The sequence below is a fragment of the Triticum aestivum genome, chromosome 4A, assembly GCF_018294505.1.
Source record: "Triticum aestivum cultivar Chinese Spring chromosome 4A, IWGSC CS RefSeq v2.1, whole genome shotgun sequence".
NCBI classification, from domain to species: domain Eukaryota; kingdom Viridiplantae; phylum Streptophyta; class Magnoliopsida; order Poales; family Poaceae; genus Triticum; species Triticum aestivum.
In genome coordinates, this window is record NC_057803.1 from 67,231,599 (window position 1) to 67,303,687 (window position 72,089).

At 45.3% G+C, this 72,089-nt stretch overlaps 3 protein-coding genes across 4 annotated transcripts; 2 read left to right on the forward strand and 1 right to left on the reverse strand.

Annotated features, from left to right (window-relative positions):
• Window positions 1–19,958: 19,958 nt before the first annotated feature.
• LOC123085179 (proline-rich protein 2) lies at window positions 19,959–21,271 on the forward strand. Its single transcript, XM_044506785.1, has 2 exons — window positions 19,959–20,191; window positions 20,288–21,271. Exons 1-2 carry the CDS (start codon window positions 20,029–20,031, stop codon window positions 20,968–20,970), a joined length of 846 nt encoding a protein of 281 aa, XP_044362720.1. The 5' UTR covers window positions 19,959–20,028; the 3' UTR covers window positions 20,971–21,271.
• A 62-nt stretch (window positions 21,272–21,333) lies between these two features.
• Window positions 21,334–30,241, reverse strand: LOC123085178 (probable 4-hydroxy-tetrahydrodipicolinate reductase 2, chloroplastic). Of its 2 annotated transcripts, none has more exons than XM_044506784.1 (8): window positions 29,909–30,241; window positions 28,781–29,018; window positions 28,026–28,159; window positions 27,876–27,950; window positions 27,498–27,599; window positions 21,942–22,051; window positions 21,783–21,870; window positions 21,334–21,695 (listed from the first exon to the last, which is right to left on the reverse strand). In XM_044506784.1, exons 1-8 carry the CDS (start codon window positions 30,071–30,073, stop codon window positions 21,627–21,629), a joined length of 981 nt encoding a protein of 326 aa, XP_044362719.1. In that variant the 5' UTR covers window positions 30,074–30,241; the 3' UTR covers window positions 21,334–21,626. The 2 variants fall into 2 exon arrangements, with proteins under 2 accessions (XP_044362719.1, XP_044362718.1); XM_044506783.1 differs by having other exon boundaries at window positions 21,942–22,054.
• Window positions 30,242–57,384: 27,143 nt separating this feature from the next.
• On the forward strand, window positions 57,385–58,277 carry LOC123081764 (chaperone protein dnaJ 11, chloroplastic). The gene has a single exon (XM_044504298.1). It carries the CDS (start codon window positions 57,482–57,484, stop codon window positions 57,980–57,982), a length of 501 nt encoding a protein of 166 aa, XP_044360233.1. The 5' UTR covers window positions 57,385–57,481; the 3' UTR covers window positions 57,983–58,277.
• The last annotated feature ends 13,812 nt before the right edge of the window (window positions 58,278–72,089 follow it).

Below are 72,089 nucleotides of genomic sequence, written 5' to 3' on the forward strand. Positions count from 1 at the left end.
ACCGGCAAGTCTCTTTACTCGTTCCGTAATACATCATCTCACAACTAACTCATTAGTTGCAATGCTTGCAAGGCTTATGTGATGTGTATTACCGAGAGGGCCCAGAGATACCTCTCCGACAATTGGAGTGATAAATCCTAATCTCGAAATACGCCAACCCAACATGTACCTTTGGAGACACCTGCAGAGCACCTTTATAATCACCCATTTATGTTGTAACGTTTGGTAGCACACAAAGTGTTCCTCCGGCAAACGGGAGTTGCATAATCTCATAGTCATAGGAACATGTATAAGTCATGAAGAAAGCAATAGCAACATACTAAATGATCGGGTGCTAAGCTAATGGAATGGGTCATGTCAATCAGATCATTCACCTAATGATGTGATCCCGTTAATCAAATAACAACTCCTTGTTCATGGTTAGGAAACATAACCATCTTTGATTAACGAGCTAGTCAAGTAGAGGCATACTAGTGACACTCTGTTTGTCTATGTATTCACACATGTATTATGTTTCCGGTTAATACAATTCTAGCATGAATAATAAACATTTATCATGATATAAGGAAATAAATAATAACTTTATTATTGCCTCTAGGGCATATTTCCTTCATATATTACTAAGTATTATAAATAGCGAGTGTGGAATAATGGTGGATCGGTGTGCGGAGTCGTCCTAGGCAATTGTTAACAAGACCGGTAATCACTATTGCAGTTTCATATGAGGGAGAGGCATAAGCTAACATACTTTCTCTACTTGGATCATATGCACTTATGATTGGAACTCTAGCAAGCATCCGCAACTACTAAAGATCATTAAGGTAAAACCCAACCATAGCATTAAAGCATCAAGTCCTCTTTATTCCCATACGCAACAACCCCCTTACTCGGGTTTGTGTTTCAGTCACTCACCAACCCACTATAAGCAAATCATGGACGTATTGCAACACCCTACAGCGGGAATCCCTCACGCTTGTGCGAGACGGAGGGCACCATAGGACAACACCAAAGTAAAACTTACAACTCATACCAATCTAGATCATCAATCAACCCAAAGACAAAGGATATCTACTCAAAACATCATAGGATGGCAACACATCATTAGATCATAATATGTGGCATAAAGCACCATGTTCAAGTAGGGATTATAGCGGGATGCGGGAGAGTGGACCGCATAAAAGAGATGAGGATGGTGAAGTTGATGAAGACGATCACCACGGCGATGATTCCCCTCTCGATGGCACTCCGGTACCACCAAGAGAGAGGTTCTCCCCCTTGTGCTTCCTCCTCCATGGCCTCCCCGCTGGATGGGGAGAGGTTCCTCCTCTGGTCCTTGGCCTTCATGGTGATGATGGCCCCTCCGGGATCCTCCTCCATGCCCTCCGGTGATGATGGCTCCCTCTGGCAGGGTGCCAGAGAGGGCCTAGATTGGTTTTCGGTGGCTACAGAGGCTTCTGGCGGCGGAACTCCCGATCTAGGTTTCTTTCTGGAAGTTTTGGGTTATATAAGAGGTGTTGGAGTCAGGGACAAGTGAGGGGGGGTCACGAGGTGGCCACGAGGCAGGGGGGCGCGCCCAGGGGGTAGGGCGCACCCCCACCCTCGTGGTGGCCTCGGGACTCTTCTAGCCCACCTCAGGTACTCCATGGGCTTCTTCTGGTCCAAAAATGATCTTCGTGAAGTTTCAGGTCAATTGGACTCCGTTTGATTTTCCTTTTCTGCGATAGTTAAAAACAAGGAAAAAAAGAAACTGGCACTGGGCTCTAGGTTAATAGGTTAGTCCCAAAAATCATATAAAATAGCATATAGATGCATATAAAACATCCAAGGTTGATAATATAATAGCATGAATACTTCATAAATTATAGATATGTTGGAGACGTATCAACATCCCCAAGCTTAATTCCTACTCATCCTTGAGTAGGTAAATGATAAAAGAAATAATTTATGAAGTGTGAATGCTAGCAAGTGCATAAGTTTCATCAATGATAGTTCCAAACACTTTTTCTAGCATCAATATATATCATAACAGTAGCTCATCTTCATAAAACTTTTCATGATCAAGTAACAAGCTATTCACACGTTAAAGTATAGATCATAAACTTTCTTGAAACTAACAAACTATATTCTCAGCCATCAAACAATTGCAATTCATCTTATTTTCAGGAAGGGTCTATGTCAGAGCTTTGATTTAGCAAACTCCACATACTCAACTATCATTTAATCTTTCATAATTGCTAACACTCACGTGATATTTATGGGTTCAAAGTTTTAATCGGACACAGAGAAAGATTGGGGCTTATAGATTCGCCTCCCAACCTTTTGCCTCAAGGGTAATGTCAACAATAATAGTTCATGATGACTTAAATCCAATTGGATATATATATATATATATATATATATATATATATAGGATCTTTCCAACACAATGTGCTTGCCAAAGGATAAAATGTAAAAAGGAAAGGTGAAGATCACCATGACTCTTGCATAAAGGTAGAAGATAAAAGTAAAAGATAGGCCCTTCGCAGAGGGAAGCAGAGGTTGTCATGCGCTTTTATGGTTGGATGCACAAAATCTTAATGCAAAAGAACGTCACTTTATATTGCCACTATATAGACCTTTATTATGCAGTCCGTCGCTTTTATTTTTTCTACATCACAAGATCGTTTAAAGCTTATTTTCTCCACATTAATAGATCATACATATTTAGAGGGAAATTTTTATTGCATGCACCGATGACAACTTACTTGAAGGATCTTACTCAATCCATAGGTAGGTATGGTGGACTCTCATGGCAAAACTGGTTTAAGGAATGTTTGGAAGCATAAGTAGTATCTCTACTTGGTGCAAATAATTTGGCTAGCATGAGGGGGAAAAAGCAAGCTCAACATGTTGGATGATCCAAGACAATATACTTTATTTCGGATATAAGAAAACAAAACCCATTATGTTGTCTTCCTTGTCCGACATCAACCTTTTAGCATGTCATATTTTAATGAGTGCTCACAATTACAAAATATGTCCAAGATAGTATATTTATATGTGAAATCTCCCTTCCTTCAATATTCTTTCATGAATTGTTCAAGTGACCAATTTTACGTTTGCTAACTTACAATAATTTTACTAACTATACTTATTCTATGTGAAGTCATTACTCCCCATGGTATAAGAATATGAAACATATATAAATTCAGATTTATGATATTCAATTATTCAACCATTTACTCATAGGATATACGTGAAGCACGTGAGTAAATGACAAACTACTCCAAAAGATAATAGTGAAGGACACTGAGTAGTCAAAAAATTAACTAGCCATGGGAGGATTCTTTTTCATTTAATAATTCAGATCCAATGATTTTATTCAAACAGCAAGTAAAATTGAAAATACGCTCCAAGCAAAACACATATCATGTGACGAATAAAAATATAGCTTCGAGTAAGGTCTACCGATAGTTTTGAAGACGAAAGAGGGGATGCCTTCCGGGGCATCCCCAAGCTTAGGCGCTTGAGTCTTCCTTGAATTTTACTTTGGGGTGCCTCGGTCATCCCCAAGCTTAGGGTCTTTCCACTCCTTATTCTCCTCATATCGATATCTCACCCAAAGCTTGAAAACTTCAATCACACAAAACTTAACGGAACTTCGTGAGATAGGTTAGTATGATAAAGAGTAAACCATTCACTTTAGTACTGTCAAAGACAAGGTTCATAATTGTTCTCACACAATTCCTACTGTACCATATCATTTCTACAATTTATATTGAGAAATATAAGCCATAGAAACTAGAAAACAAGCAAACTATGCAATGGAAACAGAATCTGTCAGAAACAGAACAGTCTGTAATGCTCTGAACACCAACCATACTTCTGCTACTCCAAAAATTCTTAAATAAATTGGTGGACTGAGTAATTTTTCTATTAATCGTTTTAAAAAAGAATCAACTCAATCGCACTCTTCTGTAAAAAATGGCAGCTAATCTCGTGAGCGCAAAGTTTCTGGTTTTTACAGCAAGATCACATTAACTTTCACCCAAGTCTTCCCAAAGGTCTTACTTGGAACTTTATTGAAACAAAAGATATAATACATGATTAATACAGTAGCTTAATCATGATAATACAGAAAAACAGTAAGGTTAAATATTGGATTGTCTCCCAACAAGCGCTTTTCTTTAATGCCTTTTAGCTAGGCATGATGATTTCAATGATGCTCACATAAAAGATAAGAATTGAAACATAAAAAGAGCATCATGAAGAATATGACTAGCATATTTAAATCTAACCCACTTCCTATGCCTAGAGATTTTGTGAGCACATAATTTATAGGAACAAGAATCAACTAGCATAGGAAGGCAAAACAAGTATAACTTCAAAACTTTAAGCACATAGAGAGGAAACTTGATATTATTGCAACTCCTACAAGCATATATTCCTACCTCATAATAATTTTCAGTAGCATCATGAATGAATTCAACAACATAACCATCACATAAAGCATTCTTTACATTATCTACAAGCATAGAAATTTTTCTACTCTTCACATAAGCAAAATTCTTCTCATTCAGAATAGCGGGATCACTAGTTCCTAAAGTTGACACTCTTCCAAACCCGTTTTAGATGATAGTATTATTCATACTCCAAAATATATAAGTGAAGTTCATGGAGCATTATATAATTAATATAAACTAACCAATATCCAAGCTCAAAATATATAAGTGAAGCACACGAAGCATTCTATAAAGCCATACTCAAAAGATTTAGTGAAGCTCAAAGAGCAATATTATAGGATCATACTTAGAAGATATAAGTGAAGCACATGAAGTATTATATAAATTTATGAAGGGACATCTCATACTAGCATGGTTCTTAAATAAAAAGAAAAACACGAAGGAGACAAATCATGTGAACAAGACAAAAAACGAGGTATACCGATAATTGTTGAAGAAGAAAGATGAGATGCCAACCGGGGCATCCCCAAGCTTATATGCTTGAGTATCCTTAGAATATTTACTTGGGGTGCCTTGGGCATCCCCAAGATTGATCTATTGCCTTCTTTATTCTTCTCACACCGGTAACTCCTCGTTCTTCGAACACTTCATCCACACAAAACTTTAACAAAAACTTTGTGAGATCCGTTAGTATAATAAAGCAAATCACTACCTTTAGGCACTGTTTCAAACTCATTCGAATTTCATATTAGAACTATATCTACTATATTCCAACTTCTATATGGTTCATACCCTCCGATACTAGCCATAGATGCATCAAAATAAGCAAACAAAACACGAAAAACAGAATCTGTCTAAAACAGGACAGTCTGTAGTAATCTGGAGGTCTAGTAAAATTTTGTAACTCCAGAAATTATGAAATAAATTTTAAAATTTGAAAAATTTATACAGAAGTAATGTGCAAAAAGTTTCAGACCAATTTGACTTTCCAGTAAAAAATGTAAAATCACGCGCTACAGCCAAAGTTTCTGTTTTTCGTTCTGCACATAGTAAACAAGCAATCTAATCATCCTAAAACCAAAGCTTGGCACATTATTTTTATAATACAATGGATATATATATAAGGGGATAATTATTTACAGAGAAAATTCCATGAAAAATTCTGCATTGTTTCCGTGAGCATGAACACAAGTGCTCAAGGTCGACCCTCACTTCTTCAATGCATAACTTTCCAATCACTTCTCTTTTTGAAAAACCTTTTAGGTATGGGACGCAAGTAATTTTTTTTGTATTTTCATTCTTTTAAAAAAAATTGTATGTTTTACCCAGAACTAAACAGGAACAAAAAGGAAAAACAAAATCTACTTAGTGAAGAAAGAAAACAAGCATACACGAGAATATCAACCCCACGCTATTGCTCCCCGGCAACGGCGCCAGAAAAGAGCTTGATAATCCCCAAGTGGAGGGAATCATCGTAGCAATTTACAAAGGTGGAAGTGATAATTATGGAGTGTCAAACCCACAAGGAGCTAAAGGTAAGACCAATATTCTCTCAAGCCCTATCTGCCACTGATACGACTATACGTACACCGAACGTTTGCTTCCAGCTAGAAATGAGAAATAAAACTACGTTGTGGGTATGAATTGGATAACTTTGTATGATATCGGAGAGCTCAAATATGAAAGTAGGTGTTGTTATCATAAAGTTAGAATGTATTAATAAGTATTATAAATAGCGAGTGTGGAATAATGGTGGATCGGTGTGCGGAATCGTCCTAGGCAATTGTTAACAAGACTGGTAATCACTATTGCAGTTTCATATGAGGGAGAGGCATAAGCTAACATACTTTCTCTACTTGGATCATATGCACTTATGATTGGAACTCTAGCAAGCATCCGCAACTACTAAAGATCATTAAGGTAAAACCCAACCATATCATTAAAGCATCAAGTCCTCTCTATTCCCATACGCAACAACCCCCTTACTCGGGTTTGTGTTTCAGTCACTCACCAACTCACTATAAGAGAATCATGAACGTATTGCAACACCCTACAGCGGGAATCCCTCACGCTTGCGCGACACGGAGGGCACCATAGGACAGCACCAAAGTAAAACATACAACTCATACCAATCTAGATCATCAATCAACCCAAAGACAAAGGATATCTACTCAAAACATCATAGGATGGAAACACATCATTGGATCATAATATGTGGCATAAAGCACCATGTTCAAGTAGGGATTATAGCAGGATGCGGGAGAGTGGACCGCATAAAAGAGATGAGGATGGTGATGATGATGGTGATGTTGATGAAGACGATCACCACGGCGATGATTCCCCTCCCGATGGCACTCCGGTACCACCAAGAGAGAGGAGGAGAGGTTCTCCCCTCGTGCTTCCTCCTCCATGCCCCCCTGGATGGGGAGAGGTTCCTCCTCTGGTCCTTGGCCTTCATGGTGATGATGGCCCCTCCGGGATCCTCCTTCATGCCCTCCAGTGATGATGGCCCCCTCCGGCAGGGTGCCGGAGAGGGCCTAGATTGGTTTTCGGTGGCTACGGAGGCTTCTGGCGGCGGAACTCCCGATCTAGGTTTCTTTCTGGAAGTTTTGGGTTATATAAGAGGTGTTGGAGTCGGGGACAAGTCAGTGGGGTTCCCGAGGCGGCCACGAGGCAGGGGAGGGGGGTAGGGCGCTCCCCCACCCTCGTGGTGGCCTCGGGACTCTTCTGGCCCACCTCCTGTACTCCGTGGGCTTCTTCTGGTCCAAAAATGATCTCCGTGAAGTTTCAGGTCATTTGGACTCCATTTGATTTTCCTTTTCTGCGATAGTTAAAAACAAGGACAAAAAACAGAAACTGGCACTGGGCTCTTGGTTAATAGGTTAGTCCCAAAAATCATATAAAATAGCATATAGATGCATATAAAACATCCAAGGTTGATAATATAATAGCATGAATACTTCATAAATTATAGAACCGTTGGAGACGTATCAGTGATCATTGATTCGTAAGGTACTTTATTATCACATTAATTAGTGTGATTCCACCTATAAAAATGTATTTTCCAAATAATACTTGAAATAACCTTCTCCTTTAGGATCCTATTGAAATCACATAAAAAGGGTGCACATGATAAAATTGCCAAAAACCAATGATTGCAATGTAAAACAAAAATGATAAAAAGTGATGCAAATATGGTTGACATGCTCTGTACAATAAAACTCAGTGCCAACTGGTCACTTGTGCAGTTGTGTAAGTACGACAACACCACCGGATTTTGAATTTTCTTTCTTTAAAGAAGCACGGGATTTTGATGACAAAAAGACTTAAGTTTGTTTTATTTCAAAAAGACTATGGGGTTTTGATGGCACAATGACTTACTGATTCTGGAGATCAAGGTATTGTTAATAGCTAAATCAGTTGTGCTACAAATACAAGCCTACGATAATCAAGTATTGCCCATGACTAGGTGCAGGTGGAATAGGCCATAGGGCACCTCTGATGTCATTTGAGAAGCAGCTAATCTACTATTTTTAAAAAGTTAATCTACACTGCTAGCAATTCTCTCAGCATGCACCTGTCCACATCACCAAGCATGCCACATTAGATTTTAGTTCCAAACACCAACCAATCCACCAACGGAAATTCATGATCAGCCAGACTATCTTTTACTTGGGGAGTTAATTATAAACCCATGTCAACTCAACCGAGCTATTATCTCCTTCACGCCAAAGAAAGCAAAAGAGTTGTTAGTTCTCATGAAAACAAACCTGGGAGCAACAGAGGCATACATCTCATTAAAGCATTGGCCATTCATGTTCATTGTTCTCCTTAGGATGTCCTCTCGAATTCATGGATTTGTCATTTCATTTGTCATCCCTTCTGCATTCTCTCACTCTTAAACATGGGCGCGTACCTTTAGGCCTCCTTTGGTTCATAGGTAGGAAAATCATAGGAATAGGAAAGTCATAGGAAATGAGATGACATGCATCTCAAATCCTATGAGTAGGAATAGGAAATGAGATGTCCTTTGATTCACATCATAGGACTTTTTCCCTTGAGTGTAGGCTAATGTTTATTTTCCTATGAAAAGTGGAGGATAGGAAGACTTCCTCCATAGGAATAGGATTCCATTCCTACAAACCAAAGGGCTCTAAAGGAATTTTCCTATAAAAATCATATCCTATGGAATTCCTATAAAATCCCTCCAAACCAAAGAAGGCCTTAGGCTCCAGGCCCACACTATGGAGAACGACAATGGCACCAAAGACGTTGTTGTGGTCGTGGACGACACCGATACGTAGAAGATGAAGACCGTGAGGTGGGACAAGAGGGTGAGGTGCTACATGTCAAAGGCCATGCCAATCCACTTGGGCGGGAGGCACGATAGCATGATGCTAGCACTATAACTGAGGATGTCGCCGGCGCCAAGCTCCGTCGGAGCACAGGGCGACACCATGGACCGCTCAAGCGGGTCCATCTGGTGACCAACCTTCTCCTGCAACGTCATGCTCGTGTTGAGTGCTGATACGTCTCCAATGTATCTATAATTTTTTATTGTTCCATGTTGTTATATTATCATTCTTGGATGTTTTACAATCATTCTATATCATTTTTTGGGACTAACCTATTGACATAGTGCCAACTGCCAGTTGTTGTTTTTTGCTTGTTTTTTACATCACAGAAAATCAATATCAAACGGAGTCTAAATGCAGCGAAACTTTTTGTGGATTTTTTGGACCAGAAGACACCAGATGGGCCAGAGAAGCACATGGGGGATCCCCGATGGCCTCCCACACCGCCTCTTCGCTCTATAAATACCTCCTCACTGCAGAAACCCTAGGGGAGTCGAAGAAAATCAATTCCAGTCGCCACAAGTTCCAGAACCACCAGATCCAATCTAGACACCATCACAGAGGGGTTCATCATCCTCATTGGTGCCTCTCCGATGATGCGTGAGTAGTTCATTGTAGACCTACGAGTCCGTAGTTAGTAGCTAGATGGCTTCCTCTCTCTCTCTCTCTCTCTCTCTCTCTCTCTCTCTCTCTCTCTCTCTCTCTCTCTCTTTTGATTATTAATACAATGGTCTCTTGGAGATCTATTTGATGTAACTCTTTTTGCGGTATGTTTGTTGGGATCCAATGAACTTTGAGTTTATGATCCGATCTATGTTTTGTCCATGAAAGTTATTTGAGTTATTTGATCTCTTATATGCATGATTACTTGTAGCCTCGTATTTCTTATTCAAATTTGGCTTAGTTAGGCCAACTAGATCAATTTTTCTTGCCATGGGAAGAGGTGTTTTGTGATGGGTTCGATCTTATGGTGCTTGATCCCAGTGACAGAAGGGGAAACGACGCGTATGTATCGTTGCCATTAAGGATAACAAGATGGGGTCTACTCTACATAAATAGATCTTGTCTACATAATGTCATCGTTCTTATTGCATTACTCCGTTTCTCCATGAACATAATACATTATATGCATGCTGGATAGCGGTCGATGTGTGAAGTAATAGTAGTACATGCAGGCAGGAGTCGGTCTATTAATCTTGGACGTGATGCCTATATAATGATCACTGCCTGGATATCATCATGATTATTTGAAGTTCTATCAATTGCCCAACAATAATTTGTTTACCCACCGTTGCTATTTTCTCGAGAGAAGTCACGAGTGAAATTTACGGCCCTCGGGTCTCTTCTCTATTATATTCGCCTTCGCGATCTATTTTTATTTGCTTTTATTTTCAGATCTATTAATCCAAAAATAAAAAATACCTTGCTGCAATATTTATTTATTTATTTATTTTATCTCGCGTTCCCGGGAGATCTATTTATCAAATCTACTACAATTTTACCTATCTTTTTACCCGTGAGGGATTGACAACCCCTCTCTTACGTCAGGTTCCAAGTATTTGTTCTTTGTGTGCAGGAGCTGTTTACGTCGTGTTGCGTGGTTCTCCTACTGGTCCGATAACCTTGGTCTCATCACTGAGGGAAATACCTACCATAGCTGTGCTTCATCATCCCTTCCTCTTTGGGGAAATACCGACGTAGTTCAAGTCGCATCAAAAGGAATTTCTGGCGCCATTGCTGGGGAGACATCACCAACATCTACCAGGTTCCTAATCACAAATCTCATCTCCTTGTAATTTACATTATTTGCCATTTACCTCTCGTTTTCGTCTCCCCAACTTCACAAAATTTGTCGTTTTATTCGCCCTCTTTTTTCGCATTTCTCGTTGGAGTTTTTGTTTGCTAGGATTTGTCACCATGAGTGACTTTGGTATGGCAGAAACAGATGATGGCCTAACTCCTAAAATTGGACGATCTGGCAATCTGGATGCTAAAACTTTTTTAGGGCAAGGGAATGCTATAGGAAAAGAACGTATCCAAGAATTTTTCAAGTGTATTGGAAATTTAAGTCTTGATGTTGTTCCTATACTTAAGAGGACCAAATCTTATGCGGAAGCTATTTTGGCACTAGTTCTGAAGCTTGAAAATGAATTTATCCATACCCATCCTATCTTGCAGAGATTGTTTTTTGAGCTACCCGTTATAAAGAATCCTAAAGCTAAAAAGTTAGCCACCATTTTTCTTATGAATGAATTTGATTTCATAATACGGGAAGCTAGAGAATTTTTTTATTTCTATGGTATGAATCGTGAAAAACTGGTGATAGATGAAATTATTTATAATAGTGATTATGTGCTAAGACATTTGCTTGGGGATAATCAAATCTTTGATGAGAATCTTAAAAAGTAAGTCCATGTTTTAGATATAATCCAACAAGTTTTCAATGGTGTTAATCAACACTATTCTTGGATTGTTGCCGGAAATCAAAAAGGATATGATGATAAGCAACTTGATAGTGCTAAAGTCTATATGGATAAGGTGTTCTACGTTGTTTTTGCAAAACCTCCTAACAAGTACACCTCTAAGGAAAATAAAAATAAACATGACAACACTTAGTTCTTTGAATTATGCCTAGTTAGGGGCGTAAAAGATAGCGCTTGTTGGGAGGCAACCCAATGAATAAAATTTGTTTTTGTCTTTTTCTTTCTGTTCATGAGTGTTTGCACAATTATGCTACTGTTATGATTGTGTTTTTTGTGTTTTAGTTAGTGTTTGTGCCAAGCAAAGCCTTTGGGATCATGTTGGGTGATAGTTGATTTGATCTTGCTGAAAAACATAAACTTTTGCACCCAGGAAAATAATTTTCATTTTTAACATAAGCACGGTAAAATACTGTTTCTTTTCGCAGAAGATTAATATACAAATTGCTCAGATTTTCCTAATATTTCATGATTTTTGGAGTTACAGAAGTATTCGAAATATCCAGATTGCTACAGACTGTTCTGTTTTTGACAGATTCTGTTTTCGTTGTGTTATGTGCTTGTTTTGATGATTCTATGGTTTCCCTTGAAGAGTTTTTGCCATGGAAAAGTTAAAATACAATAGATATAATATAATAACAAAATATGAATGGGTTTGCAACAATACTTATAGTAGTGATTTGCTTTCTTATACTAATGGATCTCACGAAGGTTTTGTTGAGTTTTGTGTGATTGAAGTTTTCATGTTTTGGGTGATATTACAATGGATGAAGGAATAAGGAGTAAGAAGAGCCTAAGCTCGGGGATGCCCATGGCACCCTAAGATAATATTCAAGAAGTATCAAGCAACTAAGCTTGGGGATGCCCCCGAGTGGCATCCCCTCTTTCTTCTAACAACCATTGATATTTTACTTGAAACTATATTTTTATTCGTCACATATTATGAGTTTTGCTTGGAGCGTCTTGTATGATATGAGCCTTTGCTTGTTTTTACTTTTAATTTTTAATAAGCATCCTTGTTGTACACACCTATTTTGGAGAGCCAAATTATGCTATGCTTGCTCCTATGCTTCACTTAAATTTTTAGAGCCTTGGAATTGTTCTAGTGCTTCACTTATATCTGTTTGAGCACGGTGTGCTTTGTTATCTTTGAAGAAATTCTCTCATGCTTCACTTGGATTAATTTGAGAGAAAGAAATATGATGCTCATGTTCTTCGCTTATATTTGTTTGAGCTTATTAAAAGCAACATATGAAACTAGTTCCAAAGTGATAGATATCCAAGGAGGATATAATAAAAACTTTCATGAAGATCATTGGACAAAATAAACTTGATTCTTTGTAATAGTTTTTAGATATGATGATAGTGATATGTGAGTCATGTTGATGAATAATTATGCTTTAGTAAAATTTTGGTGTTAAGGTTTGTGATTCCCTATGCAAGCACGAAAGTCAATAGGTATGCAATGAAATTACATCCTACTTGTGGTGCATTATTCGGTGTTAGTTATGCTTAATGCTCGGCTATGAGATTTTTTGTTTCTTGGTTGGATGCTTCTCAATCTTTTGCTAGCCTTCACTTGCACTAAGTATGATCACTACTTGTGCATCCAAAATCCTTTAAACCAGTTTTTGCCACATGAGTCCACTATACCTACCTATATGCGGTATTCTTTTGTCGTTCTAAGAAAATTTGTATGTGTCATCTCTAATTTCAAAATAAATTTCTCTTTTGTGTGCTCGTACCGCTCATGAAATGGTAGGCGGTGGCTAATATATTTCCATGCTAGACGTGTTATTCTCAAGATGAGTGTTTATTCACTTGTCATTGCACGAGAGTACGGCAAAGGTATTAGGGATGCCCAGTCCCAAAATGAAAAATGAATTTACTTTATGTTGTCAAATAATAAATTCCTTGAAAAGTGTTGGTATGGACGGCACCCGTGGATTCGGTTAGCCATGGAATGTGAAAGTATGGTGGAAAAAGGAATACACTTTATTTTCTGTTTGGGAACCGCCTATGATACAACTAGCATGGAAAGTATTGGGAATTACTCGATCGTTTTCGTTGACAGGAAAAGCATGCCACCCAAAATGTTTTATCTCCATCTTTTTTGCTTTGAGCTCTGGCACCTCTACAAATCCCTACTTTCCTCCACGAAGGGCCTTTCTATTTACTTTATGCAATTTTTATTTTTACTTGAGTCTCCATCTTCTCTTATAAAGCACCAACTAAGGGGCACTATGATCGTACTTGAGCATTGGGTGTAGCTAATATGCGAGTGTATTTCATGAATGGATCAATGATTGAGCATAATGGGCTAGGGATAACTTGCTTTAGTGTTGATATTTTGAAAGACATGGTTGTTTGTTGATGTGCTTGAGTATTAAAGTCCTCATGCCAAAACTAGGCTATTGCTTTGAACCATATAAAAGTCCAATTGTCCATGCTATCAAAGAAAGAATATGTGATGAACATGTTAGGCATCATTCCACATCAAAAATTATGTTTTTATCATTTACCTACTCGGGGACGAGCAAGAATTAAGCTTGGGGATGCTGATACGTGATGTCAGCTTGAACTACGTTGGTATTTCCCCAAAGAGGAAGGAATGATGCAGCATATCAACGGTAGGTATTTCCCTCAGTGATGAGACCAAGGTTATCGAACCAGTAGGAGAACCACGCAACACTACGTGAACGGCACCTGCACACAAATAACAAATACTCGCAACCTAACGTATTAAAGGGGTTGTCAATCCCTTTCAGATAACGGCGCCAGAAATTGGCAAGTAGACGAGATACAAATTGTAGTAGATTGATAAATGCAAATAAAAGCAAATAAAATTCAGTGATATATTATTGGGTTTTTTGTATTAATACATATGAAAATAAAAACAAATAAATACAGATCACGAAGGCAAATATAATAAAGAAGAGACCCGTGGGCGTGCATTTCACTAGTGGCTTCTCTCGAGAAAAATAGCAAACGGTGGGTAAACGAATTACTGTTGGGAAATTGATAAAACTTCAAATAATCATGACGATATCCAGGCAATGATCATTATATAGGCATCACGTCCAAGATTAGTAGAACGACTCCTTCCTACATCTACTACTATTACTCCACACATTGACCGCTATCCAGCATGCATCTAGTGTATTAAGTTCATGGAGAAACAGAGTAATGCAATAAGAACAATGACATGATGTAGACAAGATCTATTTATGTAGAAATAGACCCCATCTTGTTATCCTTAATAGCAACGATGCATACGTGTCAGTTCCCCTTCTGTCACTGGGATCAAACACCGTAAGATCGAACCCATCACAAAGCACCTCTTTCCATTGCAAGATAAATAGGTCAAGTTGGCCAAACAAAACCCAAATATCAGAGAAGAAATACGAGGCTATAAGAAATCATGCATATAAGAGATCAAAAGACTCAAATAACTTTCATGGATAAAACATAGATCTGATCATAAACTCAAACTTCATCGGATCCCAACAAACACACCGAAAAAAGAATTACATCATATGGATCTCCAAGAGACCATTGTATTGAGAATGAAACGAGAGAGAGGAAGCCATCTAGCTACTAACTACGGACCCGAAGGTCTACAAAAGACTACTCACGCATCATCGTAGAGGCACCAGTGGACATGATGAACCCCTCCGTGATGGTGTCTAGATTGGATCTGGTGTTTCTGGAACTTGCGGTGGCTGGAATTGATTTTCGTCGACTCCCCGGGGTTTCTGCAATATTGGAGTATTTATAGAGAAAAGAGGCGGTGCCGGAGGCCACCGAGGTGGCACAACCCACCAGGGCGCGCCTGGGCCTCCAGGCGCGCCCTAGTGTCTTGTGCTCACCTCGGGCTCCCTCTTCGGTGCTTCTTTGGCCCACTAGATGTCCTCTGGTCCAAAAAAATTCACAAAAAGTTTCACTGTGTTTGGACTCCGATTGGTATTGATTTCCTGCGATGTAAGAAAACATGCAGAAAACAACAACTCGCACTGGGTACTATGTCAATAGGTTAGTACCAAAAAATGATACTAACCTATTGACATAGTGCCAAGTGACAGTTGTTGTTTTTTGCTTGTTTTTTACATCGCAGAAAATCAATATTAAATGGAGTCCAAATGTAGCGAAACTTTTTATGGATTTTTTTGGACCAGAAGACACCAGATGGGTCAGAGAAGCACCTAGGGGGGTGCCCCGAGGGGGGGGCACAACCCCCCAGGGCGCGCCCAGGTGGGTTGTGCCCACCTCGGTGGCCTCTCGCACCACCTCTTCACTCTATAAATACATCCTTGCTCCAGAAACCCTAGGGGAGTCTACGAAAATCAATTCCAGCTGCCACAAGTTCCAGAACCACCAGATCCAATCTAGACACCATCGCAGAGGGGTTCATCATCCTCATTGGTGCCTCTCCGATGATGCGTGAGTAGTTCATTGTAGACCTACGGGTCCGTAGTTAGTAGCTAGATGGCTTCCTCTCTCTCTCTCTCTCTCTCTCTCTCTCTCGATTCTCAATACAATGGTCTCTTAGAGATCCATATGATGTATTTTTTTGCCGTGTGTTTGTTGGGATCCGATGAACTTTGATTTTATAATTAGATCTATGTTTTTATCCATGAAAGTTATTTAAGTTCTTTGATCTCTTATATGCATGATTACTTATAGCCTCATATTTTTTCTTCGAATCTTTGGCTTAGTTAGGCCAACTAGATCATTTTTTCTTGCTATGGGAAGAGGTGCTTTGTGATGGGTTCGATCTTACGGTGCTTGATCCCAGTGACAGAAGAGGAAACGGTACGTACATATCATTGACATTAAGGATAACAAGATGGGGTCTATTTCTACATAAATAAATCTTGTCTATATCATGTCATCGTTCTTATTGAAGTACTCTGTTTCTCCATGAACTTAATACACTAGATGCATGCTGGATAGCGATTGATGTGTGGAGTAATAGTAGTAGATGCAGACAGGAGTCGGTCTACTAATTTTGGACATGTTGCCTATATAATGATCATTGCCTGGATATCGTCATGATTATTTGTAGTTCTATTAATTGCCCAACAGTAATTTGTTACCCACCGTTGCTATTTTCTCGAGCCACTAGTGAAATCTACTGCCCTTGGGTCTTTTCTTTATTATATTTGTCTTCGCGGTCTATTTTTATTTGCTTTTATTTTCAGATCTATTAATCCAAAAATACATTGCTGCAATTTTTATTTATTTATTTTATCTCGCGTTCCCGCGAGATCTATTTATCCAATCTACTATAATTTTACCTATCTTTTTATCCATGAGGGATTGACAACCCCTCTCTTACGTTGGGTTGCAAGTATTTGTTCTTTGTGTGCAGAAGTTGTTTACGTGGTGTTGCGTGGTTCTCCTACTGATTCAATAACCTTGGTCTTATCACTGAGGAAAATATGTACCGTAGTTGTGCTGCATCATCCCTTTCTCTTTAGGAAAATACCGACGTAGTTCAAGCCGCATTAAGTGCCTCCCTCATCTATTTGCTTCTTTTCTTGAATCATATGTCTGATCTTTGTCGCCTACACGAAGAGGTCCTCGCATTGCGTGGCCACTACTAGAACACCGGGTGGCCTCCTTCGTGTGGTCCACCTACTCCTAGCAGCCTATCTTGATTTCGGTAAAACACGCAGTTGTTGCATGGAGGGAGAAAGATCCTGCAAGTCCAACTCTTAAATATGATACTTCATGTGTACTGGTTTCAGCACAGGTTACCACAATATTTTTTTACAATCCGGATGTATATAAATGTAGTGCTATAAGCTAAGCGGAACCACATACGTGAGTAAGATTGAAGCTTGGAGTTCAATCAAGGTGCAAACAAGCAATTCATATTGCGGTAGTATCTCTTTGTTTGAAGCCCTCTTGGTCATGATGTAGACTTTCTTTATTTGCTCTCTAAATTAGTGTTCTCATTTAAATAAATCATGTGCTAATTTTTTTTGTAGTTCCATGGTCTCCTTTCCACTAAGATGAACAAATTACTATTGACCATCTAATGTAATACTAAGATAATGTACAAAATTGGATTGCCTAACTCTCTTTCTTCATAGTGTGCCCTTCTCTTTTGAGCTCTTTGTCACACAGTAACATTCCACGATAATGCACGGGCTATTGTCTAGTTCAGCTAGTGATCCATCGCATCATTGAAATAGAAGCAAGTGGAGTAGCCGATTATCGTTTTTATGACCCTGGTCTCAGCATGCTCACTGCTTTCATGCACTCCTTCCTGAAGATGCAAACTACAACCATACAATACTGGGAAACAATAATCCACTAACTATTTAAGAATCATTAAAATTTCCGAGAAACACCTTATAGAAAAAGGTCTAAGTTCATACAGTACCACATAGAGGGTTTGGATGATTAATGACAAAATAGTTAAGAGACTAATGTGTTCATGAGCATACACAGGTTAAAGTCCCCGAGGATTTGGTTTAACCCATGAGTTATGCCCCATAAAACTTGTGGAACAATTGAAGAACTCGAAATATCATGTGGCGTATTAGAAGCTCCTGTGTAGACTTTTGTTTACTAGTTCTCTATTGCTTCTATTTGAGTCATATGATAAAACGTACTATTAAGAGGGGTTCAAGTAAGTTAGATTGAAGTCTTTGATGTGTACTCAATCCAACCTATTTCTTATGAGAGAGAATACTTTGAAATATCCTTTTAGGTGAGTTATTTAGTCTCAATACTGTCAAGGCATCAGAGTTAAATGTCTTTGCCGATGGTTGGATGTCTAAATGCTAAGTTAGATTGAAGTCCACGCACACCTGATTTGAAATTCAATTGTTACTAGTGTGTCGTGTTGTCGCTGTGAGTGCATCTCCAACGATCATATCAATCCCTAGGTTGCCACCCTGGCTATAAATATCCCCTACCTCAACCATAAGTGGTTGGTTGCTCCATGAGAAATTAACAAGTGTTGTATGAGCAACCCATTCCTCACAATAATCCAAGCCTAATTATGAGAAGTGATTGAACATCATCAAATAATTTGATGAAAGCCTAACTTGAACTTATTACTCTTGAGGATTGTGCATAATCCTCTAGACGGATAGCCATTTGTTCAAGAGCTTCTAGATTGTGGGTTTGTCGGAGAACAAATACGTGAAGGTTCGAAGATCACATCATGATCTACCTCGAATGACTGGGCGAGTTTTGAGGAACTTAACTCATGGAGAACAAGACAAGGACTAAGTGTTACCAGAGCTATGGCTCATTTCCAACCCATACGTAGAACTGTGCCAATAGATCAAACTGGGGTAACACAACTCTGTGTCTTTCCCGAGTTATATTTCCTCGCACTGCCTTTACATTCTATAATCGTCTCTACTTCGAAGAACTTCCCCTCCCCTTTCTTTGTGATTGTCGCAAAACCATTATTCACTACTATATGTATTTCCGCTGCCTAACTTCATGCTTTGCTCTTTGAGATATGTTGACATGAATCATCAAAATCCACCTTGGGATTAGATGCACTTTCACTTATTTTCTTGTAACGCTACTTGGTTATTTCTCTATCTAGCGTACTTCTGCCTTCTTTTGGAGAAAACTCTGGATCTACTCATTATGCCATAGTAGTACAAAGAACACAGAAATAAAAAAAATTATATCCATGTTCGTAGACCACCTAGCGAGTAGTGACGACTAAAAGCACTAGAGCGCGTCAAAGGCGCGCCGCCTCATCGTCCCTTTCTCACCGAAGTCGGGCCAAACTTGTTGTAGTGGACAGTCGGAAAGTCGTCGTGCTAAGGCCCTACCGGATCAGCGCAGCCCGTCGCTGACGAAGAAAAGTATAAATCAAAAGAACCAACATGTAGACGCATAAACGAAGACTGGATCCAAACAGATCCACTGAAGACCAATGCCGACTGAATCCCACGTGATCTGTCGGAGACACGCCTTCACACGCCCTCCGGCGACGCTAGACGCATCACCGGAACGGGGCTAGTCGGGGAGAAGCTTATTCCATCTTCAGGGAGGCGCCACCGCCTCGTCTTCGTGAGTAGGACGCATACCCTAAACGAAATCATAAAACACCTAAAAGCGAAGCAGGATCCCTCCCACCAGCAAGGGCCCGGGTCCACGGCGCCTCCAGACCCTAGGGCCACCAGAGACGAGGCGAACCGGCGGCAGCGTCTGCGGGAGTCAGAGCCCTAAGTTTTTTTTTTTTTGAGTCAGAGGAACCCTAAGCATACTTCTGTCTTTAGCTTACTATAGTTTTACTTTTGCCTCACATGCTTGTAAGCTAATGACCGCTTAAGTTCAGCTATTCCTCTTTTCAGTATTTGCGCTTTGTTTTGTTTACTTTCTTCTTCTTCTTCCGAAAATGTGTTTTTGAAGAAATTGTTAAAATCTTCCATTCACCCTCCCTCGATCCGGTCGATAACTTAATCCTGCAAAATGGCAATCCATGTGCTACGTACTACACTTCGCTTGAGCATTTAACGGCCAGTGCGAGGAAAGCTGGAGGAGTATATCTGAAGGAAAGGAGATCACATTAGGCGACGTTAATGGCTAATCTGCAAAGCCGGCGTCTAATTTAGCTGTTCGTCACTGTTTCACTTACGGGCCGCTCCGGTTGATTGAACCTCGTCGGTGTTTGGCGCCTATATAAACGATGCCATCCTTGTCCACATCCATCCATCCACAGCTTCCCTTCCTTAGCATCTCCGAACAGGTGGTAGATCGAGCTCCACAATGGCGCTCCTACCTCGGCGGTTTCTGTTCGGGGTTTGCGCCGTAGCGCTGGCGATCGGCCTCGCGAACGCTGTGCACGGCGAGGCGGCGCCGGTCGTGGTCGGCCTGGCCAGGTGCTCGGACTGCACAAGGAAGAGCATGAATGCCGAGGCCGCTTTCAAAGGTACGTAAACTTTTTAGACACACTGAATTTGCCAACAGCGTCAAAGAAAAGCAGAGCCTAACTGGCCTTTTTCAATTTGCCATTGGCTTGTGTCAGGTCTCCAGGTTGCTGTCAAGTGTAAGAACGGCAAGGGCGAGTACCAGAGCAAGGCCGTGGGGCATGTGGACAAGTCCGGCGCCTTCAGCGTCCCCCTGGACGCCGGCCTCGTCGGCGACGACGGCGAGCTGAAGCAGGACTGCTTCGCGCAGCTCCACAGCGCGTCTGGCGCGCCGTGCCCCGGGCAGGAGCCCTCCAAGATCGTCGCGACACGGCCCGGCCGCGACGGCCAGACGACCTTCGTCGCGCTCGCCGGCGAGGTGCACCAACCGTCGGCTGAATGCGCCTCAGCGTTCCTGTGCCATCCTCTGCACAAGCACCACCTGGTCGTCTTCCACAAGCCCGTGACTGTCCCTCCCAAGCCCGACCATGACCATGACCACGACCATGATCATGACCATGACAACGACCATGATCACGACCATGACCACGACCATGGCCACGATCATGATCACGACCATGGCCACGATCATGACCATGACCACGATCACTCGCTCCCGCCTGCAGTCAAGCCGCCAACGACGCCGGTGTACACGCCGACGGCGCCAACCCCGACGCCGATCTACCACCCCCGGGCCCAGCGTGACGCCGTCACTGAGCCACAACTCTTCAAGAAGATGCTCCCGTTCCTCAAGAAGCTGCCGTTCTTTCCTCCTGCCAAGCAGAGCGGCGGCAAGCCGTAGATGGTTTTGTCCGCGGCGGAGCGAGGTTGCTCGCTCTTTTGGTTGAAGCCACGAACGAGTTATTTTTCGCTCCTTTGCTCACTGGTAGCAGGCGACGTTGCTTCCACAAAATAATGTTTGCGAGGACGATTGTTTTTCATTTCTTGAACTGGATTGCGAGGACGATTGTTAGTTCAGTTGAGAGGTTCCATTTCTGGAGTAGTTCGATCTGCATCTGCTTGTTTTGTGTGTTTGTTTCACTCTGATGTACCGTGTGTAGTACAGTGTGTTCGAAATATGATTGGCATCCTGTTATTTCTCACTTGATGCGTACGGCGACTTCTGCCACTGACCTTCTCGCTGATGGTACATATGAGATGCAACTTTGGTAGATGGATGAGCGGGAAGCCCAGAAAAACTTGCTTAACAGTTACCTACCAGGCTACCACCCACATGAACAATATTGACGTCCTGCCCCACTTCCGGTCGTACAATTTAAGGTTCTGGACTAAGCTATTCGGGTGCATGCAGTTCAGCACATATATCATCAACTCCAGTACTCCACAGTCCACACTACTCACTAAATACTACCCCTCCAAATCCCCTGTGTTTCCGCAAGATACGGGAAGATTGTTTCAAAATTTCACTCAGATCCATCAAGACCTAATCAACTAACTTCACCGCATATCGCCTTCTTGCAAGACATCAATCATGTTGTAAATTCTCTTAGGATCCATTGATTGTACCTAAATTAGAAGGAAATAGTAATAAGATAACAAGAAATCCAAGTAACGTGTGTCACAACAATCATACGAAGCAAGATATACACAAACCTTCTTATACAGAAACACGGCGGCATCAACTGACCCTTCGGCATATATTGAACGGCCACAAACATTGTGTTGGAACTCAAATGAAACGCTGGCAAGAGAAAACAGAACAATCAGCAAACCTGAATGTAAAGCATCACATTTCAGAAGGGTGGTAATTACCTGTCATCGGGAGAAGTCAGATGGTACAAATGGAATGCATGCCCTTCAATGTGTTCTTCGGGGACACCCACCATATAAAGCTGCTGCTCAGGATCCCTGATCTTAACCATCTGCTGACATAGAAGGTAACAATCAATACATAATATAACACCAGTTCCATAACTTTCAGAAATTGCGCAAGTCTATTGACCACTTGTATAGCAAACCAATGCTATAAATCAGTAGTAACAAGCTTGGAGAAAAGACATCAGCAGGCAGGAAAAAAAAAACTTGGGCCGCTACTTCGTAAATTAAATGGATTTTTTTTTTGAAACGGCAAAAGATTTGCCATTTTAATTGATTAAGAGAGAAGTTTTAGAGGTTAAGGCCCATGGCCAAATTACAACAATCACTCTCGCGGCGTTATGTTACTCAAGTGCCTCGCCCCCGCCATGCTTCAAAGCGACATTTCCTCTTTAATCCTAGCGACGATGACTCCAACTGGGACGGCATTATTACGAAAGATCCGTGCATTCCTCTCATTCCACAACTCCCAAGAGATAAGAAGCATCAAGGAAGCAAGTGGCCTTCGCGATTGGGTCTTCTTGGTAGCATTGTGGCTCCACCACTCTTTAATGGAAGTCGCGTCAATCCAATCAGAAGGATGCACATCATGGAGACCCAACCAATCTTTGATCATGCACCAAACTCTGATAGTGTGTCCGCATTGGAATAGAAGGTGGGCCGCCGACTCCTGCACCTGCTTACATAGGGGACAAAGGTTACAGTTTGGACACCCACGACGCTCAAGCCTGTCCGCCGTCCAAATCCTGTTGTTGATTGCCAACCAAGCGAAGAATTTGCATTTAGGAAGCGCCCAAACCTTCCAAACGGTTGGTATCATGGCCGTGTCAGTATGGCCAAAGAACTGCGCCTTGTAGGCCGACGTCGCCGAGTAGTGTCCATCAGTGGGGAACTTCCAAGTGATAGTGTCGGGCGTGTCGATGTCGAGGTGGATATGGGAGACCTTCTCCCAAAGAGTGTCAATCTCAGAGAGGTGTTCGACGGTGAGGCCCCGAAGAATGTCCACCTGGGAAGTCCAGAAGTTGTCGTGCAGAGCCATTCGAACCAAGCAATTCTTCTTCTTCGACAATTCTTATATTTTAGGGGCCATGTCTTTGGGCTTAATCCCATCGAGCAAAGGAGACTCCCAAAACTTGGCACGCAAGCCATCGCCAAATTAGACCTTGGTAGCCGCGACAAAAATATATTGGTCGTTGTCATCACAAGGGGTTCCCAAGCCAACCCATGGCTTGTCCGGGTGAAGCCACTCGCCCCACAGCCAACGGAGGCGAAGAGTGATGGCAAACTTGTCGAGATTTAGGATTCCCAGGCCTCCAAGCAGTTTGGACTTGCACACTTGTTCCCAATTTATCTTGCATTTTCCACCTGTGACCTTATCACAACCTGCCCAACAGAAAGCACGTCTAAGGGCATCGATCTTTTTCTTGACCTCCACCGGTAAATCTAACGCCGTCATGTAGTAGATAGCAATCGTCGTGAGGACCGACTTAACCAAGACTGCCCGACCTGCCGAGGCAATGTGCCTTCCCACCCAAGGGGTGAGCTGACCTGCAATCTTGTCCTCGAGGGGCTGGTAGTGAATTCTCTTCAACCTCTTGACAAGCAAAGGCAGCCCAAGGTATTTCATCTGAAAGGAGGAACACTTGGCTGGGAAGGATTGGAGAATGTCCGGATCAAGATTTTCGCAACAGATTGGGGCGACAAGACTTGGAACAATTTGTGACAAGGCCAGTGACAGCCCCAAAGAGCTTGAGAGTATCATTGAAAAACTGGACGTCTTCCTTAATGGGCGCAAGAAAAACTGCGGCGTCATCCGCGTAAAGCGAAGCTCGGATAGGCATATCATTTCCACCAAGGGGATGAAGATTTCCTTGAGCCGTGCTCTTTGCCAGGATGTGGTGCAGAGAGTCGATGGCGAGCACGAATAACACGGGGGATAGAGGGTCCCCCTGCTTCAACGGCCCTGTCGAGCTTGATGGGATTGTCAGGCACGCCACTGAGCAGAACGAGAGACGAAGCCGAGGACAGCATGGCTGAAACCCAACCTCGGAAGCGAGGCGGGGAACCAACGTGTCGAAGTAGGTCGAGGAGGAAGTCCCACCGCACCGAGTCAAAGGCTTTTCTGATGTCAAGTTTGAAGAGCAACACCGGGGTTTTCCTACGATGGAAGCATCTCACGAAATTGCACACATACATGAAGTTGTCATGGATGCATCTTCTTTTGATGAACACACTTTGGACGTGCGAGACCAGCTCATTCATGTGCGGGGAAAGCCGGTTGGACATCTGTTAGAGTACGTAATGGGCCTAATGGCCTGGCTGGCGGTATAGCCCGTTAGTCTTAGGGTTAATTAGAGATAAGGGTCGCTTGCTTAGGGGTCAAGTAAGCCTTGCTTGGGAGTCAAGTAACCTCTCTATATAAAGAGAGGAGATGTATCAATCTAATCAAGCAAGAATTCAGAAGGAAATCCTCTCCCTCTTGCCCGGCCGTGGGCAAAAAGGCCCCCGGCCGGCCCTCTCACGCCCTCCTTCTAGCATCGCCATAACAATTTGGTATCAGCTAGCTTCGGTTCGATCATGTCTTCACCGCTGCCCAACCCATTTCTTCCGCTGTCGGTCATCTCGTCGCCTCCGGCGACCACCACGACCGTCGCCCCGCTCCTACCCGCGCCGGGATCCTCCATCGCGCCCGCCCCCGCCGTCCTCACCCCGAAGGAGGTGTCCGGGGCGCTGCGGGACCTAACCCAGGCGGTCCAGGAGATCCGCCTGTTCTTGGCCAGGTCCTACAGGCTGCACCCGGCTGCGCCGCCCATCGCCGCCACCGCGCCGCCGTGGCTGCTGCCGCACCAGGCTACGCCGCCCATCGCCGCCACCGCGCCGCCGTGGCTGCTGTGGCAGCCGCCACACATGGCGGCCTCCGCCGCGCTCGCCGGGCCGCTGCATCTGCCATCCACCGCCACCGCCGCCCCGCCCTGGCTGCAGTGGTAGCCGCCGCTCCTGGCGGCCTCCGCCGCGCCCGGCGCTCTGCCGCAGCAGCCGCTGCTGCTGCCCCAAGGCGTCCCCGCCGCGCTCGCCGGGCCGTTGCAGCTGCCATCCACAGCCACCACCGCCCCGCCCTGGCTGCAGTGGCAGCCGCCGCTCCTGGCGGCCTCCGCCGCGCCCGGCGCTCTGCTGCAGCAGCCACCGGCGGTCAGCTCCGGTCCCACATCGACCGCGCCGGCGGGAGTCCCGATCCACCAAATCAAGTTCCCGTCGTCACCATCACCGCTTCCCCAGGGCGTCCCCATCCAGCAAATCAAGTTCCTGCCGTCGTCGTCACCGCTTCCGGCTTGGATCACTACCCGCCACGTGTCGGCGGCGGTGAGGCTGCAGGCTGCCGCGCGCGGCCTCCTAGCGCGTCGACGTGTGCGGGAGATGCGTGGTCTGCAGCTGCCGCTCCTCCAAATTGCCCTTCGCTGCGCAAAGGACCTCGATCTCGTCCAGTGCGTCGGGGATCTTGGGCATGCGGTTTCCCCCACAGGCAGCGGCCATGTTGTTTTTCCCGCGGGCAGCGACCTCAAATCTGCGACATCGGCGGTTGGGGGGACGCACCCCTCCTCGTCATTCTCCATCGCAAGCCCTCCACTCTTCCCTGTGAGGTGCAGACCAACAGCCGTCCGGCGGGGAGAAGGCAGGGTGTCACCGACAGGAGCACACCGCGTAGCACCACTGCATTCCGCCGTCGGCCACCGCGAGGGCCCCTCTGCTGGTCGCTCTTGCGACCACTTCCAGGTGGCCATACACATGCACTCCTTTTGTCCAGGTGATGTCCATGGGATCCAGGTGGCTGTACACGTGCACGTCCGACGTGCGGATGGTGTCCACTTTTTGTTAAGGGGTCCAAAATAAAGCATCCCAATCCATTTCAGGTTGAGAGTAATAAAACAAGACGAGATGTAAAAGGCTTGTTTTTAGATGTTAGGTTTGTGTTGCATCGAGTCATGGTTATAAGTTGGTTAGGCTGCAGCTCGAGGACAAGCTGCATGTCCAGGTGGGGTGTAGTGTTAGAGTACGTAATGGGCCTAATGGCCTGGGCTGGCGGTATAGCCCGTTAGTCTTAGGGTTAATTAGAGATAAGGGTCGCTTGCTTAGGGGTCAAGTAAGCCTTGCTTGGGAGTCAAGTAACCTCTATATAAAGAGAGGAGATGTATCAATCCAATCAAGCAAGAATTAAGAAGGAAATCCTCTTCCTCTTGCCCGGCCGTGGGCAAAAAGACCCCCGGCCGGCCCTCTCGCGCCCTCCTTCTAGCATCGCCATAACAACATCATCTTAGCAATTAGCTTAGCGAGGACATGGATAAGAATGATGGGATGGAAATCGACGATGTCCTCCGCACATCCTTCTTCTGAATGAGAGCAATGTCAGCAGAGTTCAACCAATGAAAGTGAGTAGCGTGGAGATCAGAGAAATTGTTGATGGCAAGCATGATGCCCGACTTGGTAGTGTCCCAACATGCCTTGAGAAAGGCACCCGTGAATCCATCAGGGCCCGCTGCCTTGTCGCTAGGCATGGAAAGCACAGCTCTCTCATGTAAGAAAACAGGCTCCGCCTCAAGTGACAAACCTGAAGAGCTCACTGTACTACTGTGCATAGGCTTTTATTTTGTCATTTATATCCAGTGAGCTGGTGCCAAGTGGCACATCCGAAGAGCTCACTGTACTACTGTGCAGTTCCCAGCTCCTCCAGGTGTTAGGAGGAGAAATGAAATGAGACCCGTGAAGTTCTTCTACCATCGGACCATCCGCCTTTCCGATAAAATAGGATGAAAGTAAACAGGAACCGCAATGCATCTCCTACAATCCTAGCTTCAGGACACTAACAGGTAAACATAACCTTGGCTCCAAAGGTATAAAAATACGAAGATATAGACCTATATACAATCATCATGTTTCCAGAAAATACAATCATCAAGTATTCCCAAATGGAGTTATCAAGCATTTAAGAGTAAGGAGGCTAGAGTTGGAACTTATAGCCTCCAGTTGATATACTAAAACATTTTCCAAGAATATAACGAGGGGATGCAGTTGTGATCATGCATACAATGTTCAGAGTTTATCCTGCAGCCAATGAAACAGCTTGGCTGGATTCCCAAGAGTAGTCACTAAGAGCCAAGCTTTCTTTCAAATTGGTAATGCATACTATGGTATCTTTTTCGTGGAAAGAACAGATAATTCCTCATCTAGATTGCAGTGAAGTAATATTAACAAAATCCTCAGGTCTAGAAAGACAGAAGTTTGAGAGAAGATCAATCATATTGAAGGAAATTTATAGTTCCGAATAAAAAATGGCATGGCAATTCCACTGTGGATTTGAAAATGACTAGTTTAAGGTCATGATGCACATTACGAGGGTCAAGTTGCTATTTGCTTAAGAATACAGATAATATATACTTTCAACTTTAAGCACAAGAAAGGTTCAAAAAAAAAACTTTAAGCACAAGAATACGAACTTACCCGCTCCATGTCAAAGACCGCGCCTAATTTCTCGAAACAAGCAATCACAGCTTTACCTGTACCAGATGTGTCCAGCTTTCCTGCTTGATGGGATTCCAGTACCTGCAAATATTCTCACACTTAGACCTCCACAATGACACATGGAAGTTTAGGGTGAGTCAACAGAAATGCGTTTGGCCTAATATTCTAACAAAAAGTTTCAGAGCAAACAAACAATTCGAAAACTTGCAAAGGAGCTTATATTACTGGGTAGTTTCTCTCAAACATATAAGGGTAGACTAATGATTGAAGAAATGGTCCTTGAAGTAAAAGCTTAAAGACTTTTGACATTGTCCAACACTTCCTTTGTGAACCTGAATTTTCAAGGTAGAACCATACCTCCAAACGATAGCCTGAGAAGGCCCCAGGAAACTGCTCCGCAATTGTTTCCATTGCAGCAAGAAATGCAACAACCTGACAAGGGAAAATCATGTGTGGCGTTCATGTTTTCAACAACTTATTAGATTTGACAGTGCTTTTTTGACGTACCTGTTTGCCCATTTGTGGAGATATTAGTGCATAGTTTTCTGAATCTTGCACTGATTTGTACAGTAACTGCTGATCCCCACCAGTTGTGCCCATTACAAATGGCACACCAAGCTTGCAATAGAGCTCGGCGTTAGCTGCATAATCCAAGAGTATTGTTTTTTTTTTCAGCCAGAGGAGTGAAGACTGAAGGCGGCAACGGAAAGGAAACAACAAATAGACCAAAAAATCAAGCATCTTTAGTTTCTTCTTCGTATCCCTCTTGAGCAATGGAGGGGGGAAAACTACCCACGGATTAAGAACCTGAGACTTTTAGCAAGATCCAAATCAATTTACTACTTCCTCCGTCCCAAAATTCTTGTCTTAGATTCGTCTTCCGTATCTAGACGAATCTAAGACAAGAATTTTGGGACGGAGGGAGTACTAGTTTAGTTATTCTAGGTCAAATGTGTCGAGCTATCAAATCGAAGTAGTTTCCTATCATATTATTTCGTCATATAAAACTGAAATTAATCCTTAATGTAAGCCAAACAAAAATATATGCATCAGATCTTGCAAATAAATTTTCAAAAAAAAAACAAGCAGCAGGAATTTCTGCAGATATTAGTCAGATAGAAGCATGTTTGTACATAACGACATGGAAAAGGAATTTCTGCAGCAGTAATTTCACGATTGTAGAAGCTACCATGATGATAAATCATCCCAAGCAAGTTATAAGATGTCATAAAGCAAAATAAAATAACAAAGATAAAACTTACAGTTCACAGAATCAGGCGCCGTGTAGTCCACCACAACTACATCTGGGTATTCGTCAATGACAGATGAAAGAACATCTTCTCTTGCAGAAGGGCCATATATCTCAACGTCTGTATCACCCACTTGTATTGTTTTATCAAGGTTCTCTCTGCTACTGAATGAAACAGGAACTAGGTGAAGACCCCTTGAAGTAGCTGCCTCAGCAACAGATACCCCCATTTTACCAGTGCAGCCATTTACCTACAGAATTGAACAAATGAAAGACTAAATAGTAAATACTACTAAATAAATTCGTCAAATAATTGTCTAGCGTGACTGTATGAGAATATATTCCAATTGATCTTCTAGTAAAGCATTGCAGGAAATTGTATAAATTCAGTAACTCTAGTCCCTTTGTCTTATCCAGCCAGAGTTGTTGGACTTGACCAGTAATCACTGTTATTGACTACACATGTGTCATCCTTAATATGTACAGGTAGGGGGCTGGCAAATTGGCTTACCATACTACAAAGTTATGAAACTTGGATTAAAAAACATTTGACTATGAGATCAACATATTTTCTGTTTTTCTCCTAAAGTTGACTGTTCTTCACAAGTGGATACAAAAAAATAATCAGGGTAAAATGTGAATCAAATAGGGCAACGTTCATTTTTTACAGAATTATACATGGGCATCATCTATTACTAAAGTAATGAAATGTGGTTAGGTCAGTTCAACTTCATTTTGTTATTTTGGCAGCTATGCTTATGTTCGTTTGATGATTGCATCAACTTCCTCGTCTGTCCTTTATAGCCTTCCAAAGGCCTAGATAGGGCATTATATGGATAAGATATTGTGGAGCAGGATTGACCTTGTCTTATAAGCGTAAGACATTTGGCACTGATATTTGGTTGCTTCAAATGAAAAAAGTACTCCTCCTTTGCAGCACCAGCATGGGAACTCGAAATCCAGTACATAATGATAAAGGGCAAATTTATAGCCGTCAAAGTCTCATACCTCACTGTGCATCAAGTAGCCATGTATATAACTAAAGAAACGATTTATGATGAGAAAATCGTGGAAGACCAGTGGCCTCAGCGGCATTTGGCCGAACAGGTTAGTGGTGGCGTGATAAATGCAGCCGGCGTACCAGAATCGGGAAGGAGACGCCTGCCGGCCGCGCGGTAGCCGTCTCTAGGGTTGTCGCGGGTGGCGCGGCGCTGACACAACGCGGCGCGGCGAAACCGTCGAGGCGGCCCCGTCTCCGCCACGGCGAGGCGGAGAGAGTACGGGGCGGCGCCCGCAGCGAGAGCATTTTTGTCTTGCCCGACGGCGCTGCTACTTGCACGATTTAGTTTGCGTGGTGTCAAACAGGATAGAGAGACCTGGCCAACAAACGGTTTATCCCGGCGGCAGCTGCTTGCGAGGCTTCACCGGACGGCTAGCGAGTAGCGGACCCGTGCTGCCGTGAAGGTGCTGAACTGCTGATGGGCAGAGTCTTTTCATCTCAGAACAGAGTTTTAATTACAGGAGAATATCATACGAAAACTAATATTTCTTGAAAACCATATTTTAAGGTTTTGAAAAAAAACAAAAAAAAATGGAATGTTAAGAGGATGATGTTTTATTGCCACGTAAAATTTCAAATTGAAACAAATTACGAGATGTGAGTTATGAAAAAGATAAATTCAGCTCTGAATGGTGCCATTATTGTTCGGCACTATTCAACGCTGATATTCCCTTTTTCATAACTCACATTTCCCATGTATTTCAACTTGAAATTTTGTGTGGTGATAAAACATCATCATCTTAACATCCCGTACTTTTTTCATTCTTTTGAAACTTCGAAACATCTTCTTCTCATGGTTTTCATCAATTTTCACCGAATATTGATTTTCGTATAATATTCTTCCATTAATTACTCTATTAGTAAAGGAGCCCGTGCGCTTGCAACAGAAGGAAAAAAACGCGCATTTCAACCCAATAAATTAACAGAAATGTTAACTCCCACATGTGTAGCATGTTTGTACTTCGCCCACATGTGTTGATACACGTTGATTTTGTTTTGCACGAATTCTAAAGGAGTTTGTTAGATTTTCAGCGTCACATGGGCATCATCGTGTGTGTGAGCATTGGAGAGTTCGCCCACACGACCCGCAACACGTGGTTACCAGCTGTGTCGTGTGGGCGAACCAGTTTCTGCCCATACAGTCACCATCTAGTCCACGCGTGTGTGGACGAACTGCTCTTCGCACACGCGACGCTCCTGCGTTGTTAGATGGCAACTGCAGTTGCGAGCACGTGACAACTAGGTAAACACACATGGCAACTATGATTCGTTGCTAGATGACAACTGCAGTTGTGCGTACGTGGCAACTAGGTAAACACACATGACAACTGTGATTAACCATACATGGCGACTATGGTTAGACCATGCGTGGCAACTAGTTAATCACACATGGCAACTATTGTTTGATCACATAAGGCAAGTGTTTATCACATATGACAACTATAGTTGCCATCCTCCAAGATAACTAAAGTGTCATCCCACGGGTGCGCCAGGACGTGTGGGCAGATTTGTTTTGTGCCACACACGCAAGGTGAGAATGAGTAGTAGTTTGTTGGACGTGTGACACGAAATAGTTGCGTCCATACGTGTGAGTAATTCTAATGTTCACCCCTACATGACCCGTATGAGCTGCCTCCTACTTACGCCATACAGAATGTGTGGATGGACGTCTAATATGCCATAAGTGTGGATATTATCAGCGTCCTATATTAAATCAGTGAGGTTACAATGACTTATATACAAGAAAATGTGTAATCAGAAGGATAATTTATAAGACGGGGCGTGAAACACATTTTTTGAGTTCACCATGTGTGCCTTAATCTGTATCCTTATCTAGCTATAGATGGTGTCTGCCTCTTTTTCAGTTTTCATGTTCTAGAGACGAGTGCTCCCCTTCTGTTGACACACGAACACGTCACGTGTACCCTCGACGCCAGGGGTGATGCATCGCAGCTCACGTCGAAGGAGACCCGACCGACAGCGCGATACACAAGACAGTCGACGGGCGCTTTTTGCAGACCCGAAAACCCCACACCCCCGGGAGGGACCCCGTCAGGGAGTGCAGCGGCTATGGGCTGCCCTAGGTCGATTCGCTCGCCCCTAGAGCCTCGGGATTCGCAGCTCTCAAACACGAAGAACAGCGAAGAACGAGATAGAAAAACGGTGGAGAGATAAAACGTATATGAAAAAGTAGTATATTGATTTGTTCGATTGTGTGTTGTTCAATCGGCCGTCACCCCCAACATATATAAGAGGCGGCTGGACTTCCCGTATAAGCAAAGGATTTATCCAGGCTTTCCTTACAAGAAAATTACATCAATTCACGTCCTAGAATCCTAGTTCTGGTCCCACCCGGATTCAGCCCGAATCTGGTCCAATCTTCTGTCTTGCTCCTTGCGTGGGCTGTGGAATCTGCATATGACTTCCGATGGAGACGGTTCAAATATCAATTATGTGTGCTTCGATGAGGCCAACAATCCGTATGTTGATCACTTTTCCAAATAAGGCCATCTTGAATACTCCACGGGGTCATCTCTAATTTCGAGTCGGACTCGTTCATGTAGCTGACTGGACCGTCTGACTCTTGCAGCGTCTCTGCAGGTCGTATACTACGTCGGATGATGATGACTCCAAAAGCAAAGTTGACCGTTTTGACGTTACGAACAACTCCCGTGTTGAACACTTCTTCATCCGAAGCCATCTAGATAAGTATTTGAGCCCATCTTCAGCATCTGATCGGATTGGCCTCGACCGTTTCTACTGTTCACGGCAGCAAGCTTTCCCGGCAAGGTTACTGTTCACGGTGGCAAGCTTTCCCCGGCAGTTTACTGTTCACGGCGGCAAGCTCTCCCCCGGCAAGGTTACTGTTCACAGCGACAAGCTTTCCCCGGCAAGGTTACTGTTCACGGCGGCAAGCTTTCCCCGGCAAGGTTACTGTTCACGGCGGCAAGCTTTCCCCGGCAAGGTTACTGTTCACGGCGGCAAGCTTTCCCCGGCAAGGTTACTGTTCACGGCGGCAAGCTTTCCCCGGCAAGGTTACTGTTCACGGCGCAAGCTTTCCCCGGCAAGGTTACTGTTCACGGGCAGCTTCCCCGGTAAGGTTACTGTTCACGGCGGCAAGCTTTCCCCGGCAAGGTCTTTTAGGCAGCAAACAACCTCGGATGAAAATGTGTCCAAAAGCAAAGTTGACCGTTTTGACGAGACGAAAAACTTTCGTGTTGAACGTTTTCCGACTCGAGGCCATCTTCTGGGCCAAAACACTCACGCATTACATCAGACACTTGCCAAGACATGTCTGGTCTTCCGCGTCATATTTCGCCTCTTGACAGGGCTGCATCCAGATAGCTCTAACTTTTGCATACGAACTCGGATTGAGATGATTTTTATATCAAAATCGACCGACTCGACGAGACGAAGACAATGCATGTAGAGCACTCCCTCATCCGAGATTGTCCTGGAGGCGTACTTGACCAAAAAGCACTCAGAACACCTAAACATGACAATCTGAGTGTAGTTTTGGTCTTTGATATGATACCGAATGATTATGGTCCAAACGTCAAAGTTGTTCCACTCGGCAATGTGAAATTTCTCATTTAGAATATTTTGTCATTTGAGGCCATCTCCATTGCATTCTGCATTGTGCCAAAATCAGGTGTCAACACAGGCCCCCCTGTTTTTCGGCAAAGCTTGCATGCCGAAAAATAATTTGCACCATGTTTGTTCTAAGGACGATGTCAACACTCCATCGGCCATCTATTCTTCTGAGGGTGATAATTATGTATTGGCCATGTTTGTGCTAAGGGCGATAATCGTATATCGGCCATTGCCTACTTAGGCTTCCTGCCACACACTCGGGTGGTACTTCTTCAAATATTTGCCATTGAGAGCTCGAGGTAAAAATGCCCCTTGTATTGATTCCACCAAATATGAATTTCCGGGAACAACTCTTGTAATCCTAAAAGGACCTTCCCAACTTGGAGACCACTTCCCGAATTTTCTATCTCTTGAACCAATCGGTAGAATCACTTTCCAGACGAGATCACCAACTTGAAAATTCTTCAACTTGACTTTCTTATTGTAAGCCCTTGCCACCCTCAACTTATCTCTCTCTATGGCATTCAAAGCAGCCAAACGTTTATCAGCAACCTCATCAATGTTGTCCATCATCAAGTTATAGAAGTCTATTGCCGATAAATCATTTTGTTTGGCTATTCTCAAAGCATTCAAATTTACTTCCACTGGTAAAACAGCCTCCTGACCATATACTAGCTCATATGGAGTCACTTTCGTAGCACCATGCCTTGAGATTCTATGTGCCCATAATGCCTCAGACAACAAGTCATGCCATCTCCTTGGATTATCCTCAATCTTCTTCTTGATGAGCTTGATTAAAATTTTATTGCTAGACTCAGCTTGTCCATTAGCTTGGGCATAATATGGGGAGGAATTGAGCAACTTTATGTTATAAGATTCGGCAAACTCTCTGACTTGGTGTGACATAAAAGATGAACCTTGATCTGTAGTTAACGTTTGAGGAATACCGAATCTATGAATAATGTGCTCGGTTATGAATTTAATTACCTCCGTATGCGTCATGTTCTTGAGAGGTACTGCTTCAGACCACTTAGTGAAATAATCAGTTGCCACCAATACGAACCGATGCCCCTTTGAAGAAGACGGATGGATTTGCCCAATAAAGTCTAAACCCCATCCTCTGAAAGGCCACGGCTTGATAATAGGATGCAACATAGCAGCGGGAGCCAATTGAATATCACCAAATTTTTGACAAGCTTCGCACCCTTTATAATATCTGAAGCAATCATTAATCATGGTCGGCCAATAAAACCCAGCACGTCGTAATAACCATTTCATCTTGGGAGCCGACTGGTGAGTACCACAAATGCCTTCATGTACCTCTCCCATAGCAACTCTTGCTTGGTCCTCATCCAAGCACTTTAAAAGAACATCATCAACTGTTCGGCGATAAAGATCATCATCCCTCATAGTATATTTAAAAGCCATACGCCGAACAGCCCTGTCCACCCTTTCACTCGGATTACGCAAGTAAGCAACAATGGGCTTCCTCCAGTCGGAATTGTCACCTGCACTAGATTTTTTGTTAATGACCGAATCAGTGGGTTCTGGTTCGGCCTCTTCTATACTGGTAAGACAAGACATCGGATTTTGAGAAATATGAAACATGCCATGATCAACATGGTATCCAGATGCTTGTTGTGCCAACTCATTTGCTTTCCAGTTGTCATGTCTAGATATATGTGCAATGCTAAAACAATCCAAAGTAGAGATTATATCTAGACATTTATCAAGATAAACATTAAGTGATTCGTCCAAACACTGAAAGACTTTGGATATTTGCTGTACCACTAGTAACGAATCACCATAAGCCTCAATATGTGTAACACCTATAGCAAGTAACATCTCTAGGCCGAATAACAATGCTTCATATTCGGCTTGATTGTTTGTGCAAAAATATTCTAAGCGGCATGAGGCTTCAAAAACAGCACCATGAGGAGATATATAAACAATACCAACACCTTGGCCATTGCTACAAACTGACCCATCAAAGTATAATCTCCATGGTACTAATGAAATAAGGTTCATATCAACATCATGCTTGTCATTAATCCGATGTTCAACAATGAAATTAGCAACAATTTGGCCTTTCATGGACTTTAGAGATTCATAAGCCAAATCATATTCAATCAAAGCATAAGCCCACTTGCCAATTCTACCACTAAGAATTGGCCTATGCAACATGTATTTAATGACATCGGTTTGACAAGCTACTACACAAGCACTCGGCACTAAATAATGTCTCAGTTTTGTGCAAGCATAATATAAGCATAGACATAATTTCTCAATAAATGTATACCTTGTCTCTGCGTCCAATAAGCGGCGGCTCAAATAAGTGATGGCATGCTCTTTTCCTTCGGTCTCTTGAGTTAGAACAGCACCAATAACTTCTTCCTCTGCTGCAATGTAAAGTCTGAAGGGTTCCCTATGCTTGGGTGCTCTCATCACCGGAGGAGTGCACAAATAATTCTTGATCATATCAAATGCTTCTTGCTGTTTTGCCCCCCAAGTGAAATCAGCATCATTCTTTAACCGAAGGATAGGAGTAAATGCATCAACTTTCCCTGACAGATTAGCTATGAACCTTCTCAAATAATTGACCTTGCCAAGGAACTTTTGCATATCTCTCTTGCATGTTGGAGCCTCCACTTTCTGTATGGCCTCTATCTTTTTGGGATCAATCTCTATGCCATCTTCATGAATAATGAAACCCAAAAACTTGCCAGCTGATACGCCGAATGCACACTTCAAAGGATTCATCTTCAGTCCATACTTTTTCATTCTTTCAAAAGCTAAACGCAAATCGGCCAAGTGAGATTCAAAAGCATCCGATTTGACAACAATATCATCAATATAAACTTCAAGTATGACACTGAGTAAATCATGAAAAATTAAATTCATAGCCCTTTGATATGTGGCTCTAGCATTTTTTAATCCGAATGTCATCACTGTCCACTTGAATAAACCAAGGAAACCAGGACATCGAAAATCCGTTTTGTACATGTCCTCTTCGGCCATAAAAATTTGATTGTATCCGGCATTACCATCTAGAAAGCTAATAACCTTATGTCCAGAAGCATCATTAATAAGCATATCGGCTATTGGCATAGGATACTCATCTTTGGGTGTAGCCCTATTCAAATCTCTGAAATCAATGCACACCCTCAACTTGCCAGATCCTTTCTTCTCTACTGGGACAATGTTAGAAATCCACTCGGCATACCTGCAAGGTCGAATGAAATTAGTTTCAAGCAGTCGACCGATCTCTTCCTTGATCCGGTCATATGTTTTCGGATTAAATTTTCTGGCCGACTGTTTATAAGGTCTAAAACCGGCCTTTATAGGCAACCGATGCTCCACTAGCTCTCGGCTTAACCCTGGCATCTCATGATATTCCCATGCAAAGCAACAAACATATTCTTTCAATAGCTCGATTAACTTAGCTTTACAATCGGCTTTCAAATTTTTGTTTATAAATGTCGGTCGAGTGACTGAACCATCTCCAATATCTACCTCTTCTAACGGATCGGCTGATGTAAAACCTTGTCCAAGTTTATCCATGTCATCCAACTCCTCTATAGACTCATACATATCGTTCTCATTGGACCGATATTTACAAGACGTTTTTGTAACCACTCGGAATTAGGATCCATTTAAACATATCATACCTTGGAGCCGATTGCATTCACTCGGCTTTAAAGAGACGGGCACAAAACCATTCTTGGTCGCGCTGAGAAAATCAAACTCTGATAAGTCACGTCCCGTCAAGCAAGTAGCATTGGGATGTTGCCAATCCACCGATGCATCGGCCAAAGCAACACAGGCCGAGTTATCCGCATGAATGACTTCCACTTCATCATCAACCCACTGAATCAAAAACTGGTGCATAGTGGATGGCACGCACTGGTTTGCATGAACCCAATCACGGCCTAGTATGACGTTGTAGTTACCTTGCACCTCAGCGACAAAGAATGCAGTAGCCAAAGTTTTGCTTCCGACTGTAAGCTCCACATACATCACACCTTTGGCTTCAGTTTTCTCTTTGCCTTCAAATCCGTTGAGCACCATATTGGTCTTGATCAATTCTTCATTAGGCAAACCCAATTTCTTGAAGACCGAATAGGGCATAAGATTTACCACAGCACCACCATCAACAAGCATCCGAGTGAGCGGCGACCCATTGATATGACCTCTGAGATATAATGGTTTCAGATGCGTTACTGGTTCTTTTGGCTTCTCGAATATTGTGTTTTTAGGGCCAAAATCCAGCTGATCCACCTCCCCTTCCTCATCTACAGCACGAAACTCAGCAGGTAAGTAATACACCATATTGATATCCATACCTTCATGAACCGGTGTAGACTCATAGTCCAACATATCAGCCTCCTCCTCAAGTGCATCCACCGATTCAGAAATTTGTCCGAGTGAAGAGAAGTAAGAAGTGTAACGTAGACGATGCATATGTTGCATCGTCCTCTTTGGTAGTGTAGGTGCTGCTGTGATAGGCGCAGAGGCCACTGTATCTCGTATTTGTTTGGGCCTCCACACTTGTTTTGTAGGTACCATAGGCCGAGTGTCATTGAACAACTTATCCCTTTGCTTCTCAGCCTCTTGTTCTGCCATCTCTTGGTTCCTTAACCTCTGTAGTTTCCTCTTCTGTGTCTTTGTTAGCCCTGGAGGACACCACTTTGGCTGAGTGTATTTAGGATCTCTCGTTTTTACTCGGCTGGTGCTTGCTTCATGATCATTAGCCGAGTGCTTTGGCGCGATAGAAAGTATCGGCTCAGTCGGTTTGCTATGCACAATTGGCTGCTGTATGGCAAATGTTTTGGTGCCCAAGATAAGTGAGTCAGCATCCGTTTTCTCCTTGCTTTTTCCCGACTCAACTGCTGCAACACTTGGTGACTTAACACGCCATTCTTTTCGACTTTCCAGATGCATGAAATTTCCACTCGGTCGCATATTTTGACCAGCCGACTGATAGTCACTGATGTTGAGTCGGCCATTATATGAGTAATCAAGTCGATCCCACACAGATTGCCTCTGCTCTTCTGAAAACTGCGCCCTTGGTCCACTCGGTTTTGTATACCGACTGAACATATCAGCTGATGGTGACCTTGGTCGTTTCAGATGAGTCGGTCGATTGAAACTAGAACTGGCCGACTGGTTAGCATACTTGGACAGCACATAATCAAAAGTTGGCTTGATCCGCTTGCGCTGCACTTTAGCTTCATTCTTCTTCCACTTGCCAACTTCTGGACTCTTGGGCTTGACAAATTTAACACGAGTATTTTCTTGCACTTGCGGTTGCCCCCGAGTGTAGGATTCTTGATGGTGATTTTGATCACTTCCTTGCCATCGGGTTGCTTATCAAGCACAACCTGTCTCCCCAAGACCTTGTTGTCCTCCTTGTCTTTCCTGGGCTCACCGACAATGACATTAGCTTTATTAGCAGATTCGGCTACCTCCGGCCGAATGAGTAGCTTCTTCCCCTCCAAATCCATGGTATTCATTGGAAAAGGCTGTTTATCAACTTGCATCTCAGAAAAGTTCAATCGTCCATCATTAATGGCCGATTGTATCTGTCGTCGAAAAACATTGCAATCGTTAGTAGCATGAGAAAAAGAATTATGATACTTGCAATAAGCACGCCGTTTTAGCTCTTCAAACGGCGGTAAAGTATGAGATATTCTAATAATCTTAGCCTGCAGCAAAGCATCAAATATTCTATCACACTTAGCAATGTTAAAAGTAAACTTCATCTCTTCATCACGATTCTTATGAATCGGTTTCAGATCATTGCAAGTAAAGGGTTTGGCCTTAGATGGACAAACAAATTCAGTAGCAAAAACATCACCCTCATCATCCGAGTGATCACTATCATATTCCACCATATTCATCTTTGGACGATCGGCTTTGTATCTATGCACTTCTTTGAGATCTTTGCTTCGGCTTTCCTGAGCCAAAGCCCTTTGTAAGACTTGGTTGATATTTAAGAACTCATAACCTTCTAGCTTTTCTCTAATGGGAGTTCTCAAACCACTCAGCACTAGGTCTGCCAAGTCTCTCTCGGTTATCACCAAACTAAAACACCGGTTTTTTGTTTCTCTGAATCTCTTGATGTAATCGGAGACCGATTCATCATGCTTTTGTTTAACCGATGTTAGATGTGTCAACTTGAGTTCATTGTCGCTGCTATAAAAGTGATCATGAAATTTCTGCTCTAGCTGCGACCAAACTCGAATGGAACCATGTGGTAAAGAAGAAAACCATGAAAATGCAGTACCAGTTAATGATAAAGGAAATAAACGCACTTTCAATTCATTCAATGAGCCTGCCTCACCTAATTGTGCTAAGTATTGACTAACATGCTCCCATGTGGTTTTTGTGCCCTCTCCATTGAACTTAACAAAATCTGGAATTTATATCCTGGAGGGCACTGGATGGCATCAAAGTACTCGGGGTACGGCTTTTGGTAAATCCGATTCCGAGGTAACTCAACTCCAAAATTCTCTCGAAGCATCTTAGCCATCTCCTCTCTAAGATTAGCTAGACCATCATCCATAGTGGACGATGAAGCTTGTGGCAGTGGCATAGGAGGAGTAGGGTTACTAGCTGTAGGTAGGAATTGTGGCATGTATGTCGACCCATAATTTGGTAATGGTCGAGTGGATGTAGCTGTAGGTAGGTTTGGTTCGGCGTTGCCACCGAACCTGGCATGCTCATAATAGGATTAATGGGTGCAGCCACAATCTGATTTGTTTGGGTAGGATAATAAGTCATCGGCATGGGAGGCGCCGATGAGATGGGCAAAGACAGATTAGGGTTTTGCACACTAGCAGCTACACCATCATTACCACTAGACGATTGAGATATATTCTTCTGAGCATTAGTATTTTCTATGAAAGTTTGATAGACTAGATTGTTACCATCAGCAATACGACTTTCAATCTCAGCCCACTGCTCAGGAGAAAAGGCAGTACTTACAGAGGGTTTAACCTGTTCAGTTTGAAGAGGAGGGAACTTGATTTCTTCAATCGGAGTGATGTTGCCTTGGCGATCTTTCTTGAATTTTGCAAGGAACTCCTGCAGGTCCTTCTCCTCGCGCGCCTTCTTGTACTCCTCATAGACTTGGCGATGATCGGCCGATATCTCATCAAGACTGGGCTTAATGATGTTATCGGCGTCTACCTCAGATGGCTTGGGAAGATCGGACATGGTGGATGATGATGATTGATCTTCGTTCCCCAGCGGAGTCGCCAAAAAGTGTGTTGACACACGAACACGTCACGTGTACCCTCGACGCCGGGGGTGATGCACCGCAGCTCACGTCGAAGGAGACCCGACCGACAGCGCGATACGCAAGACAGTCGACGGGCGCTTTTGCAGACCCGAAAACCCCACACCCCCGGGAGGGACCCCGTCAGGGAGTGCGGCGGCTATGGGCTGCCCTAGGTTGATTCGCTCGCCCCTAGAGCCTCGAGATTCGCAGCTCTCAAACACGAAGAACAGCGAAGAACGAGATAGAAAAACGGTGGAGAGATAAAACGTATATGAAAAAGTAGTATATTGATTTGTTCGATTGTGTGTTGTTCAATCGGCCGTCACCCCCAACATATATAAGAGGCGGCTGGACTTCCGTACAAGCAAAGGATTTATCTAGGCTTTCCTTATAAGAAAATTACATCAATTCACGTCCTGGAATCCTAGTTCTGGTCCCACTCGGATTCAGCCCGAATCTGGTCCAATCTTCTGTCTTGCTCCTTGCGTGGGCTGTGGAATCTGCATATGACTTCCGATGGAGACGGTTCAAATATCAATTATGTGTGCTTCGACGAGGCCAACAATCCGTATGTTGATCACTTTTCCAAATAAGGCCATCTTGAATACTCCACGGGGTCATCTCTAATTTCGAGTCGGACTCGTTCATGTAGCTGACTGGACCGTCCAACTCTTGCAGCGTCTCTGCAGGTCGTATACTACGTCGGATGATGATAACTCCAAAATCAAAGTTGACCGTTTCGACGTTACGAAAAACTCCCGTGTTGAACACTTCTTCATCCGAAGCCATCTAGATAAGTATTTGAGCCCATCTTCAGCATCTGATCGGATTGGCCTCGACCGTTTCTACTGTTCACGGTAGCAAGCTTTCCCGGCAAGGTTACTGTTCACGGCGGCAAGCTTTCCCCGGCAGGTTACTGTTCACGGCGGCAAGCTCTCCCCCGGCAAGGTTACTGTTCACAGCGACAAGCTTTCCCCGGCAAGGTTACTGTTCACGGCGGCAAGCTTTCCCCGGCAAGGTTACTGTTCACGGCGGCATGCTTTCCCCGGCAAGGTTACTGTTTACGGCGGCAAGTTTTCCCCGGAAAGGTCGTTTAGGCAGCAAACGACCTTGGATGAAAATGTGTCCAAAAGCAAAGTTGACCGTTTTGACGAGACGAAAAACTTTCGTGTTGAACGTTTTCCGACTCGAGGCCATCTTCTGGGCCAAAACACTCACGTATTACATCAGACACTTGCCAAGACATGTCTGGTCTTCCGCGTCATATTTCGCCTCTTGACAGGGCTGCATCCAGATAGCTCTAACTTTTGCATATAAACTCGGATTGAGATGATTTTTATATCAAAATCGACTGATTCGACGAGACGAAGACAATGTATGTAGAGCACTCCCTCACCCGAGATTCTCCTGGAGGCGTACTTGACCAAAAAGCACTCAGAACACCTAAACATGACAATCTGAGTGTAGTTTTGGTCTTTGATATGATGCCGAATGATTATGGTCCAAACATCAAAGTTGTTCCACTCGGCAATGTGAAATTTCTCATTTAGAATATGTTGTCATTTGAGGCCATCTCCATTGCATTCTGCATTGTGCCAAAATCAGGTGTCAACACAGGCCCCCTTGTTTTTCGGCAAAGCATGCATGCCGAAAAATAATTTGCACCATGTTTGTTCTAAGGACGATGTCAACACTCCATCGGCCATCTATTCTTCTCAGGGCGATAATTATGTATCGGCCATGTTTGTGCTAAGGGCGATAATCGTATATCGGCCATTGCCTACTTAGGCTTCCTGCCACACACTCGGGTGGTACTTCTTCAAATATTTGCCATTGAGAGCTCGAGGTAACAATGCCCCTTGTATTGATTCCACCAAATATGAATTTCCGGGAACAACTCTTGTAATCCTAAAAGGACCTTCCCAACTTGGAGACCACTTCCCGAATTTTCTATCTCTTGAACCAATCGGTAGAATCACTTTCCAGACGAGATCACCAACTTGAAAATTCTTCAACTTGACTTTCTTATTGTAAGCCCTTGCCACCCTCAACTTATCTCTCTCTATGGCCTTCAAAGCAGCCAAACATTTATCAGCAACCTCATCAATGTTGTCCATCATCAAGTTATAGAAGTCTATTGCCGATAAATCATTTTGTTTGGCTATTCTCAAAGCATTCAAATTTACTTCCACTGGTAAAACAGCCTCCTGACCATATACTAGCTCATATGGAGTCACTTTCGTAGCACCATGCCTTGAGATTCTATGTGCCCATAATGCCTCAGACAACAAGTCATGCCATCTCCTTGGATTATCCTCAATCTTCTTCTTGATGAGCTTGATTAAAATTTTATTGCTAGACTCAGCTTGTCCATTAGCTTGGGCATAATATGGGGAGGAATTGAGCAACTTTATGTTATAAGATTCGGCAAACTCTCTGACTTGGTGTGACATAAAAGATGAACCTTGATCTGTAGTTAACGTTTGAGGAATACCGAATCTATGAATAATGTGCTCGGTTATGAATTTAATTACCTCCGTATGCGTCATGTTCTTGAGAGGTACTGCTTCAGACCACTTAGTGAAATAATCAGTTGCCACCAATACGAACCGATGCCCCTTTGAAGAAGACGGATGGATTTGCCCAATAAAGTCTAAACCCCATCCTCTGAAAGGCCACGGCTTGATAATAGGATGCAACATAGCAGCGGGAGCCAATTGAATATCACCAAATTTTTGACAAGCTTCGCACCCTTTATAATATCTGAAGCAATCATTAATCATGGTCGGCCAATAAAACCCAGCACGTCGTAATAACCATTTCATCTTGGGAGCCGACTGGTGAGTACCACAAATGCCTTCATGTACCTCTCCCATAGCAACTCTTGCTTGGTCCTCATCCAAGCACTTTAAAAGAACATCATCAACTGTTCGGCGATAAAGATCATCATCCCTCATAGTATATTTAAAAGCCATACGCCGAACAGCCCTGTCCACCCTTTCACTCGGATTACGCAAGTAAGCAACAATGGGCTTCCTCCAGTCGGAATTGTCACCTGCACTAGATTTTTTGTTAATGACCGAATCAGTGGGTTCTGGTTCGGCCTCTTCTATACTGGTAAGACAAGACATCGGATTTTGAGAAATATGAAACATGCCATGATCAACATGGTATCCAGATGCTTGTTGTGCCAACTCATTTGCTTTCCAGTTGTCATGTCTAGATATATGTGCAATGCTAAAACAATCCAAAGTAGAGATTATATCTAGACATTTATCAAGATAAACATTAAGTGATTCGTCCAAACACTGAAAGACTTTGGATATTTGCTGTACCACTAGTAACGAATCACCATAAGCCTCAATATGTGTAACACCTATAGCAAGTAACATCTCTAGGCCGAATAACAATGCTTCATATTCGGCTTGATTGTTTGTGCAAAAATATTCTAAGCGGCATGAGGCTTCAAAAACAGCACCATGAGGAGATATATAAACAATACCAACACCTTGGCCATTGCTACAAACTGACCCATCAAAGTATAATATCCATGGTACTAATGAAATAAGGTTCATATCAACATCATGCTTGTCATTAATCCGATGTTCAACAATGAAATTAGCAACAATTTGGCCTTTCATGGACTTTAGAGATTCATAAGCCAAATCATATTCAATCAAAGCATAAGCCCACTTGCCAATTCTACCACTAAGAATTGGCCTATGCAACATGTATTTAATGACATCGGTTTGACAAGCTACTACACAAGCACTCGGCACTAAATAATGTCTCAGTTTTGTGCAAGCATAATATAAGCATAGACATAATTTCTCAATAAATGTATACCTTGTCTCTGCGTCCAATAAGCGGCGGCTCAAATAAGTGATGGCATGCTCTTTTCCTTCGGTCTCTTGAGTTAGAACAGCACCAATAACTTCTTCCTCTGCTGCAATGTAAAGTCTGAAGGGTTCCCTATGCTTGGGTGCTCTCATCACCGGAGGAGTGCACAAATAATTCTTGATCATATCAAATGCTTCTTGCTGTTTTGCCCCCCAAGTGAAATCAGCATCATCCTTTAACCGAAGGATAGGAGTAAATGCATCAACTTTCCCTGACAGATTAGCTATGAACCTTCTCAAATAGTTGACCTTGCCAAGGAACTTTTGCATATCTCTCTTGCATGTTGGAGCCTCCACTTTCTGTATAGCCTCTATCTTTTTGGGATCAATCTCTATGCCATCTTCATGAATAATGAAACCCAAAAACTTGCCAGCTGACACGCCAAAAGCACACTTCAAAGGATTCATCTTCAGTCCATACTTTTTCATTCTTTCAAAAGCTAAACGCAAATCGGCCAAGTGAGATTCAAAAGCATCCGATTTGACAACAATATCATCAATATAAACTTCAAGTATGATACCGAGTAAATCATGGAAAATCAAATTCATAGCCCTTTGATATGTGGCTCCAGCATTTTTTAATCCGAATGTCATCACTGTCCACTCGAATAAACCAACGAAACCAGGGCATCGAAAAGCAGTCTTGTACATGTCCTCTTCGGCCATAAAAATTTGATTGTATCCGGCATTACCATCTAGAAAGCTAATAACCTTATGCCCAGAAGCATCATTAATAAGCATATCGGCTATTGGCATAGGATACTCATCTTTGGGTGTAGCCCTATTCAAATCTCTGAAATCAATGCACACCCTCAACTTGCCGGATCCTTTCTTCTCCACTGGGACAATGTTAGAAATCCACTCGGCATACCTGCAAGGTCGAATGAAATTAGCTTCAAGCAGTCGACCGATCTCTTCCTTGATCCGGTCATATGTTTTCGGATTAAATTTTCTGGCCGACTGTTTATAAGGTCTAAAACCGGCCTTTATAGGCAACCGATGCTCCACTAGCTCTCGGCTTAACCCTGGCATCTCATGATATTCCCATGCAAAGCAACAAACATATTCTTTCAATAGCTCGATTAACTTAGCTTTACAATCGGCTTTCAAATTTTTGTTTATAAATGTCGGTCGAGTGACTGAACCATCTCCAATATCTACCTCTTCTAATGGATCGGCCGACGTAAAACCTTGTCCAAGTTTATCCATGTCATCCAACTCCTCTATAGACTCATACATATCGTTCTCGCTGGACCGATATTTCACAAGACGTTTTTGTAACCACTCAGAGCTAGAATCCATTTAAACATATCATACCTTGGAGCCGATTGCATTCAGTCGGCTTTAAAGAGACGGGCACAAAACCATTCTTGGTTGCGCTGAGAAAATCAAACTCTGATAAGTCACGTCCCGTCAAGCAAGTAGCATTGGGATGTTGCCAATCCACCGATGCATCGGCCAAAGCAACACAGGCCGAGTTATCCGCATGAATGACTTCCACTTCATCATCAACCCACTGAATCAAAAACTGGTGCATAGTGGATGGCACGCACTGGTTTGCATGAACCCAATCACGGCCTAGTATGACGTTGTAGTTACCTTGCACCTCAGCGACAAAGAATGCAGTAGCCAAAGTTTTGCTTCCGACTGTAAGCTCCACATACATCACACCTTTGGCTTCAGTTTTCTCTTTGCCTTCAAACCCGTTAAGCACCATATTGGTCTTGATCAATTCTTCATCAGGCAAACCCAATTTCTTGAAGACCGAATAGGGCATAAGATTTACCACAGCACCACCATCAACAAGCATCCGAGTGAGCGGCGACCCATTGATATGACCTCTGAGATATAATGGTTTCAGATGCGTTACTGGTTCTTTTGGCTTCTCGAATATCGCGTTTTTAGGGCCAAAATCCAGCTGAGCCACCTCCCCTTCCTCATCTACAGCACGAAACTCAGCAGGCAAGTAATACACCATATTGATATCCATACCTTCATGAACCGGTGTAGACTCATAGTCCAACATATCAGCCTCCTCCTCAAGTGCATCCACCGATTCAGAAATTTGTCCGAGTGAAGAGGAAGCAATAGGTAACGTAGACGATGCAATGATTGCGTCGTCCTTTTTTGGTAGTGTAGGTGCTGCTGTGATAGGCGTAGAGGCCACTGTATCTCGTATTTGTTTGGGCCTCCACACTTGTTTTGTAGGTACCATAGGCCGAGTGTCATTGAACAACTTATCCCTTTGCTTCTCAGCCTCTTGTTCTGCCATCTCTTGGCTCCTTAACCTCTGTAGTTTCCTCTTCTGTGTCTTTGTTAGCCCTGGAGGACACCACTTTGGCTGAGTGTATTTAGGATCTCTCGTTTTTACTCGGCTGGTGCTTGCTTCATGGTCATTAGCCGAGTGCTTTGGCGCGATAGAAAGTATCGGCTCAGTCGGTTTGCTATGCACAATTGGCTGCTGTATGGCAAATGTTTTGGTGCCCAAGATAAGTGAGTCAGCATCCGTTTTCTCCTTGCTTTTTTCCCGACTCAACTGCTGCAACACTTGGTGACTTAACACGCCATTCTTTTCGACTTTCCAGATGCATGAAATTTCCACTCGGTCGCATATTTTGACCAGCCGACTGATAGTCACCGATGTTGAGTCGGCCATTATATGAGTAATCAAGTCGATCCCACACAGATTGCCTCTGCTCTTCTGAAAACTGCGCCCTTGGTCCACTCGTTTTTGTATACCGACTGAACATATCAGCTGATGGTGACCTTGGTCGTTTCAGATGAGTCGGTCGATTGAAACTAGAACCGGCCGACTGGTTAGCATACTTGGACAGCAACATATCAAAAGTTGGCTTGATCCGCTTGCGCTGCACTTTAGCTTCATTCTTCTTCCACTTGCCAACTTCTGGACTCTTGGGCTTGACAAATTTAACACGAGTATTTTCTTGCACTTGCGGTTGCCCCCCGAGTGTAGGATTCTTGATGGTGATTTTGATCACTTCCTTGCCATCGGGTTGCTTATCGAGCACAACCTGTCTCCCCAAGACCTTGTTGTCCTCCTTGTCTTTCCTGGGCTCACCGACAATGACATTAGCTTTATTAGCAGATTCGGCTACCTCCGGCCGAATGAGTAGCTTCTTCCCCTCCAAATCCATGGTATTCATTGGAAAAGGCTGTTTATCAACTTGCATTTCAGAAAAGTTCAATCGTCCGTCATTAATGGCCGATTGTATCTGTCGTCGAAAAACATTGCAATCGTTAGTAGCATGAGAAAAAGAATTATGATACTTGCAATAAGCGCGCCGTTTCAGCTCTTCAAACGGCGGCAAAGTATGAGTTATTCTAATAATTTTAGCTTGCAGCAAAGCATCAAATATTTTATCACACTTGGCAACGTTAAAAGTAAACTTCATCTCTTCATCACGATTCTTATGAATCGGTTTCAGATCATTGCAAGTAAAGGGTTTGGCCTTAGATGGCCAAACAAATTCAGTAGAAAAAACATCACCCTCATCGTCCGAGTGATCACTATCATATTCGACCATATTCATCTTTGGACGATCGGCTTTGTATCTATGCACTTCTTTGAGGTCTTTGCTTCGGCTTTCCTGAGCCAAAGCCCTTTGTAAGACTTGGTTGATATTTAAGAACTCATAGCCTTCTAGCTTTTCTCTAATGGGAGTTCTCAAACCACTCAGCACTAGGTCTGCCAAGTCTCTCTCGGTTATCACCAAACTAAAACACCGGTTTTTTGTTTCTCTAAATCTCTTGACGTAATCGGAGACCGATTCATCATGCTTCTGCTTAACCGATGTTAGATGTGACAACTTGAGTTCATTGTCGCCGCTATAAAAGTGATCATGAAACTTCTGCTCTAGCTGCGACCAAACCCGAATGGAACCATGGGGTAAAGAAGAAAACCATGAAAATGCGGTACCAGTTAATGATAAAGGAAATAAACGCACTTTCAATTCGTTCAATGAGCCTGCCTCACCCAATTGTGCTAAATATTGACTAACATGCTCCCATGTGGTTTTTGTGCCTTCTCCATTAAATTTAACAAAATCTGGAATTTTATATCCTGGAGGGCACTGGATGGCATCAAAGTACTCGGGGTACGGCTTTTGGTAAATCCGATTCCGAGGTAACTCAACTCCAAAATTCTCTCGAAGCATCTTAGCCATCTCCTCTCTAAGATTAGCTAGACCATCATCCATAGTGGACGATGACGCTTGTGGCAGTGGCATAGGAGGAGTAGGGTTACTAGCTGTAGGTAGGAATTGTGGCATGTACGTCGACCCATATTTGGTAATGGTCGAGTGGATGTAGCTGTAGGTAGGGTTTGGTTCGGCGTTGCCACCGAACCTGGCATGCTCATAATAGGATTAATGGGTGCAGCCACAATCTGATTTGTTTGGGTAGGATAATAAGTCATCGGCATGGGAGGCGCCGATGAGATGGGCAAAGACAGATTAGGGTTTTGCACACTAGCAGCTACACCATCATTACCACTAGACGATTGAGATATATTCTTCTGAGCATTAGTATTTTCTATGAAAGTTTGATAGACTAGATTGTTACCATCAGCAATACGACTTTCAATCTCAGCCCACTGCTCAGGAGAAAAGGCAGTACTTACAGAGGGTTTAACCTGTTCAGTTTGAAGAGGAGGGAACTTGATTTCTTCAATCGGAGTGATGTTGCCTTGGCGATCTTTCTTGAATTTTGCAAGGAACTCCTGCAGGTCCTTCTCCTCGCGCGCCTTCTTGTACTCCTCATAGACTTGGCGATGATCGGCCGATATCTCATCAAGACTGGGCTTAATGATGTTATCGGCGTCTACCTCAGATGGCTTGGGAAGATCGGACATGGTGGATGATGATGATTGATCTTCGTCCCCAGCGGAGTCGCCAAAAAGTGTGTTGACACACGAACACGTCACGTGTACCCTCGACGCCGGGGGTGATGCACCGCAGCTCACGTCGAAGGAGACCCGACCGACAGCGCGATACGCAAGACAGTCGACGGGCGCTTTTGCAGACCCGAAAACCCCACACCCCCGGGAGGGACCCCGTCAGGGAGTGCGGCGGCTATGGGCTGCCCTAGGTCGATTCGCTCGCCCCTAGAGCCTCGGGATTCGCAGCTCTCAAACACGAAGAACAGCGAAGAACGAGATAGAAAAACGGTGGAGAGATAAAACGTAGATGAAAAAGTAGTATATTGATTTGTTCGATTGTGTGTTGTTCAATCGGCCGTCACCCCCAACATATATAAGAGGCGGCTGGACTTCCCGTACAAGCAAAGGATTTATCTAGGCTTTCCTTACAAGAAAATTACATCAATTCACGTCCTAGAATCCTAGTTCTGGTCCCACTCGGATTCAGCCCGAATCTGGTCCAATCTTCTGTCTTGCTCCTTGCGTGGGCTGTGGAATCTGCATATGACTTCCGATGGAGACGGTTCAAATATCAATTATGTGTGCTTCGACGAGGCCAACAATCCGTATGTTGATCACTTTTCCAAATAAGGCCATTTTGAATACTCCACGGGGTCATCTCTAATTTCGAGTCGGACTCGTTCATGTAGCTGACTGGACCGTCCGACTCTTGCAGCGTCTCTGCAGGTCGTATACTACGTCGGATGATGATGACTCCAAAAGCAAAGTTGACCGTTTCGACGTTACGAACAACTCTCGTGTTGAACACTTCTTCATCCGAAGCCATCTAGATAAGTATTTGAGCCCATCTTCAGCATCTGATCGGATTGGCCTCGACCGTTTCTACTGTTCACGGCAGCAAGCTTTCCCGGCAAGGTTACTGTTCACGGCGGCAAGCTTTCCCCGGCAGGTTACTATTCACGGCGGCAAGCTCTCCCCCGGCAAGGTTACTGTTCACAGCGACAAGCTTTCCCCGGCAAGGTTACTATTCACGGCGGCAATCTTTCCCTGGCAAGGTTACTGTTCACGGCGGCAAGCTTTTCCCGGCAAGGTTACTGTTCACGGCGGCCAGCTTTCCCCGGCAAGGTTACTGTTCACGGCGGCAAGCTTTCCCCGGCAAGGTTACTGTTCACGGCGGCAAGCTTTCCCCGGCAAGGTTTTTTAGGCAGCAAACGACCTCGGATGAAAATATGTCCAAAAGCAAAGTTGACCGTTTTGACGAGACGAAAAACTTTCGTGTTGAACGTTTTCCGACTCGAGGCCATCTTCTGGGCCAAAACACTCACGCATTACATCAGACACTTGCCAAGACATGTCTGGTCTTCCGCGTCATATTTCGCCTCTTGACAGGGCTGCATCCAGATAGCTCTAACTTTTGCATACGAACTAGGATTGAGATGATTTTTATCTCAAAATCGACCGATTCGACGAGACGAAGACAATGCATGTAGAGCATTCCCTCATTCGAGATTGTCCTGGAGGCGTACTTGACCAAAAAGCACTCAAAACACCGAAACATGACAATCTGAGTGTAGTTTTGGTCTTTGATATGATGCCGAATGATTATGGTCCAAACATCAAAGTTGTTCCACTCGGCAATGTGAAATTTCTCATTTAGAATATTTTGTCATTTGAGGCCATCTCCATTGCATTCTGCATTGTGCCAAAATCAGGTGTCAACACCTCCCAACTGGCGTGCGGGATGAAACAAGACGTGAGCAAGATGCATCTTTGTCGCACTCTCTCTACTCTTCATCCCTTCTCTTGCCTTTCTAACTCACCAACGACATGGTTTTTTGTCACAAAGAACCACACACGCTTTTGTATTGACATAAAAGACCATCTCCGAACTGTATTGACAAAAGAGACCATGTACACCGTGGCGGCAGGTCCGGCAGCCGACACGTGGCACCTGCCGCCACAACCTCAGGCGGCAGCTCAGCTGCAACAGGTTTTCGGCCCATGCAGCTACTGGCGACGGAACGGGAAGAGGTGGCGGGTCCCGTCGTCTATCCCTATGGCAGCAGCTCCTTTTTGCTGCTGTAGTACAGTGGCGCTAATTCCTACTTTCCTATCCAAGTTTTGACCTGTTTTATTATTTATCAAGCCACGTGCTACAGCAGAAACAAATACAGTAAATACTAGTATGTGTGTGGAAAAACTTTGCAACGAAGGAACCAACATGCTCCGAATTTGCCTGAGACTTGGGGAGCGAGAATGAAAGAGCAAGGCAGTACTGGATCGGGTGCAAGCAGCGGCGCACAAACTTGGAAGCGGCCGAGTTGCTTTTGACTGCTTCGCGTGGGGCCGTCGCATCGTGCTGCTGCACGGGCTGTCGCGTTGTAGGAGCTGCCCGCCACCTCTTCCTATCCCGTTGCGAGTCGTTGCGTCGGACGGAAATCTGTTGGAGCCGAGCTGCCGCCTGAGGCTGTGGCGGCAGGTCGTGCCGCCTCCACATGTGGCGGCAGGCGCCACGTGTTGGCTGCCAGACCTGCCGCCACGGCGTATGTGGTTTTTTTTTTGTCAATATGGTCTGCGAGTGGTCCTTTCTATCAATATGATAGCATATGTGGTCCTTTTAAACAAAAATTCCAACGATATCGGTAACATCCAGAGTTGAAGAATATCTTGATGGCCATCAAGTACCGGTGAGCACCAAATATTTTCTCCCTTTCTTTCTAATATTCCCTAACTTTTAATTATTATTTTTGATAATGTATTCGTAAAATGGGGTGGGCATGAATATTAAACTATGACGGTAACATCAAACAACAACAAGCCACTATAATTGGTGCTCATTTGGGAAAAATGTAATCCGTGCTAGAAACAACTGATTAAAAAAGGCATCCAACAAGCTCCAATCGGTGCAGCACAACAACAATTGATTGAAACAAACAGTAGCAACATGCACCCTCACCGAGTGATTTCTCTTTATAACATATCCTCTCAATATTTTTAGGGAGCTATAATAAATATTCCAATCATTTGGAATCACTCATGAACACACTTATACGATTAAAAATTTCATGTCTTTTCTACTTTAAGTTTGGTCCCCAAACTTTGCCCATAAATTTTTTTGTCGCCTTCCCAAGCCCCATAAAAAATCTGAACATTTTTTTAGACCTTCCAAACACCCGCTTCCCATTCAAACCAAATTCAAATGAGTTTGGATTCAACTCTTCCATATTGGGTGAAACTTCTTTTGTTGAGCTAAGTGTAAATCTTAGGCTCTACATTAAAAGTTTCAACATTCTCCATGCACCCAAGCCATTTCTTTTTCATCCTTCTCTTTTTCTTCTTCCTCTTCTTCTTCTTTCTATCTATGAAGGAATTTAGAGAAAGAAATTAAAGAAGAGAGAGAGGGAGAGAGAGAGAGAGAGCGCAGTAGTGCACAGCCCATCCGGTCTGCCAAGGCCCAGCCGCACCCACTCCTAATCCCCTAACCTAGCCCGATCCCCTCCAATCTCTCTCAATTTCCTACCCCCTCGTCTCCTCAACCTCACGCCGCCAGGAAAGAGCCCCGCTCGATCCCCATCTCCCTGACCCCCTCATCCCATGGCGCCCGCATCTGCCGCGCCGTCGGACCTTGTCAGCTGGAACCCCCGCATCTCCTTGCCTGCGCCTCATGCTTCACGACATGAGTTGCACGTCTCATGGTCGGCCGCTGGTTAGCCCCCGCGCTACCTTCTCCATCGCTTCGACCTCCCGCGCCTACGTCCTCCTCGCTGGCTGCTCACGTTTGTAGCTCCATCCGGAAGCTCCGGGGCCCCTTGATCCTCCTTTGTTGCTCCACCACCGCCCACCTTTGCACCTCACGACCACCTCCCACGACGTGCTGCTGCAAACTCCGCCTCGCCTCGGCCATGCCCGCATGCTAACCACGGCCAACCCAACCTGCAAGGCTTGTGGCCTACCCACCCTCCCGGACTCGCTCGACCCCAGACGCCATGGTTCCCCTCGTCCCGAGCCACTGGGGCCGAGCGGCTATGGCGGGCCAGAGGCAGCGTTGACCTGCTCGTTGGCCTACAATGTCCTATTCGTCGAATCATTTTTTCTCACTTATTTTTGGACTATTGGTTTATTTCCATAATAGTCAAGGACTTTTCTGCAAAAGTTACATGATGGTGAACCAACAAAAGCAATAGGTGCTTTATTAGTAGGTAAAGATAAAAGCGTGTACAACCACGTTGAACAAATCCGACCCTCTAACGCCAACTCCAACACACAACCCCATCTGACCCACGCGTGTCCATATTGATTCAAACGAACAAATGTGACAGCCCAATGCGTGACCCCATGCTCAAATTATGTTCATTTGGCGTCTCGATCGATCTATTTCTGGAGCAAATTTGCTTTCGGTTTGCATCCAGACGGACAGCAAACGGACGTCCACACGCTTGTTCCTCATCCTTGCCCGCCTCGGGCCTGCCTGTCGGCTGCCTACCTACTTCCCACCGCCCACATTGATGGCGCACACGTGGGGCGGACCCACTTGCCAGCCACCCAGCCACACGGTCGTCGTCCTTTTTAATGTGAAAGTTGTGGACCGGTCAGTCCACAGACTTTAACTTCCGGAGCCGCTGCCACCTCGAGCCCCGACACACGCAAACCCTAGCCCCCCCGATCGCCGCTCTTCCACCTCCTCGCGCAGCGTCCATGGCTTGAAAGTGGATCCCCGGCAGGGGAAGCACGACCACAAGGTCGGGTCATCCCCTGACCGTCGCAGCTGTTCCACCCCTTCGGCGTTTGACATCTCCCCACCAGCTGCCCCGCCTCGGCAGCGGCCATACGTGAAGGCTGAGATCTGCCATAGGTATTGGGAGAAGGGCACACTGCTTTCGTGCAACGACGTGCACCTCCCAAACAACTGGCACCTCTCAGCAGACCCCGTGCCTGTGCCTCTGATCCCGTTGAGCGATCACGCTCACCGCGAGGAGATCTATCACCGTGGAGCTACACCCAACACAAAAAAGTTGCAATCGGCGCCACAACCCACGATGCGCAGTCGTCGTTGATGCTGGAACGGAAGCAGCGGCCAGCAGATCACCGGTTGTGCGTGCTACTACGGCGGCGTCCTTTTTTTGTGTGCTACAACTGCCCGTGGAAAAAGTTGCATCTGGCCAGCGGAAAAGCTGCTACCGGCACTCGCAGAAGATGCGACGATGGCGACGTGTTGGAACTGGGGCAGCCGGACATTCCCTGCTTTTATTTGTAAAGTCTCTATTCCTCGGTGATCAAAGCTGATGCTGGAACCACCGTAGTTTTTTGCTGCAACCAATGGTAATTATTGTTGGAACCGAGGATGTTTTTGCTGGCACCGAGCGTGGATTTTGCCGCAACAGGCGTTCAAATTTGTTGGAATCGATTTTTGTTTTTGCTGGAACCAACAATGGTGGGCGACAAGGTGATGAGTGATGGTTTTGTTGGGACTGGTGGCGGGTTTTCCTTCAACCAACGACATTTTTGTTGGATCGATGGTTTTGTTTTGCTGGAACCAACGAACAGAGGGGCGCAATGTGATGCTGGGAGGGGGCAGGGGGAAGGGTGGCACGCATGGTGAGTACCACTGGCGACGAGCGAAGAGGAGGTGAACCGTGACACCCGGCGCCGTCGATGCTGCAACCGTCGATTGGCGGTGCTCCGATGGACGACAGGATGAGGATGGAATGCCAGGCGTGCAATCCAACGGTGCCGAGGCGCAGAATCGAAAGGCTACACACCGGCCGGCCCAAATTTGGGCTGGGCGGCCCGCGCCAGCCTTAGCCTTACGTTTTTTTTGAAACGGAGGCAAAAGATTTGCCTCATCCATTAAATAAGCAGAAGAGAATTGCCCGGTTAATTTAGCGGAAAACCGGGCAAAAACCGTCACAATCCGCTGAACGGCGCATACAAAAGATACCCCACACACACCTATACGGAGAGTGCCTTGTCGAGTTAGCACACAGACGTCATCGTCATCACCTCTCCCCAAGCACGCGTCATCGATGCCCCTAATCCTTGAGCAAGCGACTCCGACTTCGCTGCAAACAAACGTCGACTCAACCCTCACCGCAGAAGCCGTGCAGAAACACATGAAGATCCTGCTAGAACTCAGCCACCTGCACCGAGGGCAGCACAGCATCGCCTCTGAAGGAGAGATCCGAAGGAGAAACCATACAAGGTTGGCGCCGTGGAAGACCACCGAACAGACCGCCTGTTGCTTCCATCGTTGCCACAGGGGCCCCGCCGCCGCAGCTCCGACTTCACCGCAACAAACAAACCGAGGTAATCCCACGGACACGCCGGAGAAGAGCCGACTACCGCAACCACTGTCATGCCTTCGACTTCACTCGCCCCCATCAACGTTGTTGCCACAGAAGCCCCAGCACCACACCAACGCCTTCCACCAACCTCCTAGCACATCCACCGGTCCCTCTAACCGGAATGAACTTCAAAATCGATGCCCTCAAGAGGGAAATGACGCTTACGACCGACCCTCCGGGTCTAGGGTTTCCCCCGAAGTTGTGTCTCCCATAGGAAGTGAGAGCATACTGTCGACGCCTACAAGAAGGTTACGGTGTCCACAAACGCCGCCGTCACAGGTTCCAGCCATAGGCAGAAACGGGTTTTCACCCAACCCTCAAAACCTATGGTCAACAGCAAATTCGGCCAGCCCACCTGCATCTCCACGCATCCACCCCTGGAGCCAGATCCCACAGCAGCAACACCCCATCACGAGCAGAGGCCTCGATGCACAGCGCCGCCACCACGCCTGGCCTTGATGCAGAGAAGCAAGGAAGACCGCCCCAAGCCACCGGGCCAAGATCGCGCCCTCGCATCTGCGGCTCCTCGCTGGAGCGCCAGAGCTGCTCCACACCGCGCCGTCGCGAACTGCAGCTCCCTTGCCAGCACTAGATCCGCCCGGCCGCTGGTCACCGCGCGCCAGATCTGCGTGCACCGCCCCCTCAAGTCTCCGTCGCGGCCATGCGCGACGAAGCCGCCCCTTGACTCTGCTAGCCCGACGACGCAGCCCCTTGCCGCTGCTAGCCCGACGACACCGTCCCTTGTCGCCGCTAGCCCGACGACGCCTCCGCTCGGCTGAGCAGCCCCGCGCCGCTCGAGCGCCTCGCGAGAGGGAGAACCAGGCCCCGCCGCCGCCGACGCCGCGCGGGCTTTGCCCGGCGACGCCCTCCGGCGGCGGCGAGGGAGGGGAGGGGTGGGGTGGGAGTGTTGGGCGGCGGCGCCTAGGGTTTCTCCCGAGCCGCCCGCGGGGAGCGACACGGGAGAGTCTGGTTAATTCTGCCTTACGGTTTTTGTCAAACTTGATGTATGATGACATACTCCTCAGATAAGGGTTACGGGAACGAACGGGTAAAACTGACAGCGACTTATGCTTTTCTCAAGTTCCCAACATTGATATTTCAACTTTCTACAGAAACTTAATACTATTACAACTTGACATTTCTTTAATAGTACAAAGTGTGTACAGATGTCGGCCCTTACGTTACGTGACATGTACCTGCAGCCAGCAGCCGGAACTATTTGTGTAGTACGTATGTCCCTGTCACTATGAATCATGCCTGCAAACTAAATCGGCACCGTGAACGACTGCTTCAAACGAAACTCGTCACAGTTGCAGACTTGAGATTCGCGTTAACCCAATCACGAGGTGTTGATGGCAACAAAAATCAACTCGTCGGCCAGAGGCACATGACCGCATCCCGCCAAATCCGAAATAAGCCCCTCGAGTTGCGCTGCGGCCAGCCAATGGGAGCAGCCCAGGGAGAATCGTTGACGAAACAACGCGCAGCCAAAGGGACGCAACGCGAGCCACGCCCGGCGTTAACGAATAGCCAAAGCCAACCCCCCTCAAATGCCTCGTCTGATTGGCGATTGCCTCCTCGTCCGCCAGCGTTAAAAAGCAGCCTCGGCTCCTCCGCGCACCCGAACCGAGCCTCGCCACCATGATCTCCCCGCGCCCCACTCTCTCCTCCGGCTTCTTCTCCCGCTCCGCCTCCTTCTCCCGCCCCGGCTCATTCTCCCCCTCGCCGCCCGCCTCGCCGGCCGCGCAGCCTCCGCCGCGGCTGCTCTCGGCCCCGCTCGCGCGCCAGGCCACCTTCTCCTGCTCCGCCTCCGCCGTCGCCGCGCCGGGCCGCGGCGCCTCCTCCTGCTTCTACGACGTGCTCGGCCTGGACGCCGGCGCGAGCGACGGGGAGATCAAGGCCGCGTACCGCCGCCTGGCGCGCGCCGTCCACCCGGACGTGTCCCCGCACCCCGCCGACGACTTCATACGCGTGCACGCCGCCTACAGCACGCTCTCCGACCCCAGCAAGCGCGCCGACTACGACCGCCGCATGATCATGATCCCCTCCGCCGTCGCCCGCCGCAGCGCCCCGAACCTCGCCCGCTCGCCGTCGTTCCCCGGGTGCCGCCGCCGCACCTGGGAGACCGACCAGTGCTGGTGATCGACCGCCCGCCGTCCGCCCCGACCAGCGCTCACGCAGGTCCCTGACGCTTTCGGCCGGAGTGGCCTCCGGCTGGTTCCCCGGGCGGTTAGAAATGCAAAGGTTACCGCGGCCACTAGGCTCACTTGCAGTGGTGGCCGGGTCACTACGCTTCTAGTAGAATAAACAGTGTACTCTGTTATTAGCACAACGTACAATTAGTCTCACACTTCGCTGTGGCTTGTATATGTATATATAGAAAAACAAAAGATGGATGTATGGCGTCGTGTGCGACGTCCGTCTATTTTGAAGTCTACTGTATTATGCATGTTCGGCTTGACGTGGTGATCTGACAGTAGGATTTGTTAAATCGTAATGAGCTGGACTCCTGGAGATGCTGAGGGCCGGATGGTGATCTTGGCTTACTTTTCTTCTCGCGTGCGTGGTGGCTGCTGCGGACCTGGGGGGCTGCGGCTTGTGGAGTCTGAATGCTTCAAAGCGCTCCCTGTTTTCTTCGAGAGAAAGGAACTGCTGGTGCGAATCATCCAGTGGCAAGACTCCAAGTCGTCGCAAGAGCCGAGAGGGACTTGAATGAATATATGCTTTGCTCTAATTTGGTTTCCATCGTTCGCCACTCCAGGAGGACAGAATCTTAGCTACTATCGCTGTCCGTCATGAAAATTTACCACTAAAATGCTCTGCAGAACTAGAGCATCTACAGCCGGGCAGATCAATCCGGCCAAACGCTCGGATAGACGGATCATTCAAAAAACAAAAAATATCGACCCATAAACACCCGGACTGTTCGGCATCCCTCATATCAAGCCCAAATCTAGGACGGATATGAGGCGGCCGGAGCGCTCGGGTGAGTCCGCCACATCGAACGAGCCTAGACTGGCCCACACTCGCCCCCCACAAATATCTTCTTCTCAAGAATCTTAAAGCCCTAGACCGAAGTCCAATCCATTAGTCCACTTCACTCTCTTCTCTGTCCGCTCCACTTCGAGTCCCCTCCGATTCCGATCGATGGCCGGCAAAGGTAGCAACGTCGGCACCAGTGGCAGCTCAGGTGGCTCCGGCGACTGGTTGAGCCTGTTGTGCGATGCAGAGCCCGACGATGTGGAGGAGGTTGCCCTCTGCATTGCTTTGAGGCGTTCGCTGCTCGAACAAGGCAGCGGCAGCTCGGGTTCTGCAATGCTCGTCGCCTGTCGACACAGTGACGGCGACGTCGTCGGGCCGTCTAGCCTGTCGCGTAGCTCAGGCCGCTCCGCACCCGCTTCCTCAGCTGTCCAAGTACACCGTCCTCCATCGTGGGTTCAATCTGCTTCGGAAGGGGTACCCGGGTGTCGATGGGTCCTCGTGCCCGCGGTGCGGGTGAGGACACCTGAATCTGAGGCATGGGCGGCCCGTCGCGAGTGGCAGTGGGCGAGGAAGAGGGTGGCAGCTGGGGAGACACTGGCCGCACGCCAGGCACGCACGAGCGCGTCGGTGGATCCCGAGGTCGCGCTCCTCGCATCGATCCTCCACCGCTCCCTCAAGATGGTGGAAACAGATGCACGGCGGCTCCGCGGCAAAAATACCAAGGCACTCCGGCTCACCATCGAGCTGTCGGAAGAAGGGGCATCCAAGGAGGCGGCGGCCAAGGCGAGGACGGCCCAACATGTGAGGGAGCAGGACCGCTTGCTAAGGAGGCTGTCAGGGCAAAGCTGCTCCGACGACTCCAACCTGACGGACAGCTCTAGCTCCAGCCCCGACGACGATGCACCACCGCACGCCAACTCGTACACGCAGGGGCAGTGCAGTGTCAACGACCGCAAGAGGAAGGGGCGGCGAGGAAATGATGATTTCCTCCACCCTTCTCCATTTATCTATGTTTTATTTATGTTTTTAGTCGTTTATAGTATGAATTTCCGTTGTCCGCCTATGAATTCTAATCCTTTTGTCTGGCGATGAACTATGATTCATCTATAAAGGATGAATTAATCGTTGTTCGTCATGTTATGTACGTAGTGTTGCATGGGGTTCATGGGTTTGAGGTTTCAGATATGAGGGACATGGATGTGAGAGTAAACATATGAGGCGTGTTCGGTCACTGTTGGGCGCGTCCATGGGCGTTTGAGGGGCCGAATTTGCCGACCGCGGCTGTAGATGCATGTACTATAGCAGATGTGGAAGTGTTAGTGATCGACTAGAGGGGGGTGAATAAGCGATTTTTATGAAAGTTTTCAAAACATGGAAGTTTCGAAGACAAACGATAGAAATAAACATATTACCATGCAGCGGAAGGTAGACTACACTAGGCAAACCACAGTCAAGTATTCAATGAAGTGAAAGTACAATGACTAATAGCAGCTAGGCAGTAAGGATCAGGTAGGAAGATATTGTGAAGCCAATCAGAACAAGCAGTCACTCAGTGAAGACAAAAGATAATGCAATCATACAATGACTTCACAAGGACCAACAGTAAGTAAAGGGAAGGGAAGGATGAAACCAGTGACTCGTTGAAGACAATGATTTGTTGGACCAGTTCCAACTGCTATGACAGTTGTACGTCTGGTTAGGGCGGATAGGTATTTAAACCTGAGGACACACAGTCCCGGACACCTAGTCCTGAACACGCAGCTCAGGACACTTAGTCCTCACCGTATTCCCCTTGAGCTAAGGTCACACAGACCTCGCCCAATCACTCTGGTAAGTCTTCAAGGTAGACTTCCAAACCTTCACAGACTTCGTTCACCGGCGATCCACAATGACTCTTGGATGCTCAGAACGCGACGCCTAACCGGCTGGAGGATTCACAGTCCTCAAGTGTAATAAGTCTTCAGATCACACAGACAGGAAGACTTAAGTGATGCCTAACACTCTTTGGCTCTGGGTGGTTAGGGCTTTATCCTCTCAAGGAATTCTCTCTCAAAGGCTTCGAGGTGGGTTGCTCTCAAACGACAAAAGCCGTGCTTTAACTCTGAGCAGCCAACCGTTTATGGTTGTAGGGGGTGGGCTATTTATAGCCACTAGGCAACCCGACCTGATTTGTCCGAAATGACCCTGGGTCACTAAGGAACTGACACGTGTTCCAACGGTCAGATTTCAAACACACACGGCAACTTTACTTGGGCTACAAGCAAAGCTGACTTATCCAACTCTGGACAAGATTTGCTCTCATAGTCTTCACTCGAAGACATAGGATTTTGGTTAAGCATCACTTCAGTCATTCTGACTGGTTCTCTTGGACCCCACTTAACAGTACGGTGGTTCCTATGACTCAACAAAGAAAAACACAGAACGACGAAACTGCTAAGTCTTCGCGCTCCATAGTCTTCACGCGATGTCTTCTCTTGTCATAGTCTTCAATGTGAATGTCTTCACATACCACCTTTGACTTCAATGTCTTCATACATTTTTAGGGGTCATCTCTGGTAGGAAAACCGAATCAATGAGGGACTTCTACCTGTGTTATCCTGCAATTCTCACAAACACATTAGTCCCTCAACTAGGTTTGTCGTCAATACTCCAAAACCAACTAGGGGTGGCACTAGATGCACTTACAATCTCCCCCTTTTTGGTGATTGATGACAAACTAGTTGAAGTTTTCAACGGGGAATATAATATGTGAAATTGTAAAGGATAGGGAATTGTCTTCATAAGTTGCAAGGGCTCCCCCTGAAGATGCGCATATAAGTAATTTGCTTTTGGAATGCAAATGCACATGGCAGGTTGTACTTGTGGAGATCCTCTTCAACTTATGATGACAATTCATCATGCATGAAAAGTATGTGAAGATAATGACATGCATAATGAAAAATAGACGTATGCAAAATGATCTAAGTGCGGAATTTATCGTCGCACATGCGGAATTTATCATCGCATCATAGAATAGCAAATAAGTAGCAGACGACCATCGAGTTTAAGTGTTACAACTCAGAGAACCAAATGTATCAAAACGAGAGTTGTAAACACTAGGCAAAACATAAAGCAACCGCCCATATGGACCCGCTTGAAGAATATCAAACTCATATGCTTCTCCCCCTTTTGTCAGTAAGGACCAAAAAGGTTTGAAGACATAGAGCATCTACTCGTTCCCATGAGGAGTAGGTGAAGCAGCAAGGTCGTCGGTGTTGTTCGGCGGTGCAGACGAACTCGGGGCAGTGTCGATGCGTGCAGAAGTAGGGAGCGGTGAAGTGGCATCGTCTTCTTCCTCGGTCACTCTGGCATTCACAGCTGCAGAGGAAGAGAACTCAGAGTCTTCAAGAGACGGAGTTCGTCGCAGCACAGTCCTTCTTGGAGGTGTGGAGTCAAACTTGAAACGTTCAGAGAAGCCATACTCTTGAAGATCATCTTCAGAACACATAAGCGTCAGCCCTTTCCATGTACGCCGACAGGTTTCATGGGCAACAAAGGCATTCTTGGTGGCAAGATTGCGAATGCGGTTGACACCCACCAAGAGGCTTTGCATTTGGCGCTTCAGCCAGTCATGATGCCTATCCTGTTTCTGATGAAGGGCAACCAGAAACTCTCGGTCATTGAGAACACGAGATCGCTTCTTAGGCCGTTGAGCAATGGTGCTTTCAGTGGCTTCAGTGAGGGCACGATGAGGTGCACATGTAGTACCAGCCAGAGGATAAACACGAGTGACTGCTTCAACTCCTTCAATGTTTTGAGAGAAACTTTGATGCTCAGCATTCTGAAGACTAAGAGGCTCCTTGGCAGGCTCTGGATAGATGGCTTCAACGGACATATCAACGTCAGGCAGAAAGATCTGATGATTGCGAGCAGAGGGCTGATATGAGACAGCTGAGTGTAGTTTGATCAGCCGCATTATCCATGGAGCGTAAAATTTCAAGCCAAAAAGATCAGATCCTGATGCAGCAAGTTGGCGGATGAAGAAGTCTTGTGCATTGAAGCATTTGCCGTGAAGAATATAAAAGACCAAAGTCTTCATTGCACCTTCCAGCTTTGCATGTGGAGAATGTCCTTTGATGGGCCAGAGAGTTCGCCTGATAATGTGATAGATAGTGCGTGGCAGATACTCAAGGTCTTCAACAAAGAACTCCTTAGGATATGCAGCATCTGGAGGCAAAGGCTTCATCATGCTAAGCATCTGACTCATGTTCGGTTCAGGCTTCTGAAAGATGCTCTCCATAGCTGCACTGTGAAGCTGACAACCAGGTTCATAAAGATCTCCAGGAGTGGGCAGACCAGTGAGCTCAATGATATCAAAGGCTTTGGCTTCGTGATGAACATTGCCGGTCATCCACTCAAGGACCCAAGTCTTCGGATCTCTGTTGTAGCCACGAATGTGAAGAGTGGCATAGAATTGGAGCAGCAACTCTTCGTTCCAGTGCTCTTGGTCGGTGACGAAAGGCAACAATCCAGACTCTTTGAAGCAATCCAGAGCTTCTTCCAAGCAAGGCAGACCAGTTATGGCTTCAGTGTCAAGACGCATATGAGGGAAAATGCGACCTTGATTGTACAGAATGCATGAGTAATAACTTCGCTGCGGATAGCTCCAGAACCGATCAGAAGATATTCTTTCCCTTGAGTAGGGGTTCTTGGCGCTATTGAAGAAGGTGTTGTCTGCTTTGAAGCCATTGACATTAAAGGATCCGGGTGCTGATGCAGGACCTAGAAACCTGGGCAACCTTGGCATTGGCTTCTGTACCTGAGGCCTGTGCTCAACGTGATAGTCAAACCGAGGACCAGCAGCAGGCGCGGGAACAGGAGCAGTAGCATCATTGGCTTCACTGACTTCTGGCACATTTGTTGGTGCAGGCTCCACATTTGCTTCAGCCATGACTACGTCATTGGCTTCATTTGTGTTGGTGGTAGCAGCCTCAAGATTCTCAACCTCCACTTGATGAGCTGGAGGGTCGGGCACAAACACGTTCTCCTTGAGAACAACTTCTTCAGTAATGAGGGGAGTAGGGACACGTTCTTCTTCTTGTGTGTCGTCGGCTGATGCAGCCGGAATGTCTTCAGCAGCTTTAGCCTCAGACTCGGAGACATTCACAGTAGGAGTGGCATCTGGAAACACTTGACGTGCAACAGATTGGTGGGGCACTTCTCCTTCTGGAACGCTCGAAAGAGGGACTTGATACCTTGGTCCTTTGCGAAGCCTGCGTAACGCTGACGACGTCTCTGGAGATGGAGTTGGCTAGGCCTCAAAGTCATCTTCTTCATCTTGCCGGGGTGGTGTGACTTGTTGTTGTGGGTGATCAGCCCATGATGCATCCTGAGCAATTGGCGTCAGAGGACGACCAATGCTGATGAGTTCGCTGTTCATGAGAACAGGCGATGATACCAAGTTGTGCTCGATCTGAGGAAGAACTACATCATCTTCAACATTGTCATGGTGACCAATGTCTTCAGCAGCGGTGGGATCAACTGCTGGAATGTCTTCAGCTTCATGAGCCTCTGTGGAAGCAGGCTCTTGCACAATCAGTTGGTGCTCTTGTTGTGCAGACGCAGGGCGAACCATTGAGATAGGTTCAACAACTAAGGGCTCTGTGGGAGCAGCCCGATCCTTCTTGGTTTTGCACTTCTTCTTGGAGGGAGCATCGTCAGAGGCTTCAGGATGTTTCCTCTTTCTCGCTTCAGCCTCAATAGTCCTTGTCTTCTTCAGTTCTAAAGCGGTTGACCTGACCTTTGGCTTCGAGCCAGTCATGCTGGATGGGAAGACAATGGGATGTGCTTCCTGCCTTGGTGCTTCGAGTTCGGCCACAACTGCCTTCTTCTTCTTCTTTGCAGCCATCCTGGGATCGATGCCAGGACGACCAAGGGCCTTGCGCTTCTCAGCCTCATTGTAGGCTTGCACACACTTGTCAGCCAGGCTCTTCATGCGCTCACGAGAACCTTGAGCTTCTTCACGCTTCTTGAGAAAGGCTTCTTTGAGCTCGTGCAGCATGATCTTGAAGTTCTTGACCTCTTGCACGCTGAGCTTGGCCATGTGCTTCTTGAACTGAGCTTTCTCAAAGTCGATCTTTTGCTTCAGTTCAACGATGCGCTGAGCTAGAGCTAGCTCTGAAGCAATGGCGCCATGGAAGGCGACACTGAGGCCAATTGGAAGTTGCAGATCTTCAAAGCTGAGGTTGGGCGTGTCAAACCACTCATCAATGAAGTTGTGGATGATTGCCACATCAAAGAGAGGCAAATCATTGAAGATATCTGCTTCTTCTTTACTCTTGATTAGTTGCTCAAGAGCGTCGTCTGCAAGATCTTCATCGCTGGACAGATCAACGGTGTCGTTGCGCAGAATAGAAGCAGCAGTCAGTTCTTGGCTGGTGTGTTGCAAAGGCATCTTTACTCTTGAGGGCTTGGAGATGCGTGACAAATCTTCAGACTACACACTGTCTTCAGGAGGTGCAGTAGCCAGTGGCTTCGCTCGTGAGATTTTTGGTGCCGAGGCAGGCATTGAAGCTTTAGGATTCTTCAGTTTCTTTGGCTTCGGCGGTGCAGGCGCTTCATCAGATTCAGCGTCATCTGCAGGCTCATCCACGGCTGTCCCTTGAACCATGATATGAGTGATGAGACCTTCCAGGTTGTAGAAGGGCCCAACAAGATTGGGTTCAGCTTCGCGGGTGCCATCGGCATGGGGAGCAGAAGGACCAGGGTTGAAGTCTAGTCCCAATGACTTCTTATTTTGCTTAGACGAATTCTTGGCAAACTGGAAGTTGCGTTTGAACAGATTGTCGTCACGACACCATAGCAATGACGATGGGTGTGCATCCGCAGGCTGTGGTCCACGGACCATGCAGGGATAGTAGCCTTGTTCAATGGCTTCATCTCTGGACCTGGGTTGAAGATTTCTGTATAGGATGTCTCCCATGGTCGCTTGATGACATTTTTCTCAGCATATTCCTGGGTCACAAACCGGTACTTGAATCATTGTTCTGCCCAATATCTTCGAATCCATTGGATTCGGGTCTTGCGCTGATTGTAATCCTCTTCAGGATCTGTCTTGTAAAGCTCTGAGAGGTCATCAGGCAAATCTCTTGACGTTCCCCCACGACGCTGTCTGCCACCCTTCCTTACTGATTTCTCTGCAGCCATGAACTTCAAACTGAATGGCTTCAACACGTTCAAAGGTTTCAAAGGCTTTCGCTTGCTGGACAAACAGGAACTGGCTTCGGGAGAATTTATATGATGGTGTAAGAATTCTGCAAATGAATGCAGACTATGAGAACCAAGGGATTCTCCCACGGACATGTACCTGTGACAACATTAAGGTGCGAGGGAAGGGGAAGAGGTCATATGCATTCTCAGAAGATTTTGAAGATAAATGAGTTTAGAAGACATTGACCTCATCGTGCGAAGACATTCACTAATAGATAAGGAGTTGGTTCCAGATTTGTACGAATCCACGAATTAGTACAAGTGAGGAATCTAACTACTATGTGAAGCATAAGTGAACATACTAGGCATATTTTGAGATGCAGTATGAAATAGATCCAACTTGTGTGAATAGAAACTTCTTATGGTAGAAAGTGATGAATCTATAGGATCAAAAGGGGCCGTAAAAAGGAAGTTTTATTTACCACACGAAGAACTGCTAGACGAAGAGGGAGATGAGGCCGAGAAGTTCGATCGTCCGTGCCCTAACTTGGTGACGGAGGACACCTACGGCGACGGCGGAGAAGACGATGTCCGCGGCCGGCGTGAAGACGACGTCGGAGAGGTCGCGGCAGCTAAGCGCTTCGTCGCCGGCGTCATCGAGGGCTAGCGGTGGCGCTAGGATTCGTGCGAGAGTGGAAGAAAGGATAATGACTGTGGTGAGGCATGTATTTATAGGGACAGGGACGGCACAGTGTTATTACACAGGTGCCCCTGGCGATTCACATCTGAAGGACACGTGGCCATCATGCAACATATCGGAGGTTGTTCCACGTTTCCACGCACGCCTGGATTGTCGGGTGGTCGTTCCCACTTCTCCGAGTTTCAGGTGAAGGAATTAGCATTGAAAGCGGACTTAATGTTTGTCTCTGTATCTTCTGCTGACAAGGACACAGAGAAGACATTCGACAGTTTTAAGAGAATGCATATGATTTGGAGAGATAGAGTTTGAGATAGAGAGGTTAGGGTCCGATCACATTCACTTAGTTCAAAGGATTCAACAAGAAGACATAGCTATAAGTGAATGCTGTAGAGGACAGAACACTAGTATATATATATAATCAACATAGTGAAGATAATCATGAAGACAGGTTGAGATTGAAGCCAAACCAAATGTGAAGACATAGCAAATGCAACGCATGGGTGAAACACTTCAAACAGAAGAATTTGGTGGTGGCGTTACCCACCGTATAGGAAGTATTAGACCCAGACATGGCGCACAATTATCGTGGCGCTCCGAAGTCAAATTCCACATTAATGTATTCACACTTAGAATGTATGTCTTCATGGACTGAAGATATACTTTACTTCGTGTGTTGCACATCTAAGTCATCAATATGCATAAGTGTTAGGATGTGTGCCTGATCACAGGACATTTGAGGATTCCAAGATATTTAGCTCACACCGTAACTTGCAAAATCTCTTCTCATCCAAGGGCTTGGTGAAGATATCTGCCAATTGCTCTTCAGTGTTGACATGTATGATATCAATATCTTCCTTCACACCATGATCTCTGAGAAAGTGATGATGAATTTCAATGTGCTTTGTCTTCGAGTGCTGAACTGGGTTGTTAGCAATCTTGATGGCGCTTTCGTTGTCGCAGTAGAGTGACACTTGCTTCAGATGAATGCCATAGTCTTTGAGTGTTTGCTTCATCTACAGAAGCTGAGCGCAGCAAGATCCAGCAGCAATGTATTCAGATTCAGCAGTGGAGAGAGATACACAGTTATGCTTCTTTGTAGACCAACATACACGTGATCGTCCCAGAAAATGACATGTGCCTGATGTAGACTTGCGATCCACCTTGTCACCAGCATAATCAGCATCCGAGAATCCAACCAGATCAAACTCTGAGCCCTTTGGATACCATAATCCTAGTGTTGGGGTGTAAGCTAAATATCGAAGAATTCGCTTCACAGCTAAGTGATGCGATTCCTTTGGTGCCGCTTGAAATCGAGCACACATGCAAACACTAAGCATAATATCTGGCCTAGATGCACATAGATAAAGTAAAGAACCAATCATGGAGCGGTATATCTTTTGATCGAACTCTTTACCATTATCGTCGGGACCCAGATGATGTTTGGCTGGCATTGGCGTCGTGAAGCCTTTGCAGTCTTGCATACCAAATTTCTTCAGGCAATCTTTGAGGTACTTCTCTTGAGATATGAAGATGTCGTTGCGTTGCTGACGTATTTGAAGACCAAGGAAGAACTTTAGCTCACCCATCATGGACATCTGATATTGCTCTTGCATCATATATCCAAACTCTTCACTGTATTTCTGATTGGTGCAGCCAAAGATAATGTCATCCACATATATTTGGCACACAAACAGTTCACCATCATATGTCTGCGTGAAGAGAGTGGAGTCGAGGGAACTAGATTTGAAGCCTTTGCTCTTCAGGAAGTCTTTGAGTGTGTCATACCAAGCTCGAGGGGCTTGTTTGAGGCCATACAGTGCCTCGTTGAGCTTGTACACCATGTCAGGATATTTTGGATCTTCAAAGCCAGGCGGTTGTGCAACATACACTTCTTCTTCAATCTTGCCATTGAGAAAAGCGCTTTTCACATCCATTTGATATAGAAGTATGTTATGATGATTTGCATATGCCAGCATTATGCGTATGGCTTCAAGTCTAGCCACAGGAGCAAATGTTTCATCGAAGTCAATCCCTTTAACTTGAGTGTACCCTTGAGCAACGAGACGAGCTTTGTTTCTAACAACTTGACCATGCTCATCCTGCTTGTTGCGATATATCCATTTGGTGCCTATTATATTGTGCTTGCGAGGATCAGGACGTTTAACCAGTTCCCATATATTATTCAGCTCAAACTATTGAAGCTCTTCTTGCATAGCTTGAATCCATTCAGGTTCCATGAAGGCTTCTTCAACTTTCTTGGTTTCAGATATTGAGACGAATGCGAAGTGCCCACAGAAATTTGCTAGCTGTGTTGCCCTTGAACGAGTGAGTGGACCTGGTGCATTGATGCTATGAATTATTCTCTCAATCTGTACTTCATTTGCAACATGAGGATGTACAGGACGAAGATTTTGCTCTTGCTGATCATTGTCATCGTTAGAGGGATTGTCTTCAGGCTGAGCATTGTCTTCAGGTTGATCAGGTGCGGAGATGATAAGTTCCTCTTCAGGTTGAGCTTCAGACGGTATGATTTCTCCAGTTCCCATAAGTTTGATTGATTCACTGGATGGAACTTCCTCTAGCACATTTGGCAAGTGCTCTCTTTGTGAGCCATTCGTCTCATCAAACCGCATATCCACTATTTCAACCACTTTATAGTGAAAAAGGTTGAAGACTCTGTAGGAGTGCGAATCCTTTCCATGTCCAAGAATAAAACCCTCATGTGCTTTTGGTGCAAATTTTGAAGTGTGATGTGGATCCTTGATCCAGCACCTGGCGCCAAATACTCTGAAGTAACTGACATTTGGCTTCTTGCCAGTAAGGAGCTCATAGGATGTCTTGTTTAGAAGCTTGTGAAGATAAACACGGTTGATGATATGGCATGCAGTATCAATGGCTTCTGGCCAGAATTTTCTTGGAGTCTTGTATTCATCAAGCATCGTCCGAGCCATCTCAATAAGTGTTCTATTCTTGCGTTCAACGACGCCATTCTGCTGTGGCGTGTACGGAGCTGAGAATTCATGTGTGATGCCTAAGGTATCAAGATATGTATCTAGGCCAGTGTTCTTGAATTCAGTGCCATTGTCACTTCTGATGTGCTTTATCTTGGCGCCATAGTTGTTCATTGCTCGACTGGCGAAGCGTCTGAAGACATCCTGCACTTCAGTCTTGTAGAGGATTATATGCACCCAAGTATATCTTGAGTAATCATCAACAATGACAAAGCCATAGAGACAAGTAGCAGTAGTAAGAGTTGAGTAATGAGTGGGACCGAAAATATCCATGTGGAGCAGTTCGAAGGGTTGAGTCGTTGTCATGATTGTCTTCGAGGAATGCTTGGCCCTCGTCATCTTTCCTGCTTCACAGGCACCGCATAAGTGATCCTTCTTGAACTTGACGCCCTCGATGCCTATGACATGCTTCTTCCTTGCAAGGGTGTGAAGGTTCCTCATGCCAGCATGCCCTAGCCTCCGATGCCAGAGCCAGCATTCAGAAGATTTTGCTAGAAGACATATGACAAGTTGTGGTCCTGCTGAGAAATCTACCATGTACAAATCATCTTTCTGATACCCTTCAAACACTAGTGACTTGTCAGATTCCATTAGAACAAGGCAACGATAAAAAAAAGGGCAACCTGGTGCATGTAGCTCCCGCTTGCGCAGGGTCCAGGGAAGGGTCCGACCACTTTGGGTCTATAGTACGCAGCCTTTCCCTACATTTCTGTAAGAGGCTGTTTCCAGGACTTAAACCCATGACCTCATGGTCACAAGGCAGCAGCTTTACCACTGCACCAAGGCTCCCCTTCAGAACAAGGCAACGATATTTTCCAAATATCACAATCATGTTTAAATCGCAAAGCATTGAGACAGACATTAAGTTGAAACCAAGGGATTCAACAAGCATGACTTTATCCATGTGTTGATCCTTTGAGATTGCAACTCTACCTAGACCCAATACCTTGCTTTTACTAGTGTCAGCAAATGTGATGTGACTTTTATCAGATGGACGTAAGGTTGAGTCCATGAGAAGGCTTCGCTTGCCAGTCATGTGATTTGTACACCCACTATCAATAATCCATTCTGAAGCTGCTAGTGTCGTACCCTACAGTGCAGTTAGGGGGATAGGCTTCACGAAGAGAATTGTGAAGCAAAAACATTTGACGAACCAGTGGATTATTAAAGCTTAGATCGAGATTAGGACTGATAGGGCAAGTAGCAAGCGACTCAGGAACAAAGTACATAATAAGACCATTTGGGCATTTGATCTTGCGCCCTACAAGATGTGTAAGGTCCTCAGCAATAGCGTCAGACGATTTTGGTTTTCGGATGGAGACCTTTCACTGCAAAAGAGAGTTAAGCTTTCTTAGCCACCCACATCTTCAAGGGTGGCTTCGAAGCAATGAGTCTAAGTGCAGCATCTGAGAACTTTGGCTTTGGAGCCCTAGCAAAAAGTCTTGCAGGTGGGCAATAGTACTCATAAGAATAAGCAGAATAGTTCTTGGTCTTATGAATATGGCGGTTTGATGAAACGCGCTCATATTCACAGGCCTGAGTATGGTTTCCCTGCAAAACATTTGTGTTAGTGCGACTCAGGTGAGTCCTCTGTCTGTATGAAGCCTTTGAACCGTATGAAGCCTGTGGTCTGGGGTTTGTCTTCTTCACCTGTGATGTCATGATGACATTCACATGAAGATTTTCCAAACACCTTTTCGGCTCCCAGATCTTCTTCATAGGCGGTCCATTCCTGCAGTTAGTACCAATATACCTGGCAAACACTTCACCATTCTGATTCTTAAACAGTTTATAGTTTGCATCAAAGGATTCATCAATAACAATGGGATTAGCACAAGTGAAGCCAGATAGGGTGGATGGATCCGCTGGAGGTTACTTTGCAGCAACCCATGTGGTTTTGGGGTACTGCTCAGGTTTCCAGTAAGAGCCATCAGCATTCATTTTCCTTTCGAACCCAACACCCTCTTTCCTAGGGTTTCGGTTCAGGATCTGCCTTTTGAGGACATCACATAGTGTCTGATGCCCTTTGAGACTTTTGTACATCCCTGTTTCAAGCAGTGTCTTCAACCTAGCATTCTCATCAGCAATAGCAGTGGTATCCTCAGCAGAGGGGTTAGTTACCACATCAACAGTTGAAGATATTGCAATAGTAGAAGTAGTAGAACATTCAGCAACAGAAGTAGCGTTATCACGCTCAATGCATTTAAGACATGGTGGTTCAAATCCTTCCCGAGCTGAACTAATCTGTTCGGCGCGAAGTGACTCGTTTTCCTTTTGAAGATCTTCATGAGCCGCTCTCAATTTCTCAAGATCTTGCTTACTTTGAAGATAATCATAGGAAAGCCTTTCATGAGTTGTTGAGAGCGTT

Bases quoted from the DNA above. Each gene is read 5' to 3' on its own strand.
- LOC123085179 (XM_044506785.1), top strand. From the start codon at position 20,029: ATGGCGCTCCTACCTCGGCGGTTTCTGTTCGGGGTTTGCGCCGTAGCG. The intron at 20,192-20,287 runs GTACGTAAACTT...GGCTTGTGTCAG, and splicing joins TGCCGAGGCCGCTTTCAAAG to GTCTCCAGGTTGCTGTCAAG.
- LOC123085178 (XM_044506783.1), bottom strand. From the start codon at position 30,073: ATGCTCTCGCTGCGGGCGCCGCCCCGTACTCTCTCCGCCTCGCCGTGG. The intron at 27,951-28,025 runs GTACGTCAAAAA...TTCCCTTGTCAG, and splicing joins CTCCACAAATGGGCAAACAG to GTTGTTGCATTTCTTGCTGC. The intron at 22,055-27,497 runs GTAAGTTCGTAT...CTTCTATGTCAG, and splicing joins CGGTCTTTGACATGGAGCGG to CAGATGGTTAAGATCAGGGA.
- LOC123081764 (XM_044504298.1), top strand. From the start codon at position 57,482: ATGATCTCCCCGCGCCCCACTCTCTCCTCCGGCTTCTTCTCCCGCTCC.